Source organism: Notolabrus celidotus, unplaced genomic scaffold, assembly GCF_009762535.1.
Source record: "Notolabrus celidotus isolate fNotCel1 unplaced genomic scaffold, fNotCel1.pri scaffold_115_arrow_ctg1, whole genome shotgun sequence".
NCBI lineage: Eukaryota > Metazoa > Chordata > Actinopteri > Labriformes > Labridae > Notolabrus > Notolabrus celidotus.
The window spans coordinates 104,515-175,835 of record NW_023260008.1 but is presented as its reverse complement, the minus strand read 5'-3'; the positions used below and the strand labels follow the sequence as shown (position 1 = coordinate 175,835).

General features: G+C 41.3%; 4 protein-coding genes and 4 long non-coding RNA genes across 8 annotated transcripts; 3 read left to right on the top strand and 5 right to left on the bottom strand.

Moving 5' to 3' along the window:
- Window positions 1-17,844: 17,844 nt before the first annotated feature.
- Window positions 17,845-18,774, bottom strand: LOC117808526. Its single transcript, XM_034678256.1, has 4 exons — window positions 18,744-18,774; window positions 18,473-18,653; window positions 18,089-18,384; window positions 17,845-17,996 (listed from the first exon to the last, which is right to left on the bottom strand). The coding sequence occupies exons 1-4, from the start codon at window positions 18,772-18,774 to the stop codon at window positions 17,845-17,847; spliced, it is 660 nt and encodes a 219-aa protein (XP_034534147.1).
- Window positions 18,775-18,854: 80 nt separating this feature from the next.
- LOC117808525 (proline-, glutamic acid- and leucine-rich protein 1-like) lies at window positions 18,855-20,475 on the bottom strand. Its single transcript, XM_034678255.1, has 3 exons — window positions 20,175-20,475; window positions 19,133-19,475; window positions 18,855-19,046 (listed from the first exon to the last, which is right to left on the bottom strand). The coding sequence occupies exons 2-3, from the start codon at window positions 19,451-19,453 to the stop codon at window positions 18,855-18,857; spliced, it is 513 nt and encodes a 170-aa protein (XP_034534146.1). The 5' UTR covers window positions 19,454-19,475; window positions 20,175-20,475.
- Window positions 20,476-24,784: 4,309 nt separating this feature from the next.
- On the bottom strand, window positions 24,785-26,343 carry LOC117808547. The gene is made up of 3 exons (XR_004630357.1): window positions 26,298-26,343; window positions 25,677-25,739; window positions 24,785-24,832 (listed from the first exon to the last, which is right to left on the bottom strand). It is a non-coding gene; the product is annotated as an uncharacterized LOC117808547 (long non-coding RNA).
- Window positions 26,344-26,355: 12 nt separating this feature from the next.
- On the bottom strand, window positions 26,356-27,245 carry LOC117808524. The gene is made up of 2 exons (XM_034678254.1): window positions 26,672-27,245; window positions 26,356-26,435 (listed from the first exon to the last, which is right to left on the bottom strand). The coding sequence occupies exons 1-2, from the start codon at window positions 27,237-27,239 to the stop codon at window positions 26,356-26,358; spliced, it is 648 nt and encodes a 215-aa protein (XP_034534145.1). The 5' UTR covers window positions 27,240-27,245.
- Window positions 27,246-34,177: 6,932 nt separating this feature from the next.
- LOC117808540 lies at window positions 34,178-35,452 on the bottom strand. The gene is made up of 4 exons (XR_004630353.1): window positions 35,230-35,452; window positions 34,645-34,814; window positions 34,456-34,538; window positions 34,178-34,356 (listed from the first exon to the last, which is right to left on the bottom strand). It is a non-coding gene; the product is annotated as an uncharacterized LOC117808540 (long non-coding RNA).
- A 6,530-nt stretch (window positions 35,453-41,982) lies between these two features.
- Window positions 41,983-43,245, top strand: LOC117808533. Its single transcript, XR_004630347.1, has 3 exons — window positions 41,983-42,089; window positions 42,629-42,716; window positions 43,113-43,245. It is a non-coding gene; the product is annotated as an uncharacterized LOC117808533 (long non-coding RNA).
- Window positions 43,246-49,987: 6,742 nt separating this feature from the next.
- On the top strand, window positions 49,988-53,264 carry LOC117808535. Its single transcript, XR_004630349.1, has 3 exons — window positions 49,988-50,286; window positions 52,367-52,503; window positions 53,081-53,264. It is a non-coding gene; the product is annotated as an uncharacterized LOC117808535 (long non-coding RNA).
- A 9,202-nt stretch (window positions 53,265-62,466) lies between these two features.
- On the top strand, window positions 62,467-63,838 carry LOC117808531 (putative nuclease HARBI1). The gene is made up of 2 exons (XM_034678262.1): window positions 62,467-63,150; window positions 63,250-63,838. Exons 1-2 carry the CDS (start codon window positions 62,484-62,486, stop codon window positions 63,708-63,710), a joined length of 1,128 nt encoding a protein of 375 aa, XP_034534153.1. The 5' UTR covers window positions 62,467-62,483; the 3' UTR covers window positions 63,711-63,838.
- The last annotated feature ends 7,483 nt before the right edge of the window (window positions 63,839-71,321 follow it).

The following is a 71,321-nucleotide window of genomic DNA, read 5'->3' as shown; positions in this document are numbered from 1 at the left end:
GCGTAAAGAATTATTTAGTTCCTGTTGTAGATATTTGGAAACCTCTTATATTTCTATTTTCTCTGATTGAAGCTGCAAGTGGTCGATGAATAGTGCAAAGAGGGAAGGAGAGAGTGGGCATCCTTGTCTAGTACCATTGTGCAGGGGGAAGTTTTTTTGAAATGAACCCATTAGTGGAAACAGTGGCCATTGGTGAAGTGTAAAGTGCTCTAATCCATCCTATAATGTCTCTTTGAATCCAAATTTTTTTAGAGTTAGGAATAAGAATGTCCAGTTGACTTTGTCAAAAGCTTTCTCAGCATCTAATGATAATATTACACTTTCTGTGTCTTCTTGTTGTGATAATTGCATTAAGTTAAATAGCTTCCTGGTGTTGTCAGATGATTGACGTCCTTTAATAAAACCTGTTTGGTCGGGGTGGATGAGGGATGGGATAACACCTTATATTCCTGGATGCGAGTACTTTACTAAAAATGTTAATGTCTGTGTTAATGAGTGATAAAGGGCGGTAGCTGGATGGGCTAGTTGGGTCTTTATCTGGTTTTAAAAGTACAGTTATCATTGCTGTGTTCATAGTTGAAGGAATTATGGCTGAAGTTGTGAGTTCTGTAATCATATGGATAAAGAGCGGAGATATGGTTTCCCAAAAGTGCTTGAAGAATTCGATAGGGAAACCATCAGGACCAGGAGCTTTATTATTTGGAATTTATTGATGGCGTGAAAAATTTCTTCTGGAGATATGGGTCTGTCTAAATGATTTGCTTGATCTTCTACGAGCTGTGGAAGTTTAATTGGGTTAAGCAATTGATTAATTCCGTCTTCACTTGGGTTGAGGTCAGATGTGTATAGTTTTCTATAGAATTCCTTAAACACGTCATTAATTTCATTGTTGTTGTGGAGAGGTTTACCTGTAGAGTCTTTGATACATGAGATGGTTGCTTTTTCTTTGTTCTGTTTGATTAGATTAGCCAGATATTTAGTTGATTTGTTGCTATTTTGATAGTCATTGAGTCTTAAGTCTTTCTAGCTGGAAGGTGGTTTTTTTATTGATAATTTCATTTAGCTCCAGTTGAGTCTCCTGATCTCACCAAGAAGGCTTTCTGTTGGTTTTTCAGCATATAGAGTTTCTATTTCTACTATTTTTGATTGTAAATTATTTTCTCTTAGTACTTCTTTCTTCTTTTGTAGGATGAAACTGAAATGATTTCTGCCACGTAATACCGCTTTGGCGGTTTCCCATAGCAGTGTAGGCGAGATGTTTGGGGAGTCATTTGTTTCCAGAAAAATGACCATTCTTGGTTGAAGAACTGATGAAGTCATCATCTTTTAACAATGATGTATTGAGTCTCCATCTGATGGAGGGTTCTGTTGCGTATTAATATTTAGATTTAACGATACTGCAGCATGATCGCTAATGATTTTGGGGTGTCTTATGTGTCTCTGTAATGACTGATTGAAGTGAATTATAGTTAAGAAGTAGTCGATTCTCGAGAATGTGTGGTGTACTTGTGAGAAAAAGGTTGTACTTTCTTTCTGACTGATGGTTTATCCTCCAGCTATCTCCGAGGCCGTAGTCCTCCATATACTGTTTAGGGTCCTTGCTGCTTGAGATGTTTTGGGTTTTCCTCCCTTGCTGTTCTGTCTAGAGGAGAATCGAGCACGGTGTTTAAAATCACCACCAATGATAATGTCTGCACTTGGTAAGTTGTTCAGTAGAGAGAAGAATGTGTGAAAGAAGTCTGGGTCATCCTGATTTGGTCCATATATACTGGCTATTGTTAGCTTGTGATTGTGGAGGGATATGTTGATAATGACATATCGGCCTTCTGGGTCTGAGATGGTTGTATTGTGTGTGAATTGTAATTTACTATTAATAAGAATTGCAACTCCTCTCTGTCTTGAGTTATAATTCGCACAGAAGGCATGTGGGAAATTTGGGGATCTTATAACTGCATTTCTTGAGTCTATAAGATGTGTTTCCTGAAGCAAGCAGATATCTGCCTGTAGTTTATTCAGATGGTTTTTAATTTGAATTGCTTTAGCCTGATTTCCAATACCACAAATATTCCAACTTACCAATTTAGTCATTGTTGATTATTTTAGAGTCCCCAGATACTTCTTGGTGTGTGTGTGGGTGTGTGTGTGTGTGTGTGTGTGTGTGTGTGTGTGTGTGTGTGTGTGTGTGTGAGCATGTGAGCATGTGTGTGAGCATGTGTGTGCGAGAGGGGGTGTGTTTGAGTCTGTGTGTGAAGCTGTGGGCAGCCTGGCAGTCTGATGATAGAGGAATGAGAGGGAAAGGGAGAAAAAGAAGGGGGGGGGGGTGAACGGACAAATGTGAGGGTGCAAGATACAAAGGTTGTGAGAAAGACAATAAATAAATAAATAAATAATAGAAACAAAGGAAAAGTCGGGTCATTAGTTGTGGAGGTACGTGTGAGACTGGTGTGAGTATTTATCAATATATTGTCGGTACTATCCGGAGTGTTAAGGTTAGAATAACCACGGGGTCAGTTCGTGGTCCCGGAACAGCTGGCCATCGATATATAATTTATCTACTGCTATCACAGCTCTCCGTTGTCTGGCAATGTTCTCTTTGCGGATCGGAAAGAGGATTTTACGCCGAGCCAGGATCTCTTTGGGGTACTGGTCGTTCATGCCGTAGTTTGTCCCTTTGAGCTGTACCCCTTGTTTTTTAACAAACTCTTTGTGTTTATAATGCTCAAACTTAGCTATGATCGGACGCGGTTGTTTGTTGTCTCTTTTAACTGCTCCGAGACGGTGGACGCGGTGGAAGGTGATTAGTTTTAGCTTGTCACCAGTGATCTTTAATTTGGTGGCCATGAAGTTTTTTAATGCCTCTTCAGACTCTGCAGGATTGTTACCGGCAGTTTCAGGAATGCCAGAGAATATTAAATTATCCCGCATAGATCGTCCCTGCAGCTCTAACACTGTCTCTTTCAGTTCTTTATTCGCTCTTTGCTGATATGTCAGGTATCCAGAGAGAGTTTGGACGGCAGTTTTAAGTTGTTTATTCTCCGAGTTTAGTTTAGTAATTTGCTCGTAACAGAATTCTAAACTGGTCTTGAGCTCCTGGAATTCTTTATGCAATAACTCAACGAGAGCGATGCGCGAGTCCATCGAGGAGAGATGGTTATTAATCGAGATTAAAGTTTCACTAACCTCTGGGTTGTTAGACGGAGCCTCTGTTTGGGTCGGCGAATTCGATTGGGAGGCAAAAGATACATTAGGTGAGGAATCTGGGGAACGCTGGCGTTTTGCTGAAGGGGCAGAAGCCGCTTGTTTCCCTTTCTTACCCATTTCAGCAGCCTGTTGGTAGTAGTAACTATCTATGAAGTCCTCCAGCTGCTCCAGGGTTGTCGATTATTGGTTTTACGTGTCCTGATTCACAGAGTTATTCCTTAGTTAAGTTATATTACGATAACGGTTTATGAGATTTGTTTGTTTTCAAAAACCGGCACCAGGCGCCGCCATGTTGAATCTACACCAGTCTCACGAGAACGGGAATCACAGAGTCATCGAAACCTCTCACCAGAACCACGAAACCTCTCACCAGAACCAAAAACCTCTCCAACACATTATGTATTGATTACCATCAGGACATAAAGATCATTTTAACCAGTATAACAAAAAGTGTCTCTAAATCTGACTACCAACCCCAGCTTTAAAGGCCCTGTCTGAAATAAGGCACTGAGGTTGAAATCTATAAAGAACAAGATGACATTAATATAACATCAATGTTGAACAATATTGAACAATGGTCAATGCCAGTGCAAGGCGTCCATCCACCAAATGGACCAAAAGGTGCTCCAAAAAACACCAACAAGTGTAAATACAAGATTAAAAGGTTATATTGATTACAGTTTTAGGCAGACAAATATTCATATATATTAATTATAAAAATGAACGTTTTCTTTATGTCTGCATGGAATGTTTCCCACTTCTGAGAAGGCTTGTGAGCCGTGTGTCAGCATCTCAGTAGTTGTAAGATAGTGATGAAAAACAGAAAAACTAGCTAAAGTTAGTGACAATGAACAAACTGTCAACCACTTGAGAGCAACTTTAAGATCAAGTGCCATTCACAGTTGGAAGAGAGGACTACTCATCTTTGTAGATGTCTTAGGCTTTAAACCATTCAAAATCCATTTACCGCTTGAGGAGAGAGGCGACATGAGGATTGACCACTTTACACTTCTTCTCGAGGACCTTCCCACTTCTTTTACTGAGCAGCCTTGCTGTCTTGGTGCCACTGGTTGGGTTAATTCCCATGAAACATCTGAAATCACAAAATCACATTTCAAGTATACATAATGTAGGAACTACTTTTTTACTTACTGGAACTACTTTCCTACCTACATAAAACTTCTCACAACAAGGTCTGCAGATTATTTTGAGTAACTGGGTCATGATTTCTGGAAAGAGACATCACTGTTGAGTTTTTCAAATGTATTTTTTGGGGCTCTACGGCCGATATCTCCAAAACTAGGCAACTCACACCAAAACTATCTAGATTGATAAATAACAGTACAGGTAAAAGGAAAACTATGGACTTTTTAATTTTGGGGTGAACTGGCCCATTAAAATAATATTCTGGTAGTTTTCCCAGAATTCTACTTCAAGCACATACAGTAGCTACCTTTGAATGAATTCCAGTGTCCCACATGCTTGCTCCTGGTACACCAGATTGAAGTTGGAGTAGCTGGAAAACAGTGCTGCCATTCCAGCGACGACATTTGAATGTGGTGACACAACCAACTGACCCTCAATGCTCAGCATCCAAGTGGTGGCTGTGAGAACTTCACCTAAACATAAATGAACATAGGGTTTCTATGTAAAAAAAAATTGTATTGTCTTTCACATACAAAATACCAGCATGTTAGACTGTGGAGCTAATATACATGTCCTTTATATATTTATGGTCTTTGCAATGCTTTAAAAAATATATTTTTTAAATGTATACACTACCTAAGACAATGAGTCTTGGGGAGTCAGGAAGCACCAGTGCTCCTTCCACATCAGCTGCCATTGCCAACACCTAAAAGACAAAGAAAATGCATTCAAAATTAACATAGTCCTTGACCTCAGCTCAACTGTTGAGGGTAACCAGTTGTTTACATGAACTGATTCAAATAAACTCTTTCTGCACCAGCTGGCCCCTCAACACAGTAGAGGTCTACTAACTAGCTCTGGTAAGCTACAATACACCATACAAAAGTAGCCTCACATAAACATTACATTAACGTCACATGTGTTAACTTATTTGAAGGTTGCGAGTAAGTGTTGTCACTGTTTCCTTGCAGCCTTTTCCCACAACCACTACAGAAGTTCGGTTTTTCCTGAAACTCTTTGCCACAATATTGGCAATACATGGCGGTGTGTTCCCTTGCTTGTGTTTGTCTGGGAGTGTTGTCATTCTTCTTCTTCATGGTTAATGGCGGAGCATACCGCCACCTACTGTCAGCGACGAGTCATGTCCCCAGAGGGTACCTACTTCTTCCGGTTTGGTTACAGTTTTTCTCAATTGTTTACACACAAATATTGGCACTTAGGACACAATAACCACAACATGCAGCCCATGCACTGACCCCCTGAACCAATTCTGCTAAACTACAAGCACAATTCCTGCTTTACACTCAAACTGCAGTTCTGATACACACTTTTTTCAAACACTACACACAATTCTCTGCATTTGGCACACTTTTCATGAAGAAAATCTCTGAACACAGTGTCATTCAAAATCTAAAGTTAATTGCCCTACTATGCACACTGACTCTTCACATGGGCAAACACCTGTCACAGTTTTACAATTAGCAGTCAGAGCTTTATTTCCCCCGCTGCTTGGCCAGGGAAAACATTGCTTGTGATGTGGATGGGGTGCTGTGGCCAGACCGAAACAGAAGAGAGGATGCAGCAGAGTTTTTTAAATTTACTGTAACTGTATACAGTAAATTCTTCTGTTGTTTTGTATTTAGACCACTGTATAGGTTGGGATGTACACTGTGTACATTGTTTTTTTTTTCTCGGGGGGGGGGGGGGGGGGGGATAAAATACATTTGTTACCGTGTATTTGTGTCAGTCTGCTCACCTCCTCCCCTCTGTCAGTAATTTTCCACTCTCCTTGCCTCTGCTCCACTCTGCTGGCCAGCCACGCCCCCTCATCAGGCAACCCAGTTCACCTGCACACTCACCTGCTTCTCATCTGCAATCAAGCTGGTTTATAAGCAGCAGCCACTCTCCACTCCTTGCCAGATTGTTCTTTGACCTCATGCAAGACTTTCCAACGTTCTTCTCCGGACTGATCTCCTGTTGCCGACCCTGCCTGCCCGTGACCATCCCTCCTCGCCGCTTCCAAGAAAATGCCTACGCCTTCTGTCCCTGACTACCAGTTCTGCCTTCGCCCTTCTGGGGTTCTGCCTGTCCGTCCTCGTGGCCGTTTGGTGTCCTGTCCTCCTGTGGAGTTCGAGAGAGTCTGTTCTTCAACTCTCTCCAGGATCTGTCTGTCACCGGTGCTTGATTCGTCAGGCTGTCATCGAGCCCAGAGAGACTCGATTCCCTACCTGTGTTCGAGGTAGAGAGACTATTCACCTGTTGCCCGTGTCTATTGATGAACTGTTCAATAAAGGTCATTACCAACTGATCTCTTGGCTTCCGGTACTGCTTGTGGGTCCTAACTCAACCCGTTAACAGTTTGTGTGTTTTGAGTATTAAAAACATTATTCTAAAATATATTACTACACACTTATGTATGTACTGTCTGTAGTAAGTGTAACACTGAAGGAAAAAAAGGGCTGTCATTGTGATGAATGGAGAAGTGTTTTCATTGAGCACATCAGTGTTCAACTGGTTCTTATAAATGTCTATTCATGGTGGTTTCTGTGTGTCATTTGAAAACAAAACACTATTTTGAGAAGAAATAACATTGTTTTGAAGGAGAACTGAGAGGTTTTGCCCATTGTGTGTTTTTGATTTGTGTGTAGAGTTCTGAGAGTATGAGGCATGCTTTCAGAAAATGTGTGTAAACAATCGAGAAAAACTGTAATGTCCTTGTGTTTTCTGATTTGCCAGAGTGTTTTCTGATTTGCCGGAGTGTTTCTGATTTTGTCGTAGTGTTTTCTGCTTGCAGTTTTGTTTTCTGATTTGAATGCAGTGTGCCCTTCTGAAAATCGTGTGTTGAACCGCCACTGTGGCCATGGTGCCCCGCTCCCCATTCTCTGCCTGTTTTTTATTTTGTCCCCTGTGAAAAAGGTGATTAGGCCCGAGGACACATTTTGTTTAATAAATCCCACAGGCTTTAAGATAGAGGGCTGAGCTCGTACAGTATTCACTAGGACCATAGTTAGAATGCATGTTGTGATTTTCAGACAGGTGCTACCTTGCCAAGTGTGAAAGTTCATCAAAAGGTGGTGAAAAGTCGCCTTTTTGAGTTTTTATCAGTGAAATTTCAGAAATCCTTTGAGCTACAAAGCTGAATAGTGGTGTGCTGCTGACATCTAAAACTATCTAAGCAGGATGTGAAGTCTGGCGAAGTCTGATGAGAGGGAGATTGATATTGTCCATGTGGATATTGAAATCGCCCAGCAGTATCATGTGTGGTGAGAGAGAGGATAGATGTGTGAGGAAGGCAGCAAAGTCATTTAAAAAGTCACTATTTGGTTTAGGGGGGCGGTAGAAAGAGGCAATGATGGTTGGAGTGGGACCAGACAACTCGCAGACAGTAGATTTGAACGAGGTGGAGACGGGCACAGACACCAGCGAGACTTTCCACTTCTTGCGGTGAATTGTCGCAAGACCTCCTCCCCGACCGGAACCACGGGGTTGACAGGTGTAAACAAACCCACTAGGAGTGGATTCATTCAGCTGGGAGAAGTTGTTGGGCTGTTGCCATGTCCTGGTTAAACAGAGAAAGTCCAGCTTCTGGTCGGTGAGGAGGTCCTGGATGAGGTGCCCCTTGCCCATCAGTGAGCGGAAGTTGAGCAGAGTGAAGTTGAGTGCGGTGTTGTCACAGCTGGTGGTGGTGCTAGCCCAACGGGCTAGGTGGGCTAACACGCTGTGGCCAACAACCCGGCTGGTGGAGCGTGGAGGGCGTCGGGAGCTGGACCAGATGGACTTTATTGCTGTTGAGTTGTTATGGTGGAAATTCCGGCGTGACCCTCGGTGGATGTATCACCGGCGGGGCTGGAAGGTGATGTCCGGGTGGAGCTGGAGTGCCGCTGGCGCAGGTCAAGGCAGGTTACAGTGCAGCCGGAGCAGGTCAGCAGCCGAGTACTGGAGTAAGCCCGTCACTGGCAGGTGAACAGGCAGGAAAAAGAGCCAGACACATACGAGCCAGATGTATGTCCTACCGGCCCACATTGTGGAAGAGGACTCAGGCAGCGTCGATTTTCAGGTAGACGCCAGGTGAGGCTCAGGCCGGGACAGGACAGGTAAGCTAACGCTGGTTGAGGCTCACACAAACTGTAGTGCCGACAGATTGTACACACAGATGTATGAAGTCTGTTGGCATTTTGTTGTCGTTGGGGTTTAACAAATCAATTTTGAAATCACCACATACTATCTGAACCTTTTTGTCATTAAAGTTATTAAACATGTCCACTAGTTTATCCCTCAATGTGTCAATGCATGATCCTGGTGTTCTGTATACACAGCTTATGATGTTTTTGAATTTTTGATGTCAATTTCAATAGTTAGACATTCCATCATGTTATCTACAGTGTTTGACATACAATCAACCCGGGTGCATCTCAAGGCTGTGTCAACATACAGGGCAACTCCTCCCCCTTTTTTATTGTTTCTATTTATTGTAAATAATTCATATCCTTCCAGTTCCATGTCATGGACTTTCTCAGTGTCAAGCCACGTCTCTGATACTGCAATAATATTAAACTTGCTGAATTTGCTTAAATAATCCTTCATTTTAGAGAAGTTTCTACAGAGGCTTCTACTGTTGAAGTGGATAATAGATAAGGCCTCCTTCATTTTGACGCTTACATTAAATTGTTCATCTGTGTTGTACTCAAGTGTTGTTACTGGGATTGTAGAAATGATTTTCAAGGTCCAGATCATTTTTCAACGTCATACTGCTTGTGCTCCTCATGGTCAAAAGTTTTGAAGTTTAGATTCTCATAGTTGCAACACAAACTGCGCAGGTCATTTCCCTGACCATCGCCGGTCCTCAAGAGGTATTCCTCTGTCTTTGGAAGGAGACAAATAGTCCTCACAAAAGTCCACAGTTTGTTGTGTTGTTGTCATAGTCCATGCTGATGTTCTTCCACACAGTAAAAGATGTGTATTCATTTTAATCCACACGCAGAACAGTGACAATATAGGAAACCTGCATATCCAGATGAAAAAGAACTGTGTTTTTGTGATAACAGTCATTCTCATTTGTATTGGTCCAGATCGTCCAGCTCTCTTATCATTACCACTTTAGCTTCTTCAGGCCTTCCATTCAATCTTATCATGACTTTGCAGTTTCTTGTCCACGTAGCTTGTATCTTGTTTTGTTTTCTCAGAATGCGTGCCTGTCTGGCAATTTTGATGTTCTTTTTTGTCAGGTGATCATTCAAATACACTCCGGTTCCCTTCAGTTTCTTTGCCTGCTTCAGTAGCTCAGTGTGCTTCCGACTCACAAACCAAACTAAAATAGCAGGCTTTGCTTTACCATGATATAGGCAGAGTGTGACAAGCCCAAACAGTATCACTCCGGATGCTCATGTTCTGATTTTTGAAAGTTTATGACTTGCCTTTCCAGCGTTTGTATCTCATTTTCTGGTGCGTCCTCACCTCCTCTACCTGCGGACGTAGCGCTGGCGTAGGTTCAGTGTGAGGTGTCCAGACCTTGAATGATCACATCTTCCATTCTTGTTTATTGTTCCAAATCCTCTATTTTCCGCTCCAGTCCATCAATATTCTTATCTTTTTCTTTGATCAGGTGCTTCAATTGTTTGATATCATCCATCAGGTCGAGTAGCGTTGCTTGCTGCTTAGCCACTTTGCTAAGTTCGCTTGACGTAAAGTTAAAAGATTTCTTAATCTCCTCCAATTCTTCCTCAACTGCGCTGGGCTTTTTCGGTGGCATTTCCAGTGATTTGCCGTTTTTGCCGTTCTCCGATGTATGTACGATGTATTTGCTCTGTTTCACTTGATCTCACACACACTCACCTGCGCCTCTCCTCCTATCATTCAATCAAAGGTCTTGTATTATGTCAGAGAGCTGATCGAGCGAACAGTCCAAAGTGAGACTGGATGTTTTTAATTTCAGTGCCTGGAGGAGAAGGAGGAGCTGGAGCTGCGGTGTGCTAAGCTGAAGGGAGCTGCCGGGATGTACCGACAACGAAACAAACAAACCCTCAGAGAGCTGCTTACGATGCTAGTCCCTGATTTATCTCCAAGGCTTTGTCGTCGCCGGCCGAGCAGCAGGAGGAGGTGTGGCTCCTCCTGCAGGAGAAGGATACACTGCATGTACAATTATTAGGCACGTGAGTATTTTCACCATATCGTCATTTTTATGCATACTTTCCAACTCCGAGCTGAATAAACTTGGTTTCCTATTGGATTTAAGCATACCAGGTGATGTGCATTTGTGTAATGAGGGAGGGTGTGGCCTTAGGAGATCAACACCCTATATCAGGTGTGCACAATTATTAGGCAGCTTCTTTTCCTCAGGCAAAATGGGCCAGAAAAGAGATCTAACAGACTCTGAAAAGTCCAAAACTATAAAACATCTTTCAGAGGGATGCAGCACTCTTGAAATTTCCAAGATATTAGGACGTGACCACAGAACCATCAAACGTTTTGTTGCAAATACCCAAAACGGTCGCAAGAAACGTGTTGAGAGAAAAAGACAAAATTAACTGCCAAAGATTTGAGAAGAATCAACTGTGAAGCTACCAGGAACCCATTATCCTCCAGTGCTGTCATATTCCAGAACTGCAACCTACCTGGAGTGTCCAGAAGTACAAGGTGTTCAGTGCTCAGAGACATGGCCAAGGTAAGAAAGGCTGACACCCAACCACCACTCAACAACATGCATAAGTTGAAACGCCAAGACTGGGCCAAGAAATATCTGAAGACAGATTTTTCAAAGGTTTTATGGACTGATGGGATGAGAGTGACTCTTGATGGACCAGATGGATGGGCCCGTGGCTGGATCAGCAATGGGCATAGAGCTCCACTCCGACTCAGACGCCAGCAAGGTGGAGGTGGGGTACTGGTATGGGCTGGAATTATTAAAGATGAGCTTGTTGGACCTTTTCGTGTTGAAGATGGACTCAAACTCAAATCCCAAACCTACTGCCAGTTTGTAAAAGACACTTTCCTCACACAGTGGTACAGGAAAAAGTCTGCATCTTTCAAGAAGACAATGATTTTTATGCAGGACAATGCTCCATCTCATGCATCGAACTACTCCACTGCGTGGCTAGCCAGTAAAGGCCTTAAAGATGAAAGAATAATGACATGGCCCCCCTTCCTCACCTGACCTAAACCCTATTGAGAACTTGTGGGCCCTTCTTAAACGTGACATTTACAGTGAAGGGAAACAGTACACCTCTCTGAACAGTGTCTGGGAGGCTGTGGTTGCTGCTGCACAAAAGAGTTGAAGGTCAAGTGATCAAGAAACTGACAGACTCCATGGATGGAAGACTTTGGAGTGTTATTGAAAAGAAGGGTGGCTACATTGGTCATTGATTTATATTTTGAAATGTCAGAAATATTTATTTGTAAAATTTGAGTTGTTTGTTTGAGCACTGTTGTTGCTAAATAATGAAACTAATCCTCAAAAATGCAACTTACCTAATAATTGTGCACGCAGTGTATATAGAAACAAAACAAAAGAAACACACATACAAAACAAAACAAACGGAGGCTGGCTTCAACCTAACGAAGCATAAAAGGCGTGGTCGAAATATCATCGGCCTCAGAGCTACAGTTGATGTGCCAGGCCAATGGGGCGGGAACATAACCATGGGTCCTGCTATCTCTGAGAATGTTGTGCTAACGCATATTCCCATTATTAGCCGTGCAACACAGAGCGTCCTGTCACCTTTTTAGACACTCTCTACAGGGATCTCATCCTTGAACAAGAGAGGGGTCAGGTTGGAGATGACTTGCAGAAGTACGTGATAGTTTGGGACACTGTCAGTTTCCATCATTCAATCATCAGGCAATGGTTTGTGACCCACAGCAGGATGCTGATGGTGTTCCTCCCACCGTACTCCCCATTACTTAACCCCATCAAGGAATTTTTCTCAGCCTGGACATAAATTCTATATAACTGTACATATAAGGAACAATTATAGCAGTAGTTATGAGTTTGATGAAATAACCCATATATTTGACGGGCATTTACCATTCCTAGGCACATTTTAATTATTCAAAATGTATTTTCTGATTGTATTTGGTCACTACTTGTTTACAATGAAGAATGCTGGTTGTCTTCCTCTCACATGCTCATCTCATCAGTTCCCAGCTCCACAGTCCTTACCAGACAGTAAGAGGAACACAGATGATCTGCTACAAACACCTGAGCAGGTGAGTCTTTGCTCTGTGTATCCTGACTATGTTTCAATTGGTCCTCTTGGTTATCTTCTCACATCCTCAATCAGTTACTGACTTTTACTGACAATTGTGCTACTATTATTATTGTTATTGTTATGACAGTATATATATATACTGTATATATATATATATATATATATATATATATATATATATATATATATATATATAAACTGTATATATATACTGTATATATATATATATATATATATATATATATATATACTGTATATATATATATATATATATATATATTTATTTTTTTTCAGTGTAGGCAGTTAACTGGTCGATTAACACTTTTGTTTAACCTGTAGGGCACTGTACCTAATTCTAAAATTTTAGTCAAGCAACATAGACTATAGTTACAGTTTAAAATAACTGAAACCATGTTTGTGTCACTGAATTCACATCTCCACAAAAAATTCTGCATGACAAACACACACACACACACACACACACACACACACAAACTAATGTAAAAAAAATGAAGTTATTTTGTTAGCACTGTAGCAAAATCAGCACAGCACAGCAATAAAAATGTCCATTTTTTATTTATTTCAGGGAACTGAATCTGATGACTCCGGGTTCATCAGAATTGAAGTCCCCAGAAAGCCATCATACTTCATGATAAATAGAAAAGACTGGCACATCATCACACAAAGGCAAGAAAACAGAGTTTCTAAAGGACTGCAGTGGACAAACATAATATCAAAGGATTAAGGACCATCCATCCTTATTGTTCATACGCTTTTAAACGGCACAAGCTGAAGACTATGGGATCCAAAAAACCTGGTCCTTATTTCTGGTGTCTTGGATACTGTAGACTTGATGAATGTCTGGTTTTGCGTAACAGTAACTGTGGACAGTACACTGGACCTCAAGGCTAAGGTAGAATTTCAAGGTGGTCATAGTATCCACAACAGTACAGAGCTGGAGAGAAGACAAGTAAGAGCAGATGAAAGGCCCCATATAAGGAAAAACTTACAACACCTGTTGCCTCGCTCTTTGTACTTGGAGAAACTGACCACCTTGCCAGGAGGACATCATTTATCTGGATGCCACTGGCAGCATTCTGAAGAAGGAAAAGGGCTCTCCTCCATATTATGGATACGAGCTTGTTGTCAGGAACACAAAGAAAGGCTCATCACTGTTGCCGGTTGCCACATACGTAACCTGTGACCACACGACTGCCTCAGTCACATACTTCTTGGAGGCCTTCCTGACTGATGTGGTCAGGTCCTGTGGTAGAAAAGGCATGCAGCCACCACTTGTGGTGATGTGCGATGGCCCGATGGTGCTGATGAAGGCAAGATGTTTGTCATTTGCCAAAAAGAATATCAATGACACCATCAACCATTACTACAGGATTGCAAGTGGGAAGGCAACAAAGGAGGATTTCGAGGTGCCCATTCTTCATCGTTGCCTGATCCACTTCATGAAGAATGTGAAGGACATGTGTAGGAACTAGTAAGTATAACTCTCTATTAATACAGCATTTTAGGCTCCATTAATTAACAGTGTGCTGTGCATGATATAACAAATACAGTGACATTTCCAAGCTGCAAAATCAGCTATGGACAGGAGATGTAATGAATACACACTTTTTAGATGTAAGCCAGATAAACTATCTCTCACACTGCATGAAATGATTATGCAGAAAGCACAGCGGAAATCACGTAATGTGGGAATTGTAGAGAACAGCATTTGAATAACACAGAGCAGTCCGATCCCCCCTCTGCCTCTAAGACTTTGCATTTGAATTTCTAGTAGACATACATGGGTTTTATAAAGCCTTGTCTTCATGAATTATTATCATGTATGTGCTGATTATTTAATAGGAGCACCTTATAATAGGGCCTTGCAATAACATCTTAATAATGTTAGATAGGCACTAATGAGGCCCTCCAAGAGCCTAATCAAAATGAATCACTCTAGATTTGTGTACATATAAAAATAATAAAATCATCTATGACTGCTGAAAAGACACTGTTAAACTTCAATTATTATCACAATTATTACTATTATTGAAAGTTTATTTTTTGTCAAATTTAAAACATTTAATAACAACTTTGATACTATTTCACACCATTTTTCATGTAAAGGTAGAATTTACAAAATCAATAAATAGTAACAACAGCTCAACTCGTGTGTGTGTATTTGCATGTGGGTGGCTTCATATATTACAAGTTGTGAAAAATATCTATTTTTGGTCACGGTACCCCAAATATATCATAAAACTGTACAAGAAAGTGTTCCTACTTTGTATTAAGTCACTGCAACAAAAGCACTGATTAACAGGGCAAATATATTTACCTTTATAAAGTATGTATTAAAACCCTTACATAGTTTTATTAGTGTTAATATATTAACAGGTATTAAAAGGACACTATGGAATTATTGGCATTGCTGTTTAAACAGAACATTTCTGAATCATCTAACATTATTTTATTGTGTTAAAACCCCCAGTGCACCAAAACACTACCATCTCACAATGCATGTTCTTGGGTTCCTGACTACTGCCACCTCCTTGGAGGTACTTGATGGATTGGTAGAAAGTACAGCAGTCGTGTTTTCTAGTCCATCAAGTGGGGAAAATGTTGAAAAACATTTTCAAAACCTTCAGTTGTGGCTGCAGAGAGCTACCTTACCAGTGGAGGAGTCTGACAAGTCAGAAAAAAGCACTGAAGCCTTAAAGGTAAATGCTTTTTGAGGTAGTGATAGTACAGTTATATTTTTATTCCTATTCCTACTACTACAGCTGATAGCTGACAGACAAAGTTTTTCACAACTCACCACGTAATCCTCCTCCCTCTCTGTCCTCACAGTGAGCTCCTGTTTATTCCTGATCCCATAAGAACAGGTAGAGTCACAGAGTTTGGGGAAGCTGCACGGTGATAGAATCAAAGTGTCCCATATATTCCAGATGAGGGAATCCCCTTTGGAATCTCCGCTGGTCCATACGTCACACAACACATGTCACCGGGGGATCTGCACGCCAATTGGCTATCGCGCTGCGTTCAGATATTTCAACTCTCGCGAATCGTTCACGCAAATCGCGCCATTCGCGTTGCCGGATACGCGCCGCCAGACCTCTACTCGCGCCTCTGCATTGCCTTTACATGTGATTCATTTATTCTATTCGCGTGTGGTGTGAACGCACCATAAGTCAGATACTTTGTCTTGTAGTGAGCGCTGATAGCTGCGTCAGGGTATCTTTGACTCCGATGTCCCAGCGCTCCATTTCGGCCATGTTACCCTCCACCTCTCCGATGCGCTTCACTACCCCTTCGACCTGGCCGTTTGTATCCTGTAGTTTTGTGTTCATTTCCGTCTTCAGTTCATCCATTTGTTTTTTTATGTCCTCCCGAAAACACGACCTGAATTCCAAGAGATCTCTTTACAGTTCAGACTGGATCACCGCCATCCCAGCGGCAACAGCATCACTCACCACTTTGCAAATGGAGTCCAAAGTTTCGTTTGTTGTGTCGCCGCCATCTTGTCCTGTTGAATCTCTTTGTCCCTTTCTCCTTCTATGTTATTTCTCAGGTCATATCCTCCTTTCTTGATTTTGTCCCCGTTCATTATTGAGTCGAATTATGAGACTTTCAGATCGCGTATGCTTTTGAATTAGGGGAAATTTGAGGCTGGTAGAGGAGCTCTGAAACTAAGCTGTCGTACTGCGTAGAGCCCCACCAGAAGAGTATAAACATCTTTAATATGTTTCAATTCAGTACACGAAACCTGAATCCAGCCCAAGGTCTACGTAACTCTCCTTGGAGCAGTTTTGTCCGAAAACGTCTTAAAAAAAATAGCCTGGTGTCTCTGGAAAGGTCTGAATTTCATCTTTACAATGAGCCAAAGCTTGTTAATATTGGACTTTACTAGCATAAATATCAGTGTAGACATTATGTCAATATTTGACATCATTAAAAGGCTCAAATCTTGACCACACTAGCTGCTGGACAGTGAGCTGGCACTTTGTGACAGAAACAAAAGCTTACTATAGCTGTAAATGTTGGATTGTTAGCTTTCATTTGCTGCATGACTCGTTTAATTTGAACCAGGAACAGAGAAGATAGCAGTATAAACATCTTCAATATTTTCAATTGCTGCAGCCTGAAAACCAGCACAGTCATTGTACAAGCAGGCCCGATGGACATACTCTCAGTTCAGCCCTGTATCTGGAAGCATGTATGAAATAATGAAGAAAAACGGACTTGAGGCCTTCACTTCATTTTCGGGAACTAAGTGGTGGAAACGCTTCTCTTTGGGTCTCACGAGGCCCCTGTCGTCCCAAGAGACGAAGGTTGATCTTTGCCACTTGCCTCTGTAGTCACTGCATCATTGTCCCTCTGGCATCTGAAACAACTGTTTTTTCCAGGGTTTTGGGGCGCGTTAGTTAGCCTCTGTGATCCTTTTACCTCTGGCAAAACCATCACAGAGGCGTTCAGCCGCTACGCCACGTCAAGGCAGCGCCCGTGTTTTTTTTTTTTTGTTATTACTTTATTTATTTATTTATTTTTTAACAAGTATAACACATTTTAAACACACAAGAACAATATTAAATAACAATAAGAAAACAAGAACTAAACACAAAGAACAGGGGCTGTGGCAGGGGCCATGGCGGTTTTCTCCTGCCTTACAGCAAGACAGACAAACATGTCCCTCATCTGTTTGGCCCGGGTGAGGGTCTTATGGAGGGCGTAAAAACGCTCCTGGGTGGCCACATCATGGCACATGAAATTCGACATGTTCTGTCTGACCTTCACATCGTTAGTTTCAAAGTTCTGAAAACAGAAGATCAGCCATGGGTCAGTATGGACTATATCTGCTCTGTGGAAAAACAAGTTCCAGGCGTTTGCAATACTCACGTAGGTGGCGACCGCGGTCCTGACGTCCAGGAGGCTGGGGGCTCCTGGCAGGCCCATCACGGCCCACGCCCTCCGAAAATACCGGACCATGTCCTTGGCCTGCCCCCGGCCCAGGGTATTGATAAAGTACCCAGTTAGGGCAACAGCCCTCTTTCTCAACTCCAGCCATCTCTTGAACCAGGCATATTCTTCGGCCTGCAGATAAATTTGGGCAAGTCTGTATTTCTGTACGGTCTTGTGTTCCATGACCTGTGACAGACAGAGACGACAGAACAGACAGGAAAATGAATGGACTGAACCCTCACTGTCATAAAAAGCCCGTTTTACACGAGAGGGAAAACAGTCACATTACGATGATGTTACACATCGACTCAAGTTTATGAAGTAGCCTGCCTCATCATCTCCCAGGAACTCGTTCACCACCTTCACCCTCATGCTTCTGACGACTCCGGTCCTGTGCCCGTAAATGGAGAGGAGATAGGCCGCCAAGTACCCGAAGAACCCAGTATCTTGTCTTCGTGTCCTTTGGCGGGGCCTTCTCGATGTCATCTGAACGGGAGAGAGAGAGAGAGAGAGCCTCTTAGCCGTCAAATCAGCACAGTGATGGATGTACGTGGGATTGCCTCCAAACACAGCCTTACCCAAGAGTGAGGGGATTTTGGCCTTGGCCAGCCTCTGGCAGGTAGCCAGGGACTCTTTGGCCACCAGTCTGCCCTGTTTGTTTTGTTTTATCAGGGTCTGGTGGCCCAGGACAGTCCTCCTGACATCTTTGTACAGCTTTTTAAGGTCCCTGAAGACCAGGATTGACCTCCTCCCTCCCAGTCTGCAGTAGCGTGGAGGGGTGTCTCGGAAGTATTCCATAAACGATATGACATGGCCCAGATATAAAATTATGGTCGGGGGGCCCATCCGAATTTTCCGGAGGACAGCCGGGTATCTTTTAAAAGACAAGTTTGGATTTAGTCTCCATCATTCTTGTGTTCTGAGTACTCGGTAACTTGTTTCAAAGTTTGACAAACACTTACGCCTTCAGGTGATTGGTGTTCAGGAGGAACTCCCACATCCAGTAGTTGGTGGATTCCCACCCCACCATCATGTATTTGATGAAGGCTCTCGCCCTGCTGTACTTTGTTACAGCGTTCTGGTGCATTTTATCAGTCCCCTCAGGGCAGAACACAAATGAAGCATAGTCCTCCAGGTAGCTTTCTGTGAAGACACAACAAAGATGGGCTGAGCGTTTAGCGTGGCGTGACACACCTGCACACACCTGCACACACACAATGTGTTCTTTCTCACCCATTGAGGAGGGGAAGGAAATATTCCTCATCTTCGAGGCCTTGCTTTTTCCCATGAAAATCTTTAAGAGGGATTGGTGTATTGTATGCTCTGAAGGCCTCTTCTTTGGGCTTAGGCCTTCCCTTGCCCTCCTCTTGGGGCTTTTGGCCCCCATTCCAGCCTCTCTGAGCTTTGGACTGCTGACGCCAGCCTCTCTGGGCCTTTGCTTGGTGATGGCAGCCTCTCGGGGCTTTGGCCCTTAAAGGCTTGCTCGGCCATGATATTTTCAATGGCCTCCCTTACGCCCCCGCTCTGGCCCTCCTTCTGAAACAAAAAACTTACAACATTGTTATCATGAAGTAAGCACAACAATTGTTCCATTACCGATTAACCAAAACCATATCCTTCACCTCGCTCCAGCTCTCCTTCTCCTCGGAGGCATGCACTGCATGCGTGGCCTCCTCCTCCTCTACCCGCAGGGGCTCTTCCTCCTCCTCCCGCCCCTGCTCTTTCACCTCCACCTCAACTGTCGAGTGCTTCAAATTGCAGGTCCTTTTTCCGCTGGGAACAGCCGGGACACTGGCCCCCTGGGGTGTAGGCCCTTGCCCCTTTGACTGCCGCTGCTGTGGTGGTGGTGGAGTCCCTGGCCCCCCTGCCAACTGCTGTGGTGGTGGTGGTGCGTGCCCTGATGCCCCTGCCAGCTGCTGTGGTGCAGGCCCCAATATTGACATGTTTCAATTCAGTACACGAAACCTTTGTGACAGAAACAAAAGCTAACTATAGCTGTAAAGGTTGGATTGTTAGCTTTCATTTGCTGTATGACTCATTTCATTTGAAGCAGGAACAGAGAAGATAGCAGTATAAACATCTTTAATATTTTTCATTGATTAGACAAACCTGAATCCAGCCCAAGGTGTACATAGCTCTCGTTGGAGCAGTTTGGTCCCACAACGTCCTAAAAAAAAAAGAGCCTGGTGTCTGTGGAAAGTTCTGAAATTCATCATTACAATGAGCCAAGGCTTGTTAATATTGGACTTTAATAGCGATAAATATCAGTGTAGACATTACGTCAATTATCCACAAACCTGAACCCAGCCCAGGGTGTATGTAACTCTCCCTGGTGCAGTTTGGTCCCAAAATGTCCTAAAAAAAAAGAGCCTGGTGTCTCTGGAAGGTCAGAATTTCATCTTTACAATGAGCCAAAGCTTGTTAATATTGGACTTTACTAGCAATAAATATCAGTCAATATTTGATCTAATTATAAGGCTCAAATCTTGACCACACTAGCTGCTGGACAGTGAGCTGGCTCTTTGTGACAGAAACAAAAGCTTACTATAGATGTAAAGGTTGGATTGTTAGCTTTCATTTGCTGCATGACTCATTTAATTTGAAACAAAAACAGAGAAGATAGCAGTATAAACATCTTTAATATTTTTCATTGATTAGACGAACCTGAATCCAGCCCAGGGTGTACGTAACTCTCCCTGATGCAGTTTGAACCTCCGACTTTTGTTTTATTGTTAGCATTTGGATTTCCGGGGCTAGGGTTGGTGTGATGATGTCGAGTGGTGGTTAGCCTGCGCCTGGGAGGGGTCCCACAAGGTGATCCCCACACACCGAGCGGCCGTCCCTAACCCGCCGAGTTGAATCCCCCGGGCAGACTGCCCGGACCCCACCCGTTTACCTCTCAACAGTTTCACGCCCTCTTGAACTCTCTCTTCAAAGTTCAATTCCTTTAAGTTTTTTTTACTCCTCCCAGAACCCAAAGACTTTGGTTTTCCTTTTTAACTGCAGCAAATTTAAGATGAGCTGTTGTTGCTGGTGCTGCTGGCACCAGACCTGCCATCTGGATGGTTAGGATTAGGGTTAGGGTTAGTGTTTGGATTTGGATTAGGGACAGCTTCTTCTGCTGGTTAGGATTAGGGTTAGGGTTAGTGTTTGGATTTGGATTAGGGACAGCTTCTTCTGCTGGTTAGGATTAGGGTTAGGGTTAGTGTTTGGATTTGGATTAGGGACAGCTTCTTCTGCTGGTTAGGATTAGGGTTAGGGTTAGTCACTAAGAAGTCTACTTGTCTTTCAGTTTGTTTATATTCAAGTTTTACGCCTCTCTCTTCAAAGTTCTTTTCAACTTTCCCTTAAGGTACTTGTCGACTATCGGTCTCTTGCCGGTATTTAGCCTTAGATGGAGTTTACCACCCGCTTTGGGCTGCATTCCCAAACAACCCGACTCCGAGAAGACCGGACCCCGGTGTGACGGGTGCCGTTACCGGCCTCACACCGTCCACGGTCTGAGCCTCGATCAGAAGGACTCAGGCCCCAAAGCAACACCGGGCAAGCGGTCTTCCATACGCCACATTTCCCCTGCCCGTCCGCCGGACGAGGATTCTGTGCTGGAGCTGACCCATATCCGGCAGAAGTCTGTTGACCAGAGAGTGAGTACTCCTGTGCTCTCATGGTTGGAGGTGCCTGCTCTCCTCTGGGGGCAAAGTCCTCATATCTGAATTTTGGATCCTCCACCAAAAGCAGTCCCATGTTGGGTGGTGCTCTCCGCACAAGTTGTCGGTGTGCTCTCACTTCTGTCCCTCTCAAAGCGGGTAACCATCTCCTCCTGCGTGCACTCCTCCTCCTCCTCCTCCTCCTCCTCCTCCTGCTGAGTAAGATTGTACAATCAGATGCATACACACAAACAGACACACACACACACACACACACACACACACACACACACACACACAGACACAGACACAGACAGACACACACACAAATAGACACACACACAAATAGACACACACACACACACAGACACAGACAGACACACACTCAGAGAGACATCTATCTAGGGATTGGAGACAGAATCAGTTAGACGGTCAAACTGTGATAGTTAGAGAATTTCACCCACTGTGATACAATGTCTCCAACTATCACTGAAAGACACTGATTATTTAGAATGGGCTGGGTTACACACACACACATACACACACACACAGACACGTATATACACACACACACAAGCAGAAACACACCTACACACACATACTTGTTTTTACTTCCACGTGGGGACTCCTGCTACACGGTGTATGGTGGGGTTAAAATTTTATAAATGTTATAAAGGCTTTTTTTTAACTCCAAAAAATCAAAAAGGGCTATAGTATCCTAAAAATGTATTCAAGTATCAATATTTCTAAACTTTAGAAATCTTAATTTTTTTCTTGTTTTTCTATTCCGGTGGGGACAAACCCATTGTGTCTTACTACGAACCACCACCAGGGGTCATCATTTTAGATTTGTCAAAAGAACAAAAATTTGAATTTACAGGCTTCTTTAAGCAAGGCAATACAAGAAAGTTTTACAATCAATAAATAGCTTTTTAAAAATGTCTGTCTGTGTTTGCTTTCTTGTGAAACAGGTGGAAACTGTAAATACAAAACAAAAGAGCTTTATTTCAAAGTCACTGTACTTAAAAATGACAGTATCATCAGTGACAGTATGTTGCTCTTAACATGAATAACAATGCTGCCTTGCAGCCCTTAAACTATTGTAAATGCCTTTAACTTTTTCATAGCTGCATTGTATTGTGAGACAAATATACATGTACATCACACTCTTGAGTGTTAAGGTTTCATATGAAAGAAATGTACAAAAACTGTACACTAAGTGTGGTAAGTTGAAAGACCTGCAAACTGCAACAACTTCATTGCACATTTACTTATATGCAAAAACATTAGTTCTGAAGATCAACACACAAAAAAACAGCCATGCAACACATAGATGGCTAATAAGGTTTTAAAATACTTTTTTGGAGGTATATCGAAACAGTATTTAAATGTTTAAAATGTATAACGGTTCACAAACTCTATAGATCTCCATACCATTATTTCAATGATACAAAACTTTTAACATAGGTGAACTAGATATAGAATTTTAAACATTTTTTTTGCTTTGCAAAACATAAAGACATTAACCAGGGAACTGGTTAAATAGATAAAGCTGGACACAATATAAAAAAAATAATTAACCCCAGCAAGATAAAATGCAACACGTCACATATCATGAAATATACAACACCAAACCACTACTACTATTTACATAACTAGTTCTCATTTGGATGGATCTTTCAGTTTTTTTCAATCTTATTTGATTACTTCATGATTGTCCACTTTCTTTGTAAATTTTGCTTTTCTTATTATCAAGAGAAGAAACAGGGGAAGTGAGTGAGTACCAAAAAAGGAAAACCACTTTTGATTAGATGAAGAATGAGTTTGATTAGAGTATGTATCTATTGTAATGAATGTATTTGGATTCAAATGTTTTGAATGTTTTTTGCAAAAATCTGGAAATAAAACAAAAAAAAGCAAAGACCCCTTTGGGCTCTGGGGAATAAGTTCCCATACTTTTTTTTTTTTAACATATATATAAATATGTTTACATGTGGAAGTATTTCTGTGCCGTCAGAGTTTGAATATGAATTTCTGACACTGATTTTTTTCAGACTCAAAATCAGACTTTGAATTCTAAAAACCACTGAATTTCAAGCAGTTTTTTTCTGCCTTTGATTTTTTTTCAATGTTCAAATAAATTCAGTGTAACAAAAAACAACATCTCAAAATATTGAATGAAAAAAAAAATTCAATGTAAAAAAAAAAAGTGTTAAAAAATTAGATGTCTCAAGAAATTCAGTTTCAAAAAATACATTGTCAAAAAATTCAGTGTGATCATCTGGGTAAAAAAGGAGAAGCAATCGATCTTTGTCACAATTCATCCAACGTCCAGCTAGAGGCTGACAAGTAGTCAGGCAGGCTGCATATCACAACAAAAGCATACTCAATTTTTCAGACGTAAATTTATCTCTTCCATATAATTGTTGCATTGATCCATGCTTTTGTTCTGACATGCAGCCTGACTATGCATCAGTCTCAAACTGGACGTTTGATGAATTGAGAAAAGAACAATTGCTTCTCCTTGTTTACCCAGATGATGACACTGATTTTTTTGTTCTTTTTTCCAATGAATTTTCTTACACTGATTTTTTTTTTACATTGAATTTTTTTATTTTAAACATTTTTTTGAGATGTTGGATTTTTTTTTATTTTTACAGTGATATTATTTCAACATTGAAACAAAATCAAGGGCAGAAAAAAAGATCAGTGTTTAATTCAAAGTATGATTTTTGATGCTAAAAAAATTCTGTTAGAAATACTTCCACACACATAATATATATATATATATATATATATATATATATATATATATATATATATATATATACTACAATTATTCTAAGATTAATGTCAGAAATCTGATTTAAAAAAACAGTCAGAATTCTGACTTATCTCTGAATAAATGTAAATTAAATATATATTGGACCTCAATCAAGGTTTAATTTTTTACAGTGGCCCTGATCCTCTTCTGTACCAAAAAGCTCCCTCAAGCCTTTTTTTCACGTGAAGCCATGATTGCAGGTGACAGCGAATAGTCTGTGTCCAAGGTTTACCTCTGTTTCAGGGATTCCCGCTTTTCAGCATCAATGCGATTTTTCACATAGAACTTAACTGCCTCCCAACTCCTGTCTTGAAGGGCTGTGTGTGAAGTATTTATACACTGCAGACACTGGGCTTTACCAGGAACCTTTCTTCTCATGATGCAGTCCATGAGCGTCTCCTCAACAGCCTGGATTTCCTCGTCTGACCACTTTTTTCTCTTGGCTTGTGATGAACCTGAAAAAACAAGACAGTAAATAACTTACAAAAGAAAGTCTGCATGCGGTGTAAGATCTTGGCTTCAAACATGTCAGCGATGTGAATTTGAAAAATAAAACTAGTATTTAAACATTTTATTTTCAAATAATCAGCAATAAAGTCCTTTAAGTGAACATGATGACAGAAACTCAGGGTTGATCTATCGGGTTAATAATTACCTTCACGTGACTCAGCATGATCTCTTTTGTCCAATTTAGTGAAGACAGATAACCCAAGCTTTAATGGTATAGGCCCTAGGGGTGCTATTAATAGAGCAAGGATTGCTTACATTCTCAGTGTCCATAAGATGTAATAATTTACCTTTCTTACTTTGACATTTTTCAGACACTTCGCCCGCCAATGGCATCTCATCATCTGAAACCAAAGCAAAAGACTAAATGGATGAGCCGTGGTACTCAATGGTAGAAGGGCAAGATGATGCATTAAGGAGAGTGGTTAGAGAGAAAAATACAGAAGAATAGTTGAATGCATTCTATTTAAGCAGGGATAAGGTGACACATTTAATTACTTGTGTATAATTGAATAACTATTGTGACCCTGTCCTATTTCTGAGGAGTTTTTAAAATCAGTGATTGTTCATGAGTATTGATTCTACATAATAAAACATGTAGCTGTTTTGTTGCATTTCATTGCGCTGCAAAGTTGGTCCTTCAATAAAGCAACTTGGTTGGAGATTCATATTCTCTTGTTTTTGCATGACATGGGACAGATGATCAGGTTTTCTTTTCAGTGCTTTTAGTAAAGAGTAGTTTAGTTATGGAAAAGTAATTTTACATCTACGCCAGTAAAACTTGAAGTAAATTCTATTTTATGTGAGAACAATATTCTTGCGCTCTTTCCACCTCTGAATTTACACATAAAAGCTGACCTATGGAGTTCAACAGAGAAGTTTGAAAGTTGTTCAAGTTAAAAAACCCTATACTAGATTTTCTGAACTGAATACACAAACATAAAATGGGTTCCTGAACATTTTTTGGATCTAAAAAGCTACTAGGAGAGTTTGACTCTTGGGCCCCCCACCATAAGTTCTCACGTAGCATTTTATCTTCAGTGTTCCAGGGACCCAGTTTTTCATTTCAGTATAGGGAGTTATGAAAACATACCACAGAATCTGTGCACTGCTCTAGTTGTCAAACTTCTCTACTAAAACTACATAGATCACCTTTAAGATATTTCCATAATCCTCAACTTAAATGACCTTTGGCTGGATGTGGATAGTTTGGTCCAGCTTGAAAGGATTTCCTGCTCACCCTGGATTTGCCTGTAAACATAAAAGGACTATTTAAGTACATGAGTATTCAGCACATGGAAAGTCACTGGTGAAGTACCGTGAAGCATGGAAATTAAACAAGCTTTTTAAGTTTTTCTAAGAGTGCTTGTTCAAGTATTTCAGAGAGCCTCAGGGTGACATTTCCACAACCAACTGTACATTACAAACTTTGACTGCTTCAGCCTTAAATTTGGTCAGTTAATATGTGATATGTAATTGATGAGAAACTTTCACATCCCTGTGGGACTTCAACAAAACTTTAAACATAAAAATAACATTTGAATGAGAAAAAAATTTCAAACTTAAAAAAACTTTAAAATATTCCAACTAATGAGCTTTTTATTTACTGTAGAGATTGAAACAGCCATCCATTTCAAAGAGGACACATTTTAGTTTTAACAAACTCAAGATTTCAATTAAAACTAATTTACTTCTTATTTTGTCATCAAACCCCACAAGCTTGCAACCTTTAACCCGCTAAGTTCATTTTAGTGTTGAACACATTGCAGAATACTTTGAAATGTTTCCGTCAAATATTAATCTTCATACCTGATGATGATGAGGCAGAAGGTGAAGGTGAAGGTGAAGGTGTAGGTGAAGGTGACGGTTAAAAAGGAGCTGCATCTTCCTCTCTCATGTCATCATCTGCTTCACTGTCAGAAGGGTCACTGTACACTGGCATTTTCTCTGGAAATGAAGTAAAAAACAATAGTATGAACACTTGCTCAACAAAACAAACCCGTTGATAAATCATAACACCTTAAATTCCACCATCATTCACCAATCTCCATTAATATTACATTGCAGAGTTAAGCTGCAGTTATTTGAGAGGGAATCTCTCTGGCAGGCAAAAGAAATCTAAATCTACAGATGGAACCGTGCTGAATAAATACATTTATTGTACAATTTACATGCCTGATTACCTTGTGGATCCATGTTGATCTGATCAAGATTCTTTCCTTGAAACTGCCACAGCTGACCTTGTTCCAGTGCCATGAGGACCTTACTGATTTTTGCGAGCTGTAACGTGCCCTCCGGAAGTCTAGAATACTGGCGATGCACCCTTATGTCATGGCCCAGGAACTCAGCGAGGTCATCCATCTCGTTGTCCTTCAGGTTAAGAATTTTGGACATGGTTGCCAAGTGCTTCCTTAACTTGGTGGAAGACAAAGCTTCTGGGTGGTTTGCCCCACAACTGCGAGCTACCTGACGAATAACATCTGATCCTCTGAAGTAGGAGAGTGCTTGTGGTCTGCCAAACATGAACTGGTTTTCATCAGGGACTTCACAGGTGCGACGAGTCTTGACGAGTAACTCCATAGAAGCAAGCACATCAGGCGTGAGAAGGATGGGGACCTTTCGTCCTCGTTTTCCCCTTATTTCTATCCTCTGGAGGTGTTTGCACAGCTTCCTCTCCAGCTCAGACAGAGACAACTCAATATCAGGATGAGTGGATGAGGTGTCTCTCAATGGAAAAGCATTCAATGGCATCTTCGATACTTCTCCCTCTCTTCTGCGGTTGAACAGAATAATCTCACAGAGGGTTATTCTTGCAAGTTCTGCCCGGTCCTTCTTCGTTGGTTTGTGGTCAAGTTTTTTTTTGAAGTCCTGTCTTTGTCTTTCGAGATACTGATGCATCTTTTTTACATCCTCAGCAAATGGAAGAAGCTGTGGGGCATTCCATTTAGCTTCATCCAGATTTCTTAAGGCCTGTGCTGACACACACTCATTCCATTTTGTGTCACATATTTGTTTGAACATTTGAACATTGTGGACGACATCCTCTTCACCTGCAATCATGGCTTCACATTCGATGATGCTTGCAATCTTTTTGAGGTTGTGGCCTAACTTAAGCGCCAGAGAAGGTGTTTCGTATGTGTTCGTCTCCTCATTCAAGCCCGCTACGTCCTTAACGGCCCGTATCACATGAGGGAAATTAGCTGGTACAAAAAAGTCTGATAACTGCTTCAACTTCCCATGTTTGTGTCCTTGCACAACAAGTGGCCCTGCCTCCCTCATCTTCTGTCTGATATATTCGTGTTTGGTTGCATCGTGTCCATGTTTGCTGAAGAGGTGTTCTCCAAATTTCAGAATGTTTTTCTCTTTGCGAACAGCATTAGTAACCTCATCCATGTGCATGTTTAGCACCATTTTCCAAAAGCGTTCATTAACATCTGCTGGCACTGGCTGAGCATATTGACAAAGAGCCTGGACTCTGTTTTTTCCAGGCTTTAATCCCTCAATCTTCTTGCGAAGTTGACATCTCTGCATATGCCTCCACAGTGTTTTCCTCTTGAGGTAAGCTTCACAGTTTATACAGTGCATGTAATCTCTGGCTGCAACATCAGTGCTGGACTGCTGACTGGGAACTAACACTCCTTTTCCTTCTCTCAGCACCTTATTATTGTGTAGACGATTCCCTTGGTTTCTCAGTAAGCTGAGCTGTATTCTTCTCTCTTTTGACCCCTTTGGATATGTCATTGCTCTTGCCACCTCCTGTTTGTCTCTGTGTTTAGATTCCTAATGGCGGGCAATTTTATTGTAAGCCTTTAAGCAAAACACACAGTGATACTTTTTATTGTACAGTCTGTCACCATTCGGTTTTTTTCTACAGCATCATCACTGTCACGTCAGAGCTGTCATTGGAGGAGGATTCTCTATGTGTCTTACGTTGTCGTTTGTGTGGTTGGACTGCCTGAGTGTTTGTTGAATGCTTTTTCTTGGCTTTTCTTTTCTTGTACTTGTGCTGTTCGACTTCAGAACTGTCTCCTTCTTCTTCTGAACATTCGTCATCAGTTTCGTCAGCAGAATCAGGAACATACAACTCTTCACTGCTCCCAGAACTTGGCAGAGAAAAGTCTTTGATCCCCAGCATTTTTCTGGTCAGCTAAAAAGATGAAAATAGTTTAGTGTTTTGAAGTTTTGATTCTTAGGTAAAATGTCTAATTCTAATTATTTTTACATCAGAAATGTACAGACAGAAGGCATTTTTAAAGGCTGTGTTCAGAGGTGGTGCTGAGGGGGATGATGAGTTCAGTACATATATGACCTTGACCCTATGATTGCCAGGGTTTTTAATGTATACTGCCAAATCAAATTACAAATAATACACATTTTTTATCTTCAAAAAACAAATTTTCCTCTGAGGACAGTTTGTGTGTAGTCATGAACATACACCACAGAATCTGTACACTTTCTGTACATTTCTCCACTAAAACTACACAGATCACCTGTAAAGTAATAAGCCCAAAAAATGTATCATTATCCATTTTATCGGCGGTAGGAGTATCATGGAGTAAACTGACAAAAGCCATGGCAGTTAAACCTCCAAAAACACTCTCAGTTCTTTGCAGCTCAGGTACGCCATCCTTATCCCTGTCCTCACTGTCCTTGTCTACATCAGGTGGCGTGGGGTCAATGGTATCATCACTGTCACTTGAACACTCATCAGCTTTCTGTGGGGGGGACAAGAAGAAAAATTAGAAGCACTAAATATCACTGTGGCAGTTTTCTGCCAGAACAGATTACTGTTTAGGCATCTTGTTGTGTTGAGGACTTATGACTGTATCTTTGGTGAAAATATATCAGTCTACCTTTATGGTAAGAGAAGGATTTTTTAGCAGGGCAGCAGGATTTTATGTTTCATCTCGATGCGCTTAGTAGTCACATCATGATGTTGACAATGTGAAAGAGGGAGGTAATTCACTCAGAACATCACTCTACAACTCCTTAGCTGATTGCTTAAGAGGAATTTTCATCCCGCGCTTTTCTTTTCCCTCATTCACCCATTAAAGATGCATGTCTGGGATAACATCATTTACTCAGATTTGGGTTATTACAGTGCTCTGCAACGTTCCCTCTTTATCAAAAGATCCATTTTTGCTATTTTTCAGGGTCGGGCAGAGTGAGTGGTCAAGGGACTGCAAGAGTGGGAGTGATAAATGAGAGTGGAGGATGGCACGGATTTGGAAAATCTGACAGTTTGTTTATAGTTCAAATCTCATAAGGTGCTTTATTTAACACTTTCAGGGTTAAAGGCAGCAGCGTCCAGATCTTCAGAATGAACGCTTTGTCTTCAGTAAGAACTGGCTGATGTACCAGAAAAGAGAGAATTAAAGATAACGTGACACCTAATTGCTTCCTTCGATCACTGTTGGCTATCTTTCACTTTGGCCCAGAACATATTTGTGTTTGAATAGTGATGTAGAATTGGATTTCAAAGAACAGCAGCGTAGAGAAGGTGGGGATGACATGCAGCAAAAGAGCAAGGGCTGGAGTTACATCTGGGGCTGATGAGTTGAAGACTCCGCTTCTTTTCATGGAGTGTGTACTATACCAGCTGAACTAAACCTGAATCAAGGACACTCATGGTGAAATCATTCGGTCAACATACCAGGTGTTATCAGGCCTCAAGGAAATAGTTATCTCACTCCTATAACATTATGTTATGTATGTAAAATTTGCTTTTTAACTCACCATTGTGTTCTGGTTGTTGTGTAAAACCAACTTGGTGTCCTCATTGATTTTTGACCGGTCTGTGTGCGCTTTGTTATAGCGTCTCTCACAGGCATCATGGTGTGCTCTGAGATGCTTCAGGCGACGAATATGACGACTTACGGCCTGCAAAACACAACATTTTTAAATGAGAATGTCTTCTAGAAGAGGATAGCATGAAGACAAAAAGGATGAAAAAGAGGAACATCAGCCCAGGCCTGAATTCAATTTGGGGTGCTGTGACAGAGAGCTATTGTACATGATACATCTTAAAGGCCATATTAGTCTAAAAAATAAAATGTCAACTTTTGTGGGAATAATCCTGCTCAATGTTCATCTCTGGGCCTCTTATCTATGTGTCAGTGTCTGTGTCTGCCCAAACCTCCTCCTCTGCCTGTATGTTGGTGTTTTGGTTGATTCGGGATGTTTCTGGGCAGAGAGAAGGCGTGGTGACCCCAGTCAATCACACCGCACCCAGTGAGCAAGTGACTGTGTGTTGATGATAGCGAGCGGGAGAAGCTAAGAATGATACAATATTTGCTGCATACCTCATTTACCTGCAGCAAGTCAGGTGTGCAGCTCTTGTGTTTCTCAAACGTAGAAATGCAATGCTACAGAGAGTTTTTGTTTGTCTGACTGCTTGATTTACTATATCAATGTGTGTATAGTTAATGCTATTGATGATAGAATTATTACGATGCATGGAGATTCAGGCTGCACAATATATATTGCAAATTTACTGTCATCGCAATATCAACATTCGCAATAGATATACTGCAAATGACTGCTCAAAAGGCGATAAATTACACTCCATGTGCCATGCATTCACCCTATGCATGACAATGTATTTGGCCAATCAGGTAAAGCCTTTCCTATCTGCCCATTCACTGCCCGCACGCTAACAGCTGAGACAGTAAAGCACATGGAGCTAGTTGGCGTCGAAATGGCTGAGGGGGGAGAGACATGCATGGAAAATACGGACGACAAAGAAGAGGTCTAATCAGTTCAAGTCTGGTGCTAATAATGTGGGATAACGTTCACTGCAACATGCGGGTTACACGCACAGTAACGTCAAGCTGTACTTTTGACTTTGTTAGGCTTATATCATTTTGGCATAATAACAGTCAATACAATGTAAATTCAATAAAACAACACAACAGGATAACGCTATAACGTTGATAATATTCTAATTACCTTGTTAAGAGCTGGATGGAGGAGGAAGAAAGCAGCAGGTGGCTCTGTCAACTTGTGACTCCGGATGAAAACCCAGAGGGAAATGTTCCTGCTCAAGGCTTTCTCTTCTAAGTCTCCGGAGACCAAATTGAGATTCTCACTTCAGCCTCATTCAAGTTTCAAATTGCTCTCATTAGTTTCTCCTAAAATTCACTAGGAGAAATAGTTGAGACCATGACATGAGTCTTATTTGAGACTTAAATGAGAGATCTCATTAATGGCTCATTTTCTTCTTTTTTTAAATATATTTTTTGCCTTTATTTGACAGGACAGCTGAAGAGAGACAGGAAATGTGGGGAGTAGTGAGCGGGGGAAGACATGCAGGAGATGGTTGACCGGCCAGGAATCGAACCGGCAACCCCTGCAACGAGGACTGTAGCCTCTGTATGTGAGCTGCGTAGACCACTAGGCGACTAGCACTTCTGCCAATCAATCACTTGAATTGTAACAATCTGGATAAATCTGGTCAGCCCTTTTTGCGGCCCATGTTTTAAATAAATGGTCTGTCATACCTGGTATGAAATCTCTATCTTTTGCAATTTCTCTCAAATCCACTAAATCTTTGTGAAGTTGTTTTGTTCTCAAACAGACTTGTAAAGGGAGGACCAGACTGTGAAGTCAAAGAAGAGATCATTTCACATCTAAATATCTGATCTTGAAGTGGTTCAAATGTTTGAATGAGAATTGTAACTTTGTGGACAATTACATTGAAATCTTAATTTTGCAGGGCACTATAAATGTTGATGAAAAGATGAGCTCAGGCTCTTTCTTTGCTCCATCTGAGCTCAGCTTGAGACACAAAAACTGAGTCTGACTGAAACAAATGGATGAGGTTAGATTGAGACAATTGAGAGAGCTCCCTGATTTCTCCACCTGAGCTCAAAAGGAGTCACAACACTTGAGGAATACCTGAGAATCATTTCAGATTCTGACCAGATCTCATTTTGAACTGAAAGGGAGACTAAGCTGAGACTTTTTACAACTTTTTTTCTGGAGGCAAGAATGAGAAACAGGAGACATAAGCTATAGTCTCATTTTGCTTTCAAACAGATCTCATTGTTGTCTAGGAGACAGAAATGAAACACTTTTGAGATCTCCTCTCTAAATTTATTTTCCTATGGGAATTCTCTTCTTCAATTCTTTCTCTTCAAAAAATACTGTATTAAACCGTAAGATTGCACAGTAGCTTACCGTTAGTATTTTTTTCCTCACAGGCATGGAGATTTACAGTAGTCAGTGGTATATATGAAGAATGCTATGTTACCGTATCAAATTTGCTGTATTTTCACAGCAATTTGTCACAGTGTACTATTAAAGTATTGTATTTTTGGTCACAGTAATAGTGTTTTAATTGTAAAATTAAACACAATAATTTCCAAATGCTGTAATGCTTTCATGGTCATTGTGTTTTTACTGTAAAATTGAAATTTGAACACTGCTTTTAAAATTTATAATATCAGTATCATAACTTATAAAAAACAATTTCTTAAATATGTTCTTTTAAATTCTTGACACTTTTTAAGCTTCCACAATTACTTCAGAGAGACAGCAAACAATATATATATATATTTTAAACTATTCATTCTTAATGATAAGCTGTAACAAGCAAAACATTATTCTTGTGCTTAACAGGTGAACATAGCATGACTATAACAAACATAATACACGATGAATCTTTCCCAGAATATCCCATGTAAAATCTTCTACATCTTCTTAACTGTGCATTACTGACGAGAAGCTGAGAATCTATTCACATTTAAAATAAGCAACCACAACACACACTCATATCCAAACATTAGGATTTCATATTTAAAAGCTGTGGCGATAAATCAACACAAAAAATATGACACCATTTCTCCTGCCAAGACATTTTAGAGACATTCTCTAGAAAAGGCACTGTTGTCTTCAAACTCTTTCATTGATGGTATACCTTCTTATCAGATCTTCTGAAGGGGAACGGCTTTCTTATAGCTGTAACATATCGTCCCTGATTCCTCTGCTGGCGTTCCTTCCATTTCTCAACTTCAACTTTGTATTTCTACATGAAGAAACAACATTTATTAATGGATTTATTCATTTAGTGTGAGTATTGGAGCACATATGGACCAAAAAAAGGAGTGGGATAGAAGAAAATGAAGCGTCATTGACATTTTTTGTAACCTTTTTTTTTTACCATGTTCCATTGTATCAAAAAACTCAAACTAAAACGCTGCATAGGTGAAAGGTTACTTTCTTGATTAGTCATTGGCTAGATTCTGGTTGTGAATTGTTTTTTGCATTTCCTGACTTCATATCCTACATTTCACTTTTCACCCTGGTCATTTCAAATTTGGCCAGGGTGTTAATATGGAAGGTGGCAAATATTTGTAGAGCACTGATGCACAGATGTGAGGGTGCGATACAAAGACCATTAGCTGAAAGTACGTAGTCCTTTTCTCAACATCTGAACATCTTTAAACATTTTCAGCTATATGTTTGATTTAACATTCTGACAAAAACTCACCTTTTTTGTTCAATTAGAATAATACATGAATATTATAGCCTTACACTTAAAAAATAAACATGCTGTCAAGTTTATTTTATATGTAATGATGAGACTCCAGAGGATTGATGTTAAGGAATGATTACAAAATTCTACAAAAATCTCAAAAATAGTCATTACATCTTTTATGATATTATCAATTAAATGTTCAAACCTTCTGTTTTTGCACTCTGTTGGAGTCCTCAAACTCCAATAGGAGGGCGTTGTGGGACTTCTGGTACTGGACCACAACAATGGTCCAGTCTTGTGAGCCTGCGGGAACTGACTGAAACGTATATGTTTCAGGTCTCACTGGCTCTTCTCCATTATTCCCTGAGTGTTGTTGTCCTGTGTAATGTTCTGGGAACGTAATTACACAGTTATTTGGAATCTTAAGAAACAGTAAAGCACTATAAGAATAATATAAAAGTACACTTAGGAATCAAAAATTCCAATTACCTGTCTTGTGAGCTTTCTCAGGGCTTCATGTTTGCGTGTGTTTTCTTTGTACGCCTTTCCTTTTCCATGTCGTCCAAGGTTCCCTAAGTATTGGAATGATTATTGATCTCTTATTAATTTTTCATGAGACATGCATGTCATTTTGGTAATGCTGAAAAGAGATGTTCTGCTTTTTTAAATACTACTTACCAAGCATTATCCCGCTCCACAGGGCTGCGTAGGGTAGAAGGTAGGTTGTCATGTGAGCCACAAGTCCTTCACAATAAAAGACATGAGGCTCACCAGTGACGTCCAGCGGGGCTGTTGTTACAACTTTGCAGTAATGTTGTTGCAAAGTTGTTTGATCCCTTGATTGTTTCCTAAATTCAAGAATGAAATTTCATTAGTGTTTTGTTTGGAATTGTTAAGTCTCAGAGAGCTAATACACAGAAAACAATAGACAATGTGGTATCAGTTTGTTCTCTATGATGGATAAGTAACAATAATATTGCAAATTCTGACATCATATTATGAATGTAAAAAACAAAACAAAATGACAAACAGACTTAAACTTAACACGTTAGACACTGATCATGTCACAGTATTTTCAGTGAGTGTAATTAACTAAATAAATAAGGTGTAATATAAAAAAATTAAGTGTTGTTGTATCTTTACTAATGCATTGAGCAGTTATTGTAAAATACAATGCACTAAATCATATCTGCATTCATTTTTATTATGCATAATTAGAAATACAAATATAACTGTACTATCACTACCTCAAAAAGCATTTACCTTTAAGTCTTCAGTGCTTTTTTCTGACTTGTCAGACTCCTCCACTGGTAAGGTAGCTCTCTGCAGCCACAACTGAAGGTTTTGAAAATGTTTTTCAACATTTTCCCCACTTGATGGACTAGAAAACACGACTGCTGTACTTTCTACCAATCCATCAAGTACCTCCAAGGAGGTGGCAGTAGTCAGGAGCCCAAGAACATGCATTGTGAGATGGTAGTGTTTTGGTGCACTGGGGGTTTTAACCAAATAAAATAATGTTAGATGATTGAGAAATGTTCTGTTTGAACAGCAATGCCAATAATTCCATAGTGTCCTTTTAATACCTGTTAATATATTAACACTAATTAAACTATGTAAGGGTTTTAATACATACTTTATCAAGGTAAAAACATTTGCCCTGTTAATCAATGCTTTTGTTGCAGTGACTTAATACAAAGTAGGAACACTGTCTTGTACAGTTTTATGGTATATTTGGGGTACTGTGACCAAAAATAGATATTTTTCACAACTTGTAATATATGAAGCCACCCACATGCAAATACACACACACGAGTTGAGCTGTTGTTACTATTTAAAAAAAAAAAAAATTAATTTAACCTTTATTTAACCAGATAAGTCCCATTGAGATCAAGACCTCATTTTCAAGGGCGACCTGGCCAAGAGGTCAGCAGCACACGTCAGAATAAATGGCACAACTCAACAACATGGAACATATATGCAGACAGTATGTAGAAGCAAACAATAATAATTTAAAAGTGCAACTTATTTTCAAGTAAAGTGCAGTTTATGATTACAAAACAGCATTTAAAAACACAGGCACTGTTCTGGGGTCTGTCTTTCATTTAAGATAGACTTAAAGGTGTCCAGAGAGATGAGATCCGACAGATTCAAGTCCTTCTGGAGTTTATTCCAAGCAGTAGGAGCAGCAAAACTGAACGCTCTCTTACCAAACTCTGTCTGAACACGGGGAACACACATCCGCAAGGTGTCGCAGGAGCGCAAGGCATAGTGACTTCCTGATCTCTGAAGATAAACATTTCTCTTTATTTAAACTCGAAAATCATTGAGGGCAAGCCCTCATTTACAATGACGACGAGTATATAAAAGAAACATTAAAATGCATGACAAGCAAAATAAAAGATATAACCCTAAAAGAATGATGATCAATTAAAAACAGACAACAGTTAAAAGTAATGTTACAACCATTGAAAAAATAATGTTACACAAAGTTAGTGAAAACAGGTACAATCAGAGGTTAAACATTTTAAAACTAATGATTTAAAATGATTAAAAGAAACCAGTGCATTTATTTTTAAAGTGCTTTGCAGGGAGTTCCGTGCAGATGGTGCAAATACGCAAAAGGCAGATTTTCCCAGCTCAGAATTAACTCTGGGAACCTGGAGAGTGAGCCAACCAGTTGATCTGGTATGTTTTGCCCCAGAAGACCAAACTAGCATCGAAGATAAATATGACGGTAGCATTCCAATAAGTGCTTTATAAATAAACAAGTAAAAATGCAAATCACGTCTTTCTGCCAGAGAAGACCATCCCACCTTTTGGTAAAGTATGCAATGATGAGTGCTGTAACTATCACCAGTAATAAAACGTAGGGCAGAGTGAAATACAGCATCAAGTGGCTTTAATGTAGAGGCTGAAGCATGCCTGTACAACATGTCACCGTAATCGAGGACTGATAAAAATGTTGCCTCTATCAGAGTTTTCCTGCAGTGGAGAGGAAAACAGGACTTGTTTCTGTAAAAAAAGCCAATCTTTTGTCGAAGTCTACTTGACAAATTTAAAATATGACTTTTAAAAGTTACTTTCTTGTCGATCCAGATGCCGAGATATTTGTAAATCTTCACCCTTTCTATTTCGGTGCCTGCATTGGAATTGATGATGAATTTACTCAGATTAATATGTTTGGACCTGGAAAAGAGCATGAATTTTGTTTTCTCAGCATTTAAGACCAACCTATGTTGGGTGAGTGCAGCTTCTAATTCAGAGAAGCAGTGTTGGACAGAATGCACAGCAGACTGTGCATTAGCAGCAGTACAGTACAGAATTGTGTCATCAGCATAAAGATGAATTTTACAATCTGAGACAGCAGACACAATATCATTGATATAAACAGTAAAAAGAACAGGTCCTAGAACAGAACCTTGTGGAACACCATTTACAATAACAACCAAGTCTGACTTTACAGTTCCTTGGGCAACACACTGCTGTCTGCCCAAGAGATAGCTCTTGAACCAGCTGTACGCATTTTTATCGAAACCAGCATTTTCTAGCTTTTTTAAGAGCATTACATGATTTACTGTGTCGAAAGCTTTGGAAAGATCAATAAAGACGGCTGCACAGTGTTTCCTGTTATCCAAGGCTGCGATAATGTCATTTAAAACAAGAGTGGCAGCAGTAATGGTGCTATGCCTTTGTCTAAAACCAGACTGGTGAGAGTTTATAATAGAATGATTGAAAAGATATGCTTTAAGTTGATCATTCACCAGAGATTCTAATATTTTTGAAAGACATGATAGTTTAGAGATAGGCCTGTAGTTGTTCACATTACCTGTCTCACCACCTTTATGTAATGGAGTGATATAAGCAGTCTTCCAAAGCAAGGGAACTGTACCACATGAAATTGAAAGGTTGAAAATGTACGTTATGTAGCTCTCTATAATAGGGGCTGCAAGCTTCAAGAAGTAGGGCTCAAGTTTATCCTCCCCAATTGAATACTTTGAGTCCAATGCTACTAAGGCATTGAAGACATCACCAGGAAAAATGGGCTGAAGAGTAAATCTTGGTCTTTGCATCATCTGAGAAGAATTATAGATAAAAGGCAGAGGGGGACCTGTATAAGTTTCTTCAAATAGGTTACCAGCAGCATAAAAGTGTTCATTAAAGGCTGTACAGATATTTTTCTGGTTTGTTATTAATGTTCCATCAGATGAAGTAAGGGAGGGTAAAGAGGGGGAGGACATTCGATTGATAGAATTTATTACCTTCCAGAATTTTGATGGATTTGAGTGAGGGTTGGGGATTAAAAGCAAATAAAAATTTGTTTTAGCCTTCCTTATAGTTGAGGTGCACTTATTTCTAAGGCGCCTGAAAGTTAGCCAGTGACTGGGTTCACCAGAGCGCCTAGCGATGACCCAGGCCCTATTTCTCTCTCTCAGCAGGGCTGAAATTTCAGCAGAGAACCAGGGAGAGGACCTATTTTTTACCCTGTGTTGTTTGAAGGGTGCATGTTTGTCAACTACAGAATTAAAAGATTTACAAAAATGGTTTAGAGCTAAGTCAACATCAGATATTTCAACAGTAGCATGAATGTCACTATTACAAAGATCTGAGAGAAAGGCTTGCTCAACAAAGTGTTTAAAATTACGGCTTACCACCATGCGAGGACACTGTTTTTGTAACTTGGTATTTCTGATACAAGCTATCGGACAATGATCACTGAAACCAAGTTCAAACACTCCAGAATCAGTCATTTTATCTAATCTGTTTGTAAATATTAAGTCAATCAGAGTGGACTTTGATGAGTCCTTTAGATTTGGCCTAGTGGGGTCTGTAATCAACTGTGCAAAGTTTAAATTTTCAAAGATGTGTTTTAAGTTATCAGAGGAGGAGCTCAACCAGTTTAAGTTAAAATCACCTAAAACTATGACCTCTGAATTTATATGTGGAGCTAAAAGATCAGCCAATGCATTTAAAGCAGAAGTGGCAGCAGAAGGAGGTCTGTACACAGCAATCACAGTAATAGTATTATTATGTGCAATATTTACTTTCAAAGCCAAAAACTCAAAACCTTTTTCAACTGTTACTGCATTAAGAACAGTACAATTTAATGAGGCTCTTGTGTAAATGGCTACACCACCTCCCCTTGACTGTCTATCCATTCTAAAAAGGTTAAAATCACTTAAAACAACCTCAGAATCATTCACAGAAGATTTCAACCAAGTTTCAGACAACACAATAATGTCTGGATCAGTTTGGGACACAAGGATTTTAAGTTGGTCAAGTTTTTCAGGCTGAAGAATGCTCCTTATGTTTAAGTGAATTAAGCCCAGGCCTCTCCTGTTCTTGAATCTTGAGGGACTTAAAATTAATCATGTTCTTAACATTTCTTTCTTACTACACTTTCACATTTTATATCTTAAAAAACTCCTTTGAGCGTGTTACAGAAACTTTGTTTTCTCTATTTTAAATTTATCCAGGGACACTCTTTGATTCTGAAGCCCCAAGCTTACCAAAGACAAACAGACAGAGGTAAAAAAGAAATTCTGAAATAGAGAGAGAGAGAGAGAGAGAGAGAGAGAGAGAAAAAAGAGAAGGAGCAAGAGAAAGTGTGTGAAGGTTCTCAGTCATCCAGGTCATGGTAATTCAAAGCGTGATGCAAAAAGGAAAATGGAGTTGGTATGTAAGGCTTCTTCAGGTTGGACCAGACCTAGTTAGAGCTAAAAAGAATTTCTTGGAGAGGAAGACTTGGAGTTTCAGAGAACGATGGAAAGAGAAGACAGAGAACTTACTTGTTCCAAAGTCAAGGTTTTTCTTGGGACAAAGTCCCTCCCAACCTGGACTTTTCCCACTGAGGAGACCTGAGAAGAAAAATACCACAACAGGACCAAAGGATCATTGTTTTGAAATGTTTGTATGTATGTATCTATGTATGTATCCATGTATGTATGTATGTATCCATGTATGTATGTATGTATGTATGTATGTATGTATGTATGTATGTATGTATGTATGTATGTATGTACGAATGAATGTATGTATGAATGAATGAATGACTGAATAAATGAATGAATGAATGAATGAATGAATGAATGAATGAATAAATGAATGCACACACGCACGCACATAAACACACAGACACACAAACATACATTTGTATATTTTATACAGTCTGGTATATACACATACATATGTATGTATGTATGTGTGTACTGTATGTACAGATAGATTGAAGAACAGAGGGAGAGAGAAATAAAACCTTACCTCTTTGATCTTCCCCTGAACTGAAACCATTGCAGTTTCTTCTCTTGCAGCACGAAGGCTGCACTTAAGGGATGGTGGGTAGAGGAGCTGCCTTCCTCTCTCCTCCAGATCGGGGGTAATGGGCACTCCCACAGAGCTAAACAGTTTCGTTTCTCTTGTGAAATTAATGCTGAATGGGGGGTTTTCCCCCCTCAGGGCATACCCCGTCAACATGTATCCCTTTTTATCTACAAATTGCAGGCTGACCGACTCAAAGACCACGACTCTTTCCACCTCCTTTCCATCAGTAATTGCGATGACCCGGTTTTTTTTGGTCATTCCTTTGGAGACTCCCTCTCCACTGAAACTCCATGACAAGGTTTTCTCCTCCTCCTTGCTACACAAAATAGCTACATGAAGAGGTGGGAGTTTTGAATAGGGCTTCCCAGTCTTGCTTTTGAGTATTCTGAAGTCCATGCTAGAGAAAAAGGACAGAAAAAAAAACAAAGCTGTTAGATAATAATTATAATAATAATAATAATGATAATAATAATAATAATAACAAGAAGAAGGGAAGTATAAGTACAGAATAAGTATAAGGACTCTGTTAGTCTGTCCTAGTGTGTCTGTTTGTGTGAGTGTGCCTCCTTGCCTGTTTGTGTCTGTGTGTGTAAATGTGTATTGGTGTCTGCCTGTGTGTTTGTGTACATGTCTGTCCAGCTATATGTAAATGTGAATATGTGTGTGTATGTATGTATGTATGTATGTATGTATGTATGTATGTACGTATGTATGTATGTATGTATGTATGTATGTATGTATGTATGTATGTATGAATGAATGAATGAATGAATGCATGTATGTATGAAAGAATGAATGAATGAATGAATGAATATTTTGAATGAAAGACACTCACCTCATCCTGGATTTTGGGTAGGTTTCTGTGAAGAGAAAAATAGGAATGAGTTCACAGATTTCCTTCATTAATTTGAACATAATATAATTTCATTAACTGGTAAACATATTCATCCACATCATTCATACATCTATCATTCATCATTTTAGATCTCCTTGTCATTTTTTTTTGTTGCTTTTTTTTATTGTGCCCTGTCTCTTTGTGAAATAATGCATGTATCAGCACAACCCTTTTATATCAAGGTATAGATATATCATTTTTCAGGGCAACCTGAGCAATCAAAAATATGTACATAAATAAATGGTGATATCACTTTAAGTCAAAATGAAAAAACAAAACGGAAATTAAATCTCACAGCGCTTTATTCAAGTCACATACAAATCAACAATGAACAAGCCTTTAGAATTCTAAGTATGGTTCTTTCAGGAATAAGGCTCTAAAGGCTATCAGGTTAAAAACCATCAAGCCAAAAAAATCTTTCTCCAAAATGTACTCTTACTCCAAACGGCCCCACCTGGCTAACATTTAGTGTATGTATAACTTAGGTTTTATAATTTTTTGTATTTAGTTTTCTTGAGTTTGGTTAGGGGTTCCCTGCAGACACAGACACTATCACACCTATGGGTCTCTATACATGTGTGGTAGTGTCTGTGTCTGCAGGGACCCCCTCCCCTGCCTGTATTCTAATGTTTTGATTGTCTCGGGACGTTTCTGGGCAGAGAGGAGGCGTGGTTACCTCAGCCAATCACAGCGCGCCTAGTGCGCAGGTGACTTTGGGAGTTGATAGAAGCGAGTGGACGCTATGCAGACCGGCAGCGATAACAGAAGCTACGCGGCGGAAGGAAATACAATGGAAAAACCGCCAAGCAGATAAACCGTGTGCCTAAAGGGGGGTGAAAGCGGCTTCACTTTGTGAGCAGCTCGGGATGAAGAGAGACGCAGAGTCAGCCTGCTTTCTGATGAACAGGTAAGTGCAAAACACACCGGCGGCTAGCTTGTGCTAACTTGCCAAACGATCTTTCCATTACAACCATTACAACACATGTAATATTCCCAGGTAGCTTCTATTGTAGACACAAGCAGTATGTATACCACACGGTAAGTCCTGCTATCAGCTAATGCTAATAACTGGATGTTTTAGGTCCATCAGAGTTTAAGCTTTGGATCGTATGTAGAGTAACACTCTAGCATTCCCAAGCCGAGTCTGTAAGCTAATGGTCGGACACTCAGTGCAAGCTGTCATCGTGGAACATGATGGTATAATGTCTGTAACTGTAAATCTAGAGCTGTAACTGCATGCATACTCTTAGGCTGTTGGATCTTTGTTAGCATACGTTGTTTTACATGTTTATTGATTCAGCCTCAGGCCTGTTAGCTCCTGTGAGGTGGTACATCGCTAACCACAGCTAACATAACTGCTGACAGTGTATTTCATTTATAATGTTGAACTAATGCAGCCTAATAATAGGAACTTTGGGGCCTGAATGTTTTTTCTCCTTCCGATAGATACACGAAAGGTTTGCCAGCCTCAACACCCCATAAGGCCCCCGTTTACCCTTTGACTCCCATCAAACCTGGACTACCTGAAACTTAAGTAAGGAGGTGGAATACTGACTGTATGTTGTATTGATGTTTATGTCTACAGTTGTCATTAGCTTTCACCTACTAACAGCATACTGTAAAGACGACTGAATGAAACTATATTTTTACCTACAGGGGAAATTAATTAATGAATTTGTTAGCACATGTTGTGATCACAGGGAGAGTTGGATTCAAAAAGATAACATCATTTAAAACTAAAGGAACTGTATGTGAATGAGCCTCATGCACACTGTAAGTCTGACCTGTAACTTACATTTCATGAATCTTGACTTCATACTGTACATTGAGCAATGTGGGCAGTGTTTGTAAAGCAGGCAGAACCAGAGAACACCACAGTTGAATAAAAGCTTGAAACCCTAGATGTGACCTCTCGTTTGTGTTTATACAGGACCTCAGAGCTGATCCAGCTGTGAGGATGATCACACCAAAGAGAAGCCTTTCTACGTGGACCAGTATACGAGAGCAATTGCACAATTCAATTTCAAACTGGCTTATCAAACACCTAACACACCTAGGGAGAGAACTGTGACACCTACCCTTTACATCCACTACAACACTATGTTTATATCATATCCATAATTATGTTTTTAATCTATTGGGGTCACTTCCTTTTAGGCTCTGTAGCGAGGTTCTCTTCTCGTTAAATTACGTTTCGAAAAACACATAGGCGTAGTCAGGAAATTTAAGTGATTATTTATTGGTGCCGGCCTCAGTGCAATATCTTTATCAAGAACAAAAACTCAAAAGACTTATTCACAAAAAAAAAACAAAACAATCAAAAACACAGGGTCAGTGGACAGACACTGTTCAAGAAGCCACCTCCTTCTCTTACCAGGCGAAAGACAAACTGCCCCGAGGGAACTCAACACAGCCCTCTTATATAATGCTGACTCCTCCCATGGGCGTCACTAATTATTAAATGTTTCTTACAAACATTACATTCTAACAATTAGTACATCCATAAAACAAACAATAATACAAACCCCAACAACAATATATTTATCACAATCTTTGGGAGTACTTTACCTTACCCTAAACCACTTTTCCAGGGGATAAAATACACCAACAAACAAACAATTGATTTCCACACCCATGTGGCACTTTTCGCCCCCCATAGGCCCTACTTAATACGCGGAAACGGGACGCTCCGTTTCCGCGGATTTCCCGCACCCAGGCGGTAGGTGATGCAATGTGTGATGCAATGTGTGCTGTGGTGTTTGAGTGCTGAGTGTATGCGTAATAAAACAATAGGCCTTCAGGTGTGCACCCCCGGCGACGCTATGAAACGGAGAGGGACAGCGGACTGCTGGAGTGGGTGAGAAGAGGGAAACTGACGGGAGGGAAAGTTTGATGTGTGTGTGTGTGTGTGGGTGTGTGTGTGTGTCTCTGCGCACTCTGCGCTCCATTCAGTGACGGTGCCACTCTGTCACATCATCCCCCTCCTCCCGGAGGTTGACGATGTGCGGCAACCTGGAAAGGAAATCAGCCACCACATTGGCCTTTCCCGATCGGTGTCTGATCACAAACTTGAAGGGCTGGAGTGACAGGTACCACCGGGTCAGGCGGCTGTTGTGGTCCTTCATGGAGTTGATCCAGGTGAGTGCTCTGTGGTCAGTTTCCAGGTCAAACTCCCGTCCAAGCAGGTAATACCGCAGGCTCTCCAACGCCCACTTGATGGCCAGGCCTTCTTTTTCCACTGTGGAGTACCTGGTCTCACGTGGCTGCAGCTTGCGGCTCAAGTACAGTATCGGACGCTCTTCTCCCGGGTCCCCTTGGGCAAGCACAGCTCCAAGTCCGACCGCAGATGCGTCCACCTGAACCAGGAAGCGACTGTTGAAGTCTGGACTCTTGAGGACCGGGGAAGCACATAGATGGGCTTTCAGGGTGCTGAAAGCAGTCTCACAATCATCCGACCAGGCGACAGGATTCCTCTGGTCTTTGCAGGTGAGTGCTGTAAGTGGAGCTGCAATAGTGGCAAACTGTGGTACAAACCTCCTGTACCAACCAATCAGCCCCAGGAAAGACCGCACCTCCTTCTTGGTGCGAGGTCGAGGGCAGTTCTGGATAGCTTCCACCTTATCCACTTGCGGCCTCACCTCTCCTCGGCCCAGTTGGTAGCCCAGGTATCTGGTTTCTCGCCTTGCCCACTCACACTTGCTCGGGTTGAGGGTCAGCCCGGCCTGCTGGATCTTTCCAAGAACCTGTGACAGGTGCTGGACATGTTCCTCCCAGGTGTTGCTGAAGATCACAACATCATCCAGGTAGGCGGCGCTGCAATGTCCACAATCCTGGAGGACTCTGTCCATCAGTCGTTGGAAGGTGGCAGGCGCCCCATGAAGTCCAAACGGCATCACGGTGAACTGGAAAAGTCCAGCTGGTGTCCGGAACGCTGTGTAGGGACGACTTGACTCATCCAGGGGCACTTGCCAGTATCCTTTACACAGATCCAATGTGGTGATGTAGCTGGCGGCTCCGATCTTCTCCAGCAAGTCATCTATCCGTGGCATAGGATAGGCATCAAATTCAGAGATCGCATTGAGTTTCCTGAAGTCAATACAAATGCGAAGTGACCCATCCTTCTTGAAGACAATGACCACAGGACTGCACCACTCTGAGTTGGACGGTTCAATCACTCCCAGCCTTAACATTTCCTCCACCTCCTGTTGCAGCTTTTCCACCAGCTGTTGGGGAACCCGGTAGGGTCGCTGGCGAACTGGTCGACCATCCTTCAGCCGGATGACGTGTTCCACCACAGTGGTTTTCCCAGGGCTGGCAGCAAAAAGGGTGGAGGCTTCCTTGAAGACCTGGAGAAGCTGGGCAGCTTTTTCGGGTGACAGATGAGCCAGGACAGGGGAGACAGGCGTCACGGGAGGGTCAGGTGTCACGGGACTCCCAGGACCCATATCCTCTTCCTCTTCCAGGTTCACCTCCCTCACCAGAAGTGCCATACCTGGGGAACCCCTTGGGCGCTCCTTCCATTCCTTCAACAGGTTCACGTGGTACGTCTGTTTCTGCCTCTTCTTGTCAGGATGATGGACCTCATATGTGACAGGGCCCATCTTGCGAGAGATGAGGTAGGGGCCTTGCCATTTTGCAAGGAGTTTGCTATTGGATGAGGGGAGGAGCAGCAGGATCTTTTGGCCAGGTTGGAACTCCCGATGTCGAGCCTGTTGGTCATACCATGACTTCTGGCTCTTCTGGGCCTCCCGCAGGTTGACCTCTGCTTCCTCCTGGTACTTTGACAGTCGGTCTCTCATCTCCAGCACAAAACTGACCACCCCTCTGTCACTTTGAGAGGTCGATGGGGCCTCCCAACGCTTCCTGAGCAGATCCAGAGGGCCCTGCACGTCCCAACCATACAAGAGTTCGAAGGGAGAAAAACCTGTCGATGCCTGAGGAACCTCTCGGTAGGCGAACAACACAAATGGCAGCCAGCGATCCCAGTCCTTTCCAGTGTCATCCACGAACTTCTTAAGCATCCGCTTCAGCGTCTGGTTGAACCTTTCAACCAGGCCGTCTGTGGGTGGTATGGTGTAGTCCTGATGGCTGTGATGCCCAGCTGTTTGTACAGGAGCTGCATCAACCTGGATGTAAAGTTAGTCCCCTGGTCCGTGAGGATCTCGTCCGGTATCCCCACCCTGGAGAAAAACTGAACCAACGCACGCACCACAGCTGGGGCAGTGATGGTGCGTAGGGGAAAAGCCTCTGGAAACCGCGTGGCATAATCACAAACAACCAGGATGTACTGGTGACCCCCGCTGCTTTTCACCAGAGGGCCAACAATGTCCATGGCAATCCGTCGAAAGGGTGTGGTTATGACAGGAAGGGGCTGCAGAAAAGCACGATCAGCTTTTCGGACACTGCAGGTTTTCTGACATGTGGGGCAGGTGGTGCAATATTTCTGGATGTCAGTGTACATGGAGGGCCAATAAAAGCGTGCCACCTCCATCCCCCTCCTCCCGGAGGTTGGAAAAAGAAGGCCTGGCCATCAAGTGGGCGTTGGAGAGCCTGCGGTATTACCTGCTTGGACGGGAGTTTGACCTGGAAACTGACCACAGAGCACTCACCTGGATCAACTCCATGAAGGACCACAACAGCCGCCTGACCCGGTGGTACCTGTCACTCCAGCCCTTCAAGTTTGTGATCAGACACCGATCGGGAAAGGCCAATGTGGTGGCTGATTTCCTTTCCAGGTTGCCGCACATCGTCAACCTCCGGGAGGAGGGGGATGATGTGACAGAGTGGCACCGTCACTGAATGGAGCGCAGAGTGCGCAGAGACACACACACACACCCACACACACACACACACATCAAACTTTCCCTCCCGTCAGTTTCCCTCTTCTCACCCACTCCAGCAGTCCGCTGTCCCTCTCCGTTTCATAGCGTCGCCGGGGGTGCACACCTGAAGGCCTATTGTTTTATTACGCATACACTCAGCACTCAAACACCACAGCACACATTGCATCACACATTGCATCACCTACCGCCTGGGTGCGGGAAATCCGCGGAAACGGAGCGTCCCGTTTCCGCGTATTAAGTAGGGCCTATGGGGGGCGAAAAGTGCCACATGGGTGTGGAAATCAATTGTTTGTTTGTTGGTGTATTTTATCCCCTGGAAAAGTGGTTTAGGGTAAGGTAAAGTACTCCCAAAGATTGTGATAAATATATTGTTGTTGGGGTTTGTATTATTGTTTGTTTTATGGATGTACTAATTGTTAGAATGTAATGTTTGTAAGAAACATTTAATAATTAGTGACGCCCATGGGAGGAGTCAGCATTATATAAGAGGGCTGTGTTGAGTTCCCTCGGGGCAGTTTGTCTTTCGCCTGGTAAGAGAAGGAGGTGGCTTCTTGAACAGTGTCTGTCCACTGACCCTGTGTTTTTGATTGTTTTGTTTTTTTTTTGTGAATAAGTCTTTTGAGTTTTTGTTCTTGATAAAGATATTGCACTGAGGCCGGCACCAATAAATAATCACTTAAATTTCCTGACTACGCCTATGTGTTTTTCGAAACGTAATTTAACGAGAAGAGAACCTCGCTACAGGCTCCTTTATAGTTATATGTCTTTCATGACGAACACCTGCATCATACCTGTGGAATTATAAATGTTTGTATATGACCAGTGTTTTGAAATAAAAAAGTTATTTATGAATTATCAGATTTGTTTCCAGGGTTTGCAAAACACATTTGCTCTGCATGAAGTAGACAATAACCACATGTACTTCTAATTTATTCAAATAAGTTATTTTATTAGACAAATGAAATTTAGAACAAGCATGTATAAAGAATAATACAGAAAGAGCCAACTACAATCATGTAGAACTGTAAAATAGAACATACAGTAACTGAATATGGAAGTTTTCACATAGTGCATGTAGCTAGGATTGCTCTGTTAAAATGTGGTCGCCTGGCTAAATGTAGTGGCCATGAAAAAGCTGACCTATTGTCCATGATGCATGTATTACACATTACTTTGTTAGTGTAACCTTCATCAACCTCTGTGTGTGCCTGTCTTTGTAGTTGGGAGCTGTTACAGTAGCCTGTCCTTACACTTCGGGCATGCGCACTACATTTACAGTCTGGCTGTGGAAAGGGTGGAACGCACCCTCCTCTACCTGCAGCTACACGGCAATGCCCGTTGAAAAGAGTTGGAACAATACATACTTTCGCGTCAGAGTCTTCAATAAACTAAATTAAAACCAAGAAATCCCGCTAGATTAGTTGCTAGTCGCTTTTATGAAAATGTGTCACTAGAGGGGTCTGAAAACTCGCTAAATATAGTGACAAAGTCGCTAAGTTGGCAACACCGAGGATAGCAGCATGGCAACCAGATGACAACCAGATGACAACTGACGAGGTCCATACTGACCAATCAATGGACAACTGGCTTGTGGCGAGCTGACCAATCAGAAAGTAGGTCAAGAGGCGGGAACCAAACAAAGAAAAAACTCCTATGTTATGGACACTGCTCATCTACTACCCATCTGAAACAATGTCTCAACAATTATTTTTAATACAAATTTTTGAATTGACATACATAAAAACGTCTTCTAAATTAAGATTTTGAACCAAAATGTTTCATTTTTCTTAAGTAAGTTAGACAAGATAGTATAAGATAATGCTTTATTGATCCCTATGGAGAAATTTGGTTGATGCAGCAACACAGACATAGTGGCAAGAGTGTTTCAAGAGTAATTGAGCACAAATAGAGAAACAATTAAAATAAAATAAAAATAGATAAATAAAAAATAATACAAATTTAAGTACTAAGTAATATAAGTAATTAATTAATTTAAGTAGCTGTGTAATAGCCACATAGTGACTGGAATAATTGATAACGTCAGACAAACATCCCAAAACTATGACAGGATATGTAAGATTTGACTATAAATATTGTTTAATACTCAATATTGAGCACAATTGTTACCATAACTGTATGATTTAACATGGGAGACATGTCACATCACCTATTTGGTGTATTTGTCATTTGAATTTACTCCTGTCGTGGCAAAGAAGATGAAACTATTTATTTTCAAGACTATTGCTAGGCCCAGTAAAGGTTAAAGACCCCCACAATAAAGAAATCTAATTAAAAATGAAACATTAACCCTCAGAAATGTATTTAAATAATACATGTTTTTTGTGAAGCTTACAATGTTCTAAATTCAAGATAAAAAAGGGACACTTACTGCTCTCTGTCTCCATTTGAATCCAAATGATTCATAAAGTGTTTTTTCTCTCTATACGTTTGACAGGAGGAGTTACCATGGAAACTTATGGTCGCGAGGGAGCAGAGGAGGGAAAGGCGGGAAAAAACTAAAAACTTGAGTTTTTTTTATTTTTTACATTATATGGAATGATACATGTTTACATGTGATCAATGATATCCATAAAAAAGGAAGGGGGGGACTACTTCAGTGGGCAAGTAAGAAATTTAGTTCATATAAATAAAGAGATATACTACTACAACTACTACTAATAATAATTAGAGTGATTAGATCGATTTGATAAAAATAAAAAATGAATAAACAAAAAAATTAAAATGTTATAACTAAATAGTAAATAATTATAGTCATGATAATAATAACGGTAATAATATCAATAATACTAATCTTAATTCTTAGTATCATTTACACTTTTACCAGCATCATCTCTGCTTCTTCTGGTCCAGCTAACGTTAAGCATGAAGTGAGGAGAGGAACACGCATCCAGAAGAAGAAGAAGAAGAAGAAGAAGAAGAAAAAGAAAAAGAAGAAGAAGAAGAACGCGCATGCTCACCCTGAAATCACACGCTCAAAGATGGAGGAGGGGGCTAATCTTTTATTTACAGTCTATGGGGCTAATCAGGACTAGATAGCTGAAGGCTATCCGAATGTCCTGATAGCGTTGAACACGAACGCGACGACAATGAAGTGAAAGCCCGGCATCATTGTTGTGACTAGTTCGGCTGCAGGGGACAGCGAGACAACAACTCTCTGGTGCAGTGTGCAGATGGAAGCCCGGAGAGTGGGAGGCATGTGCTTCTGAAAACTCGACATCATACCTTCACATGCCTGCAGAGGTGAGTTAACGTGATTTTACTGTTACTGTGTTAGTACGTGAATTGTGGTGCTCTAGTTTAGCCAGAGGCGTTGTCGATTGAAATGTTATGCATATGCCACCGCCAATATTCGCTCGCGCAAACCACTTGTTGGTGACCGAACCGTGACCATTCCAATTCATTGATGACAGACTGAAATAGGAGTAACTTGTATTTCTCCGAGGTTGCGGTATTTCATTTGAACACGTTAGCATGTAATATGGGGAGTTCACAATAGTTTTGAAGACCACCTTCCTGTGTGTATGCATTTCTGTTCATGTAGTCAAAAAGACCTGATTTCAGAGCCCAAAGTGGAATCAGTAGGTCTGTAGATTGCATTTTAAAATGCAGATTTTTTTTGTCTAATGCTTACCACATAATTAAAGTTTGCTGTCAGCACTGTCAACAGAATTCATAGTTTTCAGTCACGTGACCCCCGCAGCAGCCTGGAGGGCAGAGAACACCAACATGACGACTTCCATTCATTCAGACGTGTAAAACCGTCTCTCCCTCCCAAAAGTTCACCATCAAGCCTCAACACTAAATATGAACCTTCTCCTTAACTAACCAAGAACACCTTACCACCAGACTGAGGGGATAAAGGTGTCCAGCTGTGAAAACAGACGTTATTACTAAGCTAGCGTTAGCTGGTTGGCTAGCAGTGTAACAAGATACTGCTGGAGTTGTTTACATCGGTCTACGCCTTATTTATACATTCTATGGTCCCCGCACACTGACGTGTCAGTGGTACTGCATTGACTGAACAGACAATGATTAAATCACTCTATGTTTACTTCAATTTACCTTTAATGTAATGTTCGTTCAAAGAAGTGGACTTTTATTGTTGTTTTGTTCCCTCATCAGGGACAGAGGAGCGTCGAATATAATGAATCCTCCTCTCAGGGTTTTATTTCTCAGATGGGATTCTTACAGGGATATTTCAATGTTTTTGAAGTGGGGTTGTATGAGTTTTATGTCACTAGTAATTGTACTAGCAACAACGGACTCCGGTCAGCGCGGCCCCTGTTGTGAGAAACTGCAGGAGAAACAGCAGCAAGCTAGGTTACAGTTTCTGCAGACGGGTCAGTCCTGCAATTCAGGTCATTTTGAAAGACTCTGACCCGAGCACTCATCTCAGTTTAGGTGTACGATCTACTTGTGTTTTTTTTCAGCACTTGACATTGACATCAGAGAGCCTGTTTGTTTTGCATTATTTGCGGACGCAACACAGACGTGCTCCTCGGCCTGCAGCGCACTGATCAGCTGTTCAGGTCTGCAGCTTCATAGTGACAAAAATACAACTAAACTGAATAATGAGTAGGAGAGATTCCCCGTTACCTGGTGGTGCTGGTGTGTAAACTGTGAGCTAATGCACACAGTTTACACACAATGAACAGAGACAACTTCTTGCTGTCACAAGCAAGACTTAACAACAGTCCCTCTAGACCTTAAGTAATTAAGATATACCAGCAGATCACAAACTAGAGTGGCTAGTATAATTAGTGACAAAAAAAAATCATACAACCCTAGTTCCATAAGCGTGTGACGTCACGTGAAAGCTATGAATAGCAGTGTCATCACAGCTGAGCTAACTTTTGTATCTTTATAGAAAGTCACTAACTTTTTAAAGACAGTACGATGAGTTACTGTTTGTAACTGTTACAATTGAAACACAAAATACTGTGAAAGATAACAAGTTTGGATCAGAAAGAAAAGCTGTCTGGTTGAAATCTGTGATAAATGGTTTAGAACAAAGCTGCACAACAGAGTAAAAAAAGAAGTGGTTAAAGTAGGTGAACTCTCTTCTGAATATTAAGATGGGAAAGTCTACTAATTACAAGCGTACTCCATACTGTTAAAAGGATTATGTCTTATGATACGCATACACCTTCCAGTATTTGTGACTTTCATGTTCATATCTTCACACATCGTAGAAAAATAATTGATAAAATCTTGAGGAAAATCAAGCCTAACAGACAAGTTTTGACATTAAATTTGTAAATCACTGTCCATAATGCATTTCTTAATAGTATGTGTTTATTTTTTTGGTGGGGGTGAGCAGAGCCATGAGGTCAGTGGGAGGTACCACATGGACAAAGAGGACCTGAGGAGGAGCCTGGCATTGTTGAATGCACGAGATGTGACTCTTCACTGCATCATCACTGACCGTCAAGCACGATGTCTGGCACACGGAGAAAGGTATATTTCCAAATGATAATTTGGAAACTCTATTGCTAAAACTTAACATCATGTGACTGCATCAGTGATCATTTTTTCCAACGAAAAATAGATTGTAGCTATGACCCACCCATCCACACAGTGATCAGCTACAAAAAGTTTTCAGAAATACTCATTTACGTGTGACCAAGGGCACAGGCATGGTGTTGTATGTGCACATCATTCACACACCTGTTCCTTGGTCTTACAATGACAGTGGCATTCTGTGTGACTGTTGCCCCCCCCCCCCCCCACACACACTAAATTTTGGGACTTTTCCTAAAAATAAATGTGTTTTTGCACTGTAGACTTTTCAAAGAAACTGGAGAACATAAATACTGAATGAAGGACTGTGAAAAACTCCAGGAGTGGATGAGAAGCATTAAGAACCACATATACTGGACCGCAGCTTCACATCTTTTTTTTATAAATAGTGATAAGAAATACTTTGTAAAGAGAATTACACCCAGTGATTACAATTGCTGTTGTAAGTTAATCACACTGAAATTTATGATCAGTACTGTTGTATTATTAAGTATACTTCTTCTTTTTTTCCCAGCGACTGCTGCTCTTCACAGGCTTGAGAAGGTGCTGACAACAGTGAAGGATGCTGAGAAACTTGAGCCCTCATCACCACACTTCATCTGAGGAGGTTTTTCACATCATCTCCTTCTGTCCCTTAAAAATGTAGTCTTACCATTTCTTGGAATGCTGTACAGGTAAATGAAACTGTAATTACTTAGAACTTGTGAGAGGGTGTTGCCCAAGGTTTCTGTCATTAATACCATTTTTATTTTTCTCTGTACTGTACTTCAAGACTGAAAAAGCTGACCAACCACAAGCCCCAACAATAGTGAGCAAACTTCTCCTCAAGGTCCACTCTCAGAGACCGTAAAAAATTAGAGACGGAGACAACATTCTTTAAAGCCTGTGGGATTTATTAAGCAAAAAAGGTGAGTTTTTACCATTCTTTCAGTGACCTTTGACACTTAGGATGGTAGCATCTGTCTGTATATCACACCACACATTGCACCTATGGTCCTTGTGAATACTGTGCAAGCTCAGCCCTCTATCTTAAAGCATCTAGGATTTATTCAAGAAAAGGTGTCCTCAGGCCTCCTCGCCTTTTTCGGTAAAGTGTGGAAATCGTGCCTTTTCGTACGCCATGCGTCCCTCGTTGCCACCAGTGACTCCAAAATCACCACAAACCTTGTACTTGCACCCATGATGAATATACAGCCAGCTCAGCCTCCTAGTTCAAAGCATTTCTGAAATTTTGATGATAAAAACTCAAAAAGGCGACTTTTCAAAACTTTTTGATGAACTTTCACACTTAGGAAGGTAGCACCTGTCTGAAAATCACAACATGCATTCAAACTATATTCCTAGTGTATACTGTATGAGCTCAGCCCTCTATCTTAAAGCCTGTGGGATTTATTAAGCAAAATGTGTCCTCGGGCCTAATCGCCTTTGTCACAAAGTCACCTTTTTGTACGCCACGCGGCCCTCGTTGCCACCAGTGACCCCAAAATCACCACAAACCTTGTACTTGCACCCATGATGAACATACAGCCAGCTCAGCCTCCTAGCTCAAAGGATTTCTGAAATTTCCTTGAAAATATCTCAAAAAGGATCTTTAACCACCTTTTGGTGGATTTTCACACCTGGGAAGGTAGCACCTGTCTGAAGATCACACCACACACTCTAACTATGGTCCTTGTGAATACTGTACGAGCTCAGCCCTCTATCTTAAAGCTTGTGGGATTTATTAAACAAAAGGTGTCGTCAGGCCTAATCGCCTTTTTCACAAAGTCACCTTTTCGTACGCCACGCGGCCCTGGTTGTCACCAGTGACCCCAAAATCACCACAAACCTTGTAGATGCACTCATGATGAACACACAGCCAGCTCAGACTCCTAGTTCAAAGCATTTCTGAAATTTTGATGAAAAACACAGAAAAAGGTGAGTTTTTACCATTTTTTCAGTGACCTTTGACACTTAGGAAGGTAGCACCTGTCTGAAAAACACACCACACATTGCACTTATAGTAATGATGAATACTGTGCAAGCTCAGCCCTCTATCTTAAAGCATCTAGGATTTATTCAAGAAAAGGTGTCCTCAGGCCTCCTCGCCTTTTTCGATAAAGTGTGGAAATCGTGCCTTTTCGTACGCCATGCGTCCCTCGTTGCCATCAGTGATTACAAAATCACCACAAACCTTGTACATGCACCCATGATGAATATACAGCCAGCTCAGCCTCCTAGCTCAAAGGATTTCTGAAATTTCACTGATAAAAACTCAAAAAGAGCGACTTTTCAAAACTTTTTGATGAACTTTCACACTTGGCAAGGTAGCACCTGTCTGAAAATCACAACATGCATTCTAACTATGGTCCTAGTGAATACTGTACAAGCTCAGCCCTCTATCTTAAAGCTTGTGGGATTTATTAAGCAAAATGTGTCGTCAGGCCTAATCGCCTTTTTCACAAAGTCACCTTTTCGTACGCCACGCAGCCCTGGTTGTCACCAGTGACCCCAAAATCACAACAAACCTTGTACACATGGTCACAATGAACATACAGTCAGCTCAGCCTTGTAGTTCAAAGCATTTCTGAAATTTTGATGAAAAACACAGAAAAAGGTGAGTTTTTACAATTTTTTCAGTGACCTTTGACACTTAGGAAGGTAGCATCTGTCAGTAAATCACACCACACATTGCACCTATGGTCCTTGTGAATACTGTGCAAGGTCAGCCCTCTATCTTAAAGCATCTAGGATTTATTCAAGAAAAGGTGTCCTCAGGCCTCCTCGCCTTTTCGGTCAAGTGTGGAAATCGTGCCTTTTCATACGCCATGCGTCCCTCGTTGCCACCAGTGACTCCAAAATCACCACAAACCTTGTACATGCACCCATGGTGAACATACAGCCAGCTCAGCTTTGTGGCTCAAAGGATTTCTGAAATTTCACTGATAAAAACTCAAAACGGCGACTTTTCAAAACTTTTTGATGAACTTTCACACCTGGCAAGGTAGCACCTGTCTGAAAATCACAACATGCATTCTAACTATGGTCCTTGTGAATACTGTATGAGCTCAGCCCTCTATCTTAAAGCTTGTGGGATTTATTAAACAAAATGTGTCCTCGGGCCTAATCGCCTTTTTCACAAATCACCTTTTCGTACGCCACGCGGCCCTGGTTGTCACCAGTGACCCCAAAATCACCACAAACCTTGTACACATGGTCACAATGAACATACAGTCAGCTCAGACTCCTAGTTCAAAGCATTTCTGAAATTTTGATGAAAAACACAGAAAAAGGTGAGTTTTTACCATTTTTTCAGTTACCTTTGACACTTAGGAATGTAGCACCTGTCTGAAAAACACACCACACATTGCACTTATAGTAATGATGAATACTGTGCAAGCTCAGCCCTCTATCTTAAAGCATCTAGGATTTATTCAAGAAAAGGTGTCCTCAGGCCTCCTCGCCTTTTTCGGTAAAGTGTGGAAATCGTGCCTTTTTGATGCCATGCGTCCCTCATTGCCACCAGTGACTCCAAAATCATCACAAACCTTGTACTTGCACCCATGATGAACATACAGCCAGCTCAGCCTCCTAGCTCAAAGGATTTCTGAAATTTCCTTGAAAATATCTCAAAAATGCGACTTTTTACCACCTTTTGGTGGATTTTCACACCTGGGAAGGTAGCACCTGTCTGAAAATCACACCACACACTCTACCTATGGTCCTTGTGAATACTATATGAGCTCAGCCCTCTATCTTAAAGCTTGTTAGATTTATTAAACAAAAGGTGTCGTCAGGCCTAATCGCCTTTTTCACAAAGTCACCTTTTCGTACACCACGCGGCCCTGGTTGTCACCAGTGACCCCAAAATCACCACAAACCTGGTAGATGCACTCATGATGAACACACAGCCATCTCAGACTCCTAGTTCAAAGCATTTCTGAAATTTTGATGAAAAAATCAGAAAAAGGTGAGTTTTTACCATTTTTTCAGTGACCTTTGACACTTAGGAAGTAGCACCTGTCTGAAAATCACAATATGCATTCTAACTATGGTCCTTGTGAATACTGTATGAGCTCAGCCCTCTATCTTAAAGCTTGTTGGATTTATTAAACAAAAGGTGTCGTCAGGCCTAATCGCCTTTTTCACAAAGTCACCTTTTCGTACACCACGCGGCCCTGGTTGTCACCAGTGACCCCAAAATCACCACAAACCTGGTAGATGCACTCATGATGAACACACAGCCATCTCAGACTCCTAGTTCAAAGCATTTCTGAAATTTTGATGAAAAAATCAGAAAAAGGTGAGTTTTTACCATTTTTTCAGTGACCTTTGACACTTAGGAAGGTAGCACCTGTCTGAAAAACACACCACACATTGCACCTATAGTAATGATGAATACTGTGCAAGCTCAGCCCTCTATCTTAAAGCATCTAGGATTTATTGAAGAAAAGGTGTCCTCAGGCCTCCTCGCCTTTTTCGGTAAAGTGTGGAAATCGTGCCTTTTCGTACGCCATGCGTCCCTCGTTGCCACCAGTGACTCCAAAATCACCACAAACCTTGTACATGCACCCATGGTGAACATACAGCCAGCTCAGCTTTGTGGCTCAAAGGATTTCTGAAATTTCACTGATAAAAACTCAAAAAGGCGACTTTTCAAAACTTTTTGATGAACTTTCACACCTGGCAAGGTAGCACCTGTCTGAAAATCACAACATGCATTCTAACTATGGTCCTAGTGAATACTGTACGAGCTCAGCCCTCTATCTTAAAGCCTGTGGGATTTATTAAGCAAAATGTGTCCTCGGGCCTAATCGCCTTTTTCACAAAGTCACCTTTTCGTACGCCACGCAGCCCTGGTTGTCACCAGTGACTCCAAAATCACAGCAAACCTTGTACACATGGTCATGATTAACATACAGTCAGCTCAGCCTTGTAGTTCAAAGCATTTCTGAAATTTTGATGAAAAACACAGAAAAAGGTGAGTTTTTACCATTTTTTCAGTGACCTTTGACACTTAGGAAGGTAGCATCTGTCAGTAAATCACACCACACATTGCATTTAGAGTAATGATGAATACTGTGCAAGCTCAGCCCTCTATCTTAAAGCATCTAGGATTTATTCAAGAAAAGGTGTCCTCAGGCCTCCTCGCCTTTTTCGGTAAAGTGTGGAAATCGTGCCTTTTCGTACGCCACGCGGCCCTCGTTGCCACCAGTGACTCCAAAATCACCACAAACCTTGTACTTGCACCCATGATGAACATACAGCCAGCTCAGCATCCTAGCTCAAAGGATTTCTGAAATTTCCTTTAAAATCTCTCAAAAAGGCGACTTTTAACCACCTTCTGGTGGATTTTCACACCTGGGAAGGTAGCACCTGTCTGAAAATCACACCACACACTCTACCTATGGTCCTTGTGAATACTGTATGAGCTCAGCCCTCTATCTTAAAGCTTGTGGGATTTATTAAACAAAAGGTGTCGTCAGGCCTAATCGCCTTTTTCACAAAGTCACCTTTTCGTACGCCACGCGGCCCTGGTTGTCACCAGTGACCCCAAAATCACCACAAACCTTGTAGATGCACTCATGGTGAACACACAGCCAGCTCAGACTCCTAGTTCAAAGCATTTCTGAAATGTTGATGAAAAACACAGAAAAAGGTGAGTTTTTACCATTTTTTCAGTGACCTTTGACACTTAGGAAGGTAGCACCTGTCTGTAAATCACACCACACATTGCACTTATAGTAATGATGAATACTGTGCAAGGTCAGCCCTCTATCTTAAAGCATCTAGGATTTATTCAAGAAAAGGTGTCCTCAGGCCTCCTCGCCTTTTTCGGTAAAGTGTGGAAATCGTGCCTTTTCGTACGCCATGCGTCCCTCGTTGCCACTAGTGACTACAAAATCACCACAAACCTTGTACTTGCACCCATGATGAATATACAGCCAGCTCAGCTTTGTGGCTCAAAGGATTTCTGAAATTTCCTTGAAAATATCTCAAAAAGGCGACTTTTAACCACCTTTTGGTGGATTTTCACACCTGGCAAGGTAGCACCTGTCTGAAAATCACAACATGCATTCTAACTATGGTCCTTGTGAATACTGTATGAGCTCAGCCCTCTATCTTAAAGCCTGTGGGATTTATTAAACAAAAGGTGTCGTCAGGCCTAATCGCCTTTTTCACAAAGTCACCTTTTCGTACGCCACGCAGCCCTGGTTGTCACCAGTGACTCCAAAATCACAGCAAACCTTGTACACATGGTCATGATTAACATACAGTCAGCTCAGCCTTGTAGTTCAAAGCATTTCTGAAATTTTGATGAAAAACACAGAAAAAGGTGAGTTTTTACCATTTTTTCAGTGACCTTTGACACTTAGGAAGGTAGCATCTGTCAGTAAATCACACCACACATTGCATTTAGAGTAATGATGAATACTGTGCAAGGTCAGCCCTCTATCTTAAAGCATCTAGGATTTATTTAAGAAAAGGTGTCCTCAGGCCTCCTCGCCTTTTTCGGTAAAGTGTGGAAATCGTGCCTTTTCGTACGCCACGCGGCCCTCGTTGCCACCAGTGACTCCAAAATCACCACAAACCTTGTACTTGCACCCATGATGAACACAGAAATACAAAGAAATACAATTGAAAATCATAAAAAAAACTAATAATTACATTTGAAATAACATTAATACCTCAGAGGAAACCCATGCTTGTTCACAGCTTCATTCAGTCAGAGAACATTACAGTAACATGAAGGCTGAATCTATGTGTAACATTAAAGCACACTGGACTTTACATTTTCTGTTTACGCTGCATGTAATGTTAAACATACCTGCACAGTTCTTCCATTGCACATTTTGTGTTTAATTTATAATATTATTTTATCTATTTTCTAAAATTATCTATTTGTATGTTAATTGTTTAGCACAGAAGAACACCAAGTCAAATTCCTTGTATGTGTAAATGTAAATGACAATAAATACATTCTGAATCTTTCAATGCATAACAGGAAGCTCATGAAAACTCAGACAAGTCTCATGGCATGAGAAATCCTGAAAGCAGCAGTTCAGCACTGATAAACTGAAAACCTGTGAAGAATAGTTGCAGGTCAAATCTCACTGAAAAGGATAGCTTTCACTGGAAGTTATTGAGGGAGTTGTTGAAGGTCACAAGCACAGCCTGAATGTACATATAGGATGTGTTACAGATGGAGGTAGTCTGTGACCTCCAGGGCTCCTAACGAGCCCGTCATTGAGAGCACCTGCCCTCATTGTACCCAGCTTGAGCTCATCAGCCTGGCTCCTCAATAAAAGGAGCTCCTTTCCCTCAGTTAGGTGTGTGCAACAGAGAAGACAACACCTTCAGTTGTTTTCTCTGGGTTTGTTTTGAAGAGTGTGTTGTGAGAGAGTGTGTATGTTTGTGGGTGTATTGTGGAGGGAAGGAGGGTGACTAAAGGATCATTAAAAAGAGGATTGATCTCTCAGGAGAGTTTTTTTCAGATTACAGTTGGTTTAGGCCTGTTCCTTAGTTTGTCTACTCTTTATAGTATTAGTGGGTGGCTGTGGAGCTTTACACCTCCACTCCACCTTTTAGACCCCAAAGGCCTTACATCTGTTTGTATTTGAGGGTTTGAAGTTTCTTTTTGTTAGTGTCCCTGTCCATGACCTCTGACCTTCATGTAATGTGACTTGCAGACACGTAACAGAGGGGATAGGCACTACTGCCATACTGTCAATAAAGGTTGAGAGAAGCAAAAGAGGTAAAATGTCACTAATTCAAATGTATATTATTTACCTGAGGACCACCATTGTGTAGAAATTCAAGTGAAACCTATAAGGAGGAAAGTATACTCCCTGCTTGAAAGGTTGCTTGAGTGAGTGTGAGTGACTGCTCCTATCAAAACTACATTATTAATCTTACATACACTTTGACATCATTTTAATAAATAAATGCATACATACAATAGATACATGATTCACATGAGCACACCTCCAAACTGCAGCGTGTCCCCTGCCACAGAGCAGAGGACCTGTTTAAAATACCAAACCTGCTGGAAGGAGTCCAGATCTCCTGTCGCCCTGTAAAACACACACACACACACGTAGGCTGTGAATGATCTTCCTTTTGTCCGTTTTTGCGCTCCAGCCCACGTGGGCCACGTTCATAAACCTGGACCTGACCAGAGCTCCCTGTGCCGAGACGCCCAGCAGGTTGGCTATGGCCGACTTTTTGGACTTGAGGGATTCCAAATGCCCTCGATTTGCCGTAGAGTCTGCTAGAACTTGCAGCTCTATCACCTGCGTCTCCAGATCCCTCATAGACCGGGCCAAGTCTGTAGTGACACCTCGAGTGAACTGCTGGCAGAGCTGTCTAATCTGGGTCTTCCCAACATCCCACCACTGCTGTATGTTAGTGAAGGCAGGCCTGCTCTCTCTGTGGGATGACCAAAAACAGTTCAAAGCATTTCTAAAAGCCTGGTCTGTTAAAAGGGCTGTGTTAAAATGCCAATAGGCGCTCTTTAAACGAATACTCTTGATAAAAACACGACAGGAGACTAAGCAGTGATCACTAAAACCCACAGGCTGAATAAAACACTGTTTAAAAATATTTAAGTGGTGTTTAAAACAATAAAAGCGGTCCAGTCTGGCCTGAGATAAAACCCTGTCCCTACTGTGGCTCCAGGTGAACTGTCTGTGCTGACTGTTAAAAACCTCCACACGTCAGACTGCTCCTGACTCTCCGTCAGCTGCCTGAATGTGTGGGATGAAGGCGGGTGTGGCTCAGGATGGTTTCTGTCCAGGGTTGGGACCTCCGTGCAATTAAAATCCCCCCCAAACAACATAAAACCATCATCCTCTGTTTCCAACACACTCGTTTAAAAAGTTTAAAAATAGCACCCTTTCCACCCCATTGGTGGGAGCATAGACATTTAAAAACACAAGTTTGACATTCTCGAACACAGCTTTCACTTTGATTAAAGCACCTGGAACAACTTCCTCTACAGTGAAAGAAAAAGGTAAGAAACTCCTGGAGAATAAAATCCCCACCCCCCCACTCAGACTGGACCTGTGGCTTAAAATCCCCTCCCCATTAAAAGCCCTCTTCCAGTCACTCTCATTGTCTGAGGTGCTGTGGGTCTCCTGTAAAAACAGAATATCAACATGCTTTGTCTCCATCAGTTTAAAAAGAGCGGCGCGTTTAAAATCAGATCTGACCCCGTTCAGGTTCAGGGTACTGATAATAAAATCCCCCATGGGTACAAAATAAAAAACAACACTAAGAGCGGTCAGTAAAAAGCACCTAACAGTCTTCATCATCATCATCATCATCATCATCATCATCATCATCATAACCAATCTGAGCTTTCACCCTACCAATGTGCTTCTTGAGTCTGTAATCTTCCCTCTCTGAGAGCACCTTCACGCCTTTCCTGGTCAGGGGCTGGGCTGACCTGATAAAATGCCTCAGGTCGGGGAAGTTCCTCCCAACCTTAGGCAGCCTGGACCCTTTGGTCCGTATAAGGAAGGACTTAAGGCTGATTTATACTTCTGCGTAGGTGCTACGGCGTAGCCTACGGCGTAGCACCTATGCAGATGTGGACATGTCATACTTCTGCGTCGGAGTGTCTGTGACGCGCTGCAATACTCCACCTAAACGCTAGTTGGCAGTGTGTTTTTTATGCTTGTCAGAGCCCCAGTTTCCGGTTTTGCTTCGTATAATACGTCAGTTCCTTTGTTTGTATTCAGTGAAACATGGCGACTGACATGGAGCGTAGTATTTTGGCGTTGGAGCTGATAAATGTTGAGCAGCAGTTGATCATACTGAAACTATTGAAAAGAAAACAAGAGAGGAGACGTCGGAGGAGATGGAACGTACGACCGCTTAATCGGTTTCGGCAGAGCACGGGGGAGGTTTTGGCTCTTGTTCAACCGCTGAGAGACATGGATGAGGAAATGCACTTCCGATATTTTCGTATGTCGGCAAGTAGATTCGACGATTTGGTTCGTCGTCTGCAGCCCTTTATCTCACGCCAGAGTACACACAGTATGCCTGTAGACATTACTCAGAGACTTGCAGTTACCCTTCGAATTTTGGCCTCAGGTGGAAGCCAACAGGCTGTAGCTGCTAGCTACAAGCTAGCGTCTAGCACGGTGTCTTCTATTCTGTCTGAGGTATGCAAAGCTTTGTGGGAAGCACTGCAGCCAGAGTTCCTTCCCTGCCCTTCTGTTGGACAATGGGAGACGATTGCAGCAGATTTTTGGAGACTGTGGAACTTTCCTAACTGTGTGGGCAGCTTAGATGGAAAGCATGTCAACGTAAAGGCACCGCCACAAGCCGGGAGCGACTACTACAACTACAAAGGAGCCCATTCCATCGTGCTGATGGCCACCTGTGACGCCAGGTATCGATTTACCATGGCTGATGTTGGAGGATATGGAAGGGAAAGTGACGGGGGCATCTTCAAGGAGAGCAAATTTGGATCCATGCTGCTCGAGCACAAACTGAACCTGCCTCCACCAGCTGATCTCACTGGAACGGATGTTCCAATTCCTCATGTGATTGTTGCTGCATTCCCCCTACACTGCAATCTCATGCGTCCCTTTCCAGGTATGTCACAGACAAAATGTGTTTAATATTAAAGTGCAATGTGTATAATCATGTTTGTGGTCAAAATTCCCTCTTCATTCACACTGTTTTACTTCACAGGGAAAAACATGACAATGGAGAAACAGACCTACAACTACCGACACTCCAGAGCCAGACGGGTGATAGAAAATTCATTCGGCATCATGGTGGCACGTTGGAGGATTCTTGGGCGAGCCCTGGAGTTTCTGCCCCAAAAATCTGTTGATGTTGTGAAAGCTTGTGTAGTTCTACACAACTACCTGGCCTACACTGATGAAGTGAACACCCTGGGGAGCAGATACATTCCTCCTAATTTTGCAGACTCTGAGACAGCTGGGTCAACTCATCCTGGCGAGTGGCGAAGAGTGGTTGCAGGGGACACCAATCTTTTTGAGCCCCTGGACCCTCGTGTCCTTTCCAGGAGCCGATCCACCAGAGCAGCCATCGGTGTGAGAAATGACCTGATGGCTTTCTTTCAGTCACCTTGTGGAAGTGTGCCATGGCAGAATGACATTGTGTGCAGAGGCCAACTCTCACATTAAATTGTTGGAATAGTTGCAGCTTGTGTCCTGTTGGCATTTACACATGTACTGTTTTGTTGTGAAATTGCTTTCAGACTGGTGTTATTGTTTTGTTGTTAAAGATCACATAGAATAAAGTTTTGCTAATACATATTTGTTGTCAATCTGTACCTGGAGTGTCCTATTAATCAACTAAAGGATGAGTTTAGAAGTGAATGTGGGTAGCGAGGAACTGCTAGTTGCAGTTAAAAATATAAATTAAAGTTCACCATCAACTGGGAGAAAAGTACCTTCATTTCTCTCTGAAGGTCTTGATCACAACTTTCTGGAAAACCTGCCTTTTAGAATCTTGTCTAATAAATTTGAGTATTTGGGAGTCAAAATTTCCAGAAACCCAAAACGTATTTTTAAACTAAAATATGGAGATTTAATTAATGCATCAATTGAGTAAAATAATGCAATTAGTTGCCTCTTTGGAGCCATCCTATTTTGCAAACTTGATATACCTGCTGAGCAGTTAAAAGATGATTTCATCCTTCCAATTTCATTGAAGCTCAGGGGTGTACTGGGTCTTATGATGCTCCAATCACCAAGAACTTTCTTTCAAGCTGGGCTTGGGGGATAGTGTCTTCTCAAACTGGGCAGATAAAGGCTTAATTAATATAAAGGACTTCTACATTGACAAAAACAGGGATTTAGATAAGTCACACACCTGTAACAATGTAGTCAGCTGTAAAACAATGACAGTTTTACAGAAATTTTAAATCAATGAGGCATGAACAGGTTTATATTCAAATAAACTGTTTTATTTGGTTGTGAAACATCTAAAACAATCAGAAAGTGCACATATGAAAAAATAAGGCAATAAAAAATTAAATAAACACAGGACTTGCCCTGGAAAAAAGTATAAAAAATGAAAGTGCACATATGAAAAAATAAGGCAATAAAAAATTAAATAAACACAGGACTTGCCCTGGAAAAAGTAGAAATAAAACTGCACATATGAAAAAATAAGGCAATAAAAAATAAGATGTGCAAACACAGGACTTGTCCTGGTGGTGGTTTAAAGAACAATAAGTTTAGAATACAAAAAAACACACTCAAATGAACACTTTAGTGCAAGTTTTTAACTTAATACAAGTCCTTCAACATCCTCAAAGTAGCTGCAAATGCACACTGTCCATGTTCTCCTGCCACTGGAACAACAGTCTGTGCGTCTCAAACATCGCAGCTCCTCTCTGGTCTTCTGGCAGCCTCCTAATGAGGTCTGCAACCGTCTGTCCAAACCGCACATATTCATCAGTCCCCATCAATAGTGTCTGCTGCAACTGGAGTCTACGCTCCTCCAGTTGCTCCAGCCGCACTTGCACAGCCTCATCCTGCTCCTTTCTCTTCCTCTTTCCTCTAGAGGCTAGAGGAGATTGCAAATTGGGCAGTGGGGATGACTGGGAGGGAAGGGCAGCAGGCAACGGAGAGGGCGCAGGTGTTGGCCGGTGCAGGACAGGCGATGGAGAGGGTGCAGGTGTTGGCCGGTGCAGGACAGGCGATGGAGAGGGTGCAGGTGTTGGCCGGTGCAGGACAGGCGATGGAGAGGGCGCAGGTGTTGGCCGGTGCAGGACAGGCGATGGAGAGGGCGCAGGTGTTGGCCGGTGCAGGACAGGCGATGGTGAGGGCACAGGTGACGGACAGTCTGAATACAACGGGGAGAGTTCACTGGTGGAGCCCCAGGTGTCTGCAAGCTCCAGCTGGGCACTGCATCCAGCAGTGGATCTAGCTTCTATCTGGGATCATGAAAGAGAAAGAAAATATTCAGTGACTTTGAAATTACATGTGTCCATATGATTACATGCTGACAATTTCTACCTACACACAGTGATGGGTGACAGTGATTTAAAAATGCAATATGGCGACACTGATATAATGCAAGTCTGTTTCTTACAAACCACAAAACCACACAGAAAGGCAACATTCAACGGTCATTAGTACTGCTTCATGCACGTTCACGCTGTGTTTACAACTCGTTAGCATTGTTAGCTCAGGCTGCTAGCTACCCTTTGTGAAGCACATAGGGTTAATGATTCAAACAATATATTTACCTTCTCATCGTAGTTAGACTCTGTCTCACGATGCTTGATGTGAGGTGAGAGCCAGGACAAAAAGATATACAGGGCTGGAACCTTCTTTCCCCCTGGATTGCCACTCTTTGCAGACATTTTCCTGCGGAGGCGGACAAACTTGTCGCGACTGTTCTTCCACCGCTTTGTGCAATCTTGGATTTCCATCCCGGTGTTCGTGGAGATTTCTCTCCACGAATTCACGGCCATCTGGCAGTCCTTGTAGTGAACCGAGGACGAATCGTACAGATTAGTTAGCCTTCCCTCCATGCCAAGAAGCCGGATGAGTTCACTGTAGGGCCTGAATATTAGGTCAGTGTATTTCATCCTTTGTTCTGTCAGCCTAAATATGAGTGTCATGTCAGTCACATCACAGGGATGTATGACTGAAAATGCCAGATTATACCACAACATACAAGAAAACTCTTTCTCTACAGAGCATTGATGAATGTGCTCAGGTGTTTCTGTTGGTCAGCATGATAACATGATACACCAAAACTGACAACTCACGTCCAGGCCTTCTTGGCCGTGTGTCTCTTCCCCGTGAAGAGTCCTTCGTGTGCTGTGCGGAGCTTTATAAGCTCCGCTGTTATTTCCTCTTTCCCTCTTTATGATAAGACAGCATAGATTACTCCTCAGGTGGTAACAATCACAGCTCTAAGGGCATCAAGCCATCACACACAATTTCACAGTTGATGACATGCATGGAGAGCTATAAAATGTCTGTGTGTGTGAATGCTAAATGATGGAGTAAATTTGATCTTCCTGATGTCACCCTGGTTAAGCCTTCACAGCTTTTCTACAGCAGTTTATGGATCAGTACAGCAGGCTGTGAGAAACATGTCAACTTGACGTTGTTTCAAGACATGTCTTGTATTTCTTATGGAACCTTTCTTAAACCAGGAACTCCCATTGAAATTAAAAACCTCTTTTACAATCTGAGAGACCTGACCAAGGTAACAGCCTTCCAGACGTACACACATTAACAGTTACACAAACAACACAATATGGACACACACAACAATCATTCTTCAGGAGTCTTATATGTGTTTAGTGATATTAATGTGTCAGATGTGGCTTTTGGAAATGAGAGGAAAAAAGGGGAAGAGGGGGGGAAGAAGAGGAGAGAGGAAAAAGGAGGAGAAAAGAAGGAAAAAAGAAAGAGGAAGGAAAAAGGGAGAAAGGCACAAATACTTAAGCTGTTTGAAATGTCTCAAAGTTGCTTCTTAATGAAATATACATCTTGTTGTCCAAATTTCACACTTTTTGTAGTATAAGGGAAGATTGATGTGGATCCAAAGGTTGTAGGTTCGATTCCCACTTAGTCCAGAGACTCTAAAGAAGTGAGTTGTCTTTTCACCATGAAAATCTACTGTATCCACTTCTGTTAACTTATTGTATCCATGCTGTTGTATTTGTTTGACAAGTTAAAAATACATTTAATATTAACCCTTCTGAACACAGTGTCTCTCTCTTTAGAAAGAAGCACTGTCTTTTGATACAAATTTACATGAAAAGTTACTTTGGTATTTACTCATTCATGTATTAAGACTAAGTCAGGGTTTAAATAGCATTTTTTTTTGGTTCAGATGAGATATCAAGGTGGCAATTACTCTGAAGTTTAAGATTCAGTTCATAATCTCACTATTCTCTGAACAATACACTAAGCCTGACCGGACTGGGTCAAATACAGACACAATATGTAGAGGATTTTATGGCCTTATACATTTTTTCCTATTACGATCAATTCGTTATTATAACCACAGATCATGCTCAAAGAAGTCAAAGAACTGACCGACTGCAAGTTATGGATTTAAATCAGTATATAACTGTTTATTCTTTAATGTAAAAACAAGAATCAACAAACAAAACAACAAACGCTAACACTTTGTAGAAAATGAAAAACTTTAGATAACAGAAAATACAAACTTTGAATAAAATATATTATTAAGAAATAAATAGATAAAAAAACATTATTTCAACTGGTGCATTTTTGGCTTCTTTTGGCCACTCACAAAATACAAAAACACTTGTGTTGCTTGTTTTTATGTTCTGAGCTACTGTAAAAACATGGTGGCCTCTGTAGAAGAGGACCCACTCCTTTGTAGATATAAAAGGCTCACTATAAGTTCACAAAAACAAAATTATTTTTATATTCAGGAGATTAAACACTAATGTAAACATACTTGGGATTAATATCCTACTTCTACAAAGTCTGTTGTCTCAGTGCTGATAAATTCCTTACACTTTAAGTTTAATAAACTGTAATCACACACTATGTACAGATGAACATCAAGAAATATTTACGTTTTGATATTTACACTGCTCAAGTAAAACCTTATTTATGGTGCAGGGGAGGCAGTAGATCCCAGGACGCATCGCTTCAGACTCTCCACACCAGGAGTAGCCTGTCCTGATGCCTGGTAGCACATGTCACCTGTTGTTGGTCATAGGGCAGCAGGATCTGGCAGAGACCTATGATTGTGCTGACCTCTAGAGTTCCTCATGCTGACCACCAACTCTGATAGTAGGTCCAAACGATCCATGCCTGGCATGTCATGGTCATCCACAGCCTAAAAAAAGACAACAGCAGTCATAACAACTACGCCGCAGACTCCAGTGAATGAAGGGTCTCCTGTCATGCATTCATTACACACATAAGCGTCAGGTAACATTTTGGTTTGTGCTCACCTAAAACAACTGGTTACCCTGTGCCTTCGTGAGGACATTTCATTTAAATTAGATTGTCATATAGGCCTGAAAGAAACTTTACAAAAATGTCATTCAGTAAATCAATCTTTATTGATATGATGCCACATCACAAGAAACTCAGGTCTAGACCATATTCTATTATTAACAAAGACCCAACACCAAGACAGGATAATATCCAGTCCCCTCTTACTGACAGGACTGGATCTCACCCCACCTTAATCCACCATGAACATTGCACCTCGCAGTATTTCCCTAGTTGCAGCGGCGAGGACAAACTTCCTTTAACAGGCAGAAACCTCCAACAGAACCAGACTCAGGTTAGACACACATCTGCTTTTAATCGTCAATGTGTCTGCTATAGAATGTGCCTTGTTTGGACTGAATTGGAGAAAAGCCCCAGGAGGAGCTCTCAAAAGTATGCACCCTTATTTGGGCGTCATTCTTTACATTCAAAGCTGTATGTGCGTTTGATGCCCCGCCTGAACGCCTGCCACGCCCACAATTTTAGTCTGAACAGAATTCCTTTTATAATATTTAATCGTCAATGTGTCTACTATAGGTTGCCCTTGGTTTGGACTGAAACTTTGGAAGAGTCGTTTGATGAGGCAGGTTCTGAGTCAATGTATAAAAAATTAAGTAGCAATTTCAAAAATTCAAATAGTAAATGAACAATGAATGTATGTGGCTATTGACAGATACAGTCCCTTTTACAGTGTACATGCTGGACAGTAGTAGTTTCGGTCCAATGGAGGCCTTCCAACACAAATTAAATGGAACCAAAGACTGCAAGCTGTACACTGGATCTGAGGAGAATATTAGTGATAGATTAGGATTTAGTTACATGTGAAACATACACTAGCATAGAAAACTGTCCATTCCTACCCAATCATCACGGCCATCTTTGTTTCTTGCTGGACTTTGGTAGGCATTCCCGCAGGCTCTGCACAGTTCTGACAAATTTTCTAACACATCATATGCTTAAATTAATCCCAAGTTGACCGTATATAGGTCATGAGTATGATACAACGAAAGCAAAAATCCAAAACACAAACCTGACTCTGTGACCAGTTGGCAAGCTATTTCCCATCTCAACTGTGTCACAGCAGCTTCATCGGTCTTGAAATGTAACACCTCACCAGTTAGGAGACACTCTGCAAACTTCACAGGGCAGGGTTTAATTAGTAACATTAAGTAGCTTTCTTAGGTAAACACTGAATTGCACTCATACCTTGCACACAAATACTCCACAAGATGTTGCGTCCTGCTGACGTGGATGGTTAATTGTGTCACAAGTCCATCTAGAGATGTGTAGGTTTTTTTGCCTCATGAAAGCTCTGTGCAAGCAAAACAAAAAAAAGTATTTGTTACAGACGGCACTCAATGATTTTAAGTCAGCTGATGTATTGTACATCTTACCGTGTTACATCCCTGCATTTGATTATGTGGTCAGGTGTTTCTCCTAGAGGGTCTATGTAAACTGCACGCCTCTCCTTTGGATAAAGGACCTGCATAAGACGTGTAATGTGTCAATACAAATTTTGAATTAGTACAGCCAATCTTCATGCAGGAGAACACAAAAGTATATTTACACTCCTGCACATGACTACTTTGCAAATGTGTGAAGTTCTCACCACAAGTGTCCAATGTCTGTTGTCACACACAGGGCCTAAGAGGACATCGTAGGCCATTGGGTCAACCTGAAACAAAAATATCCTCAATACAAACTTGTATGCATTTTAAATAAGTCTCAACGGATTTTCTAAAAGGTTACCTTCTTTAATCCACGGCATGATCCATGCCACAGAGCAGTCATTGCAAAGGAGTCAACAAGATAAAACCTTTTCAAACTTAACTTAACTTACAAACGGTACTGCAGTAGAGTTTGCTCAGTTGTCGGCAACGACAGTTACTGAACATTAAATGTCTTGATCCTGGGGTTAAATGAAACTTATAGGAACATTCCCAATATAAATGCATTAAAATTATGTTTCACCTGACACATGTCTGGAATTTCGGAGGGATAACGGGCCTCCCTTCTGTACATCAGTAAAAAGAGGGGGAATATTTGGTTGTGATCTGTTTTTTAGTGCAGAGTCCAAATACTGTTGGTTTTATGTAGCGATCCCAGTCGCTTGGGTGGTTCTGCACCATTTTTTTCAAAGCCCTGAAATCAAAGGAAGAGTCTCTCATTCTCTGTGTTTACATTTGATAGACCCATGGAGAAAGTAGGAAGTGCATTTTTACCCTTGAATGGTTCCATTAAGTTTTTCAACCAGGCCATTTGTCTGTGGGTGGTACGGCGCACAAAGACTTCTTTCTATGCAAAGTTTTTCACAAAGGTCCCGGTTGATCTAGAACATATGACGGATAAAGTTCTGAAAATAAATAATACATATATATATATGGTATAGTATTTAAAAATAGTATTGTTTTTAGTACCACCCCTAGACTTACTTTGTTGACAAATTCTTTGCCTCGGTCAGTCAGGATACGTTTTGGTGCACCGTACTTATAAAAGAAGTCCATTATGCACTCTGTGACTTCCTCTGCCTTTTTACTCTTCAGGGGATAGACCTCCAGCCATTTAGTGAAGTAGTCCACCATCACACAGATGTACGTGTAACCGTTGTTGGTACACTTAAGTGTGCCTACCAGGTCCATCCCAACCAGTTCGAAAGGCTCTGACACCTGAAATGCAAACAAATGCAGAAATTCAAATTTATAAAATTCACTGTGACTCAATTGTTGAACATAATGTGTCTTACATTAGTGTAATCACTCACCTGTATTGGTTTGTACTGGGCCT

Bases quoted from the DNA above. Each gene is read 5' to 3' on its own strand.
- LOC117808526 (XM_034678256.1), bottom strand. From the start codon at position 18,774: ATGAGGAATATTTCCTTCCCCTCCTCAATGG. The intron at 18,654-18,743 runs GTGAGAAAGAAC...GTGTCTTCACAG, and splicing joins TTCCTTCCCCTCCTCAATGG to AAAGCTACCTGGAGGACTAT. The intron at 17,997-18,088 runs GTAAGGCTGTGT...TCTCCCGTTCAG, and splicing joins CAAAATCCCCTCACTCTTGG to ATGACATCGAGAAGGCCCCG.
- LOC117808524 (XM_034678254.1), bottom strand. From the start codon at position 27,239: ATGCCATTGAATGCTTTTCCATTGAGAGACACCTCATCCACTCATCCT. The intron at 26,436-26,671 runs GTAATCAGGCAT...CTTCATTTCCAG, and splicing joins GATCAACATGGATCCACAAG to AGAAAATGCCAGTGTACAGT.
- LOC117808525 (XM_034678255.1), bottom strand. From the start codon at position 19,453: ATGTCAATATTGGGGCCTGCACCACAGCAGCTGGCAGGGGCATCAGGG. The intron at 19,047-19,132 runs GTGAAGGATATG...TTTTTGTTTCAG, and splicing joins AGAAGGAGAGCTGGAGCGAG to AAGGAGGGCCAGAGCGGGGG.
- LOC117808531 (XM_034678262.1), top strand. From the start codon at position 62,484: ATGGATGAGGAAATGCACTTCCGATATTTTCGTATGTCGGCAAGTAGA. The intron at 63,151-63,249 runs GTATGTCACAGA...TTTACTTCACAG, and splicing joins TCTCATGCGTCCCTTTCCAG to GGAAAAACATGACAATGGAG.